The sequence below is a fragment of the Ipomoea triloba genome, chromosome 7, assembly GCF_003576645.1.
Source record: "Ipomoea triloba cultivar NCNSP0323 chromosome 7, ASM357664v1".
NCBI classification, from domain to species: domain Eukaryota; kingdom Viridiplantae; phylum Streptophyta; class Magnoliopsida; order Solanales; family Convolvulaceae; genus Ipomoea; species Ipomoea triloba.
Window position 1 is genome coordinate 14,399,599 of NC_044922.1, and position 72,089 is coordinate 14,471,687.

At 33.9% G+C, this 72,089-nt stretch overlaps 2 protein-coding genes across 2 annotated transcripts; one reads left to right on the top strand and one right to left on the bottom strand.

Annotated features, from left to right (window-relative positions):
• Positions 1-690: 690 nt before the first annotated feature.
• Positions 691-13,178, bottom strand: LOC116025576 (V-type proton ATPase subunit a1-like). Its single transcript, XM_031266847.1, has 18 exons — positions 12,840-13,178; positions 10,344-10,388; positions 6,900-7,022; positions 6,692-6,799; positions 6,231-6,344; positions 5,949-6,122; positions 5,501-5,638; positions 5,070-5,177; positions 4,830-4,937; positions 4,596-4,744; positions 3,644-3,797; positions 3,379-3,539; positions 2,548-2,754; positions 2,277-2,460; positions 2,105-2,188; positions 1,590-1,783; positions 1,449-1,508; positions 691-1,309 (listed from the first exon to the last, which is right to left on the bottom strand). The coding sequence occupies exons 1-18, from the start codon at positions 12,978-12,980 to the stop codon at positions 1,105-1,107; spliced, it is 2,457 nt and encodes an 818-aa protein (XP_031122707.1). The 5' UTR covers positions 12,981-13,178; the 3' UTR covers positions 691-1,104.
• Positions 13,179-67,519: 54,341 nt separating this feature from the next.
• LOC116024553 (dof zinc finger protein DOF3.2-like) lies at positions 67,520-69,326 on the top strand. Its single transcript, XM_031265467.1, has 2 exons — positions 67,520-67,805; positions 68,202-69,326. Exons 1-2 carry the CDS (start codon positions 67,785-67,787, stop codon positions 69,021-69,023), a joined length of 843 nt encoding a protein of 280 aa, XP_031121327.1. The 5' UTR covers positions 67,520-67,784; the 3' UTR covers positions 69,024-69,326.
• Positions 69,327-72,089: the final 2,763 nt, after the last annotated feature.

The following is a 72,089-nucleotide window of genomic DNA, read 5'->3' on the forward strand; positions in this document are numbered from 1 at the left end:
TTGCGTTGGAGATAATTCCCGCCCAAGGAGTAAAACAAAGCGTCTTTCCGTTTTCGCTAATTGCATGCGAAAAGCGCCGTTAAATGTAGGATTAAGTCACTTTAATTGTGATTTGTATTATGTTTTACATTGTATTTTGATTCAGATTTAAATGTGAAGGCTTTTCGAAAATGCTTCACATTTAATTGGATACATATGACTCTTCGTGAGCCAAACGTTTCCAATACCAACTCTATGGATATACGGAGTATATATCATCTCTTGGAGACTAGAGGTACAAGCAAACTAGAATTACAAGCCAAGTGGAATACAGTAAGTAATAGCGTATATCTCAAACAAGAAATCACATATGGCTCCGGTGTTTGTTTTGGTTAAAGATCTGGCGCCAATGAGAACAGCAAGTGCCATCAAGCTGCGCTGTATTGAACACAGTACCTGATCGTACTATTCCGGATGGTGTTAAGTGTCGTGATGGTGTTTTTCACGATATAGAGGTAAGCATCCGGTTATTTTATCTGCACATGAAGTAATTGTTTTTTGCTTTATTATAGAACTAAGGTTATTTGTATATACTCAGATAGAAATTTGATAGAATACTGGATTATAAAATGTCGTAACCTACCGAATTATAATTATTTTTCTTCTTAATTCCTTCCTCCCAACCAAACACCATGTAAAAGCTACAGAATAGGAAATGAACTGTTCAAGGCATTGCTTTACTGTTATAAAAAGAAAAATCCGACCTACAAAAGTAGAACTTGGGGACTCGTACTGCTCGTGAATCAGAGATTTGTAAAAAAGATTAGAATCCGCGACTCCGTGAGGATGTATGGTATAAAGAATTCCCTTTTTACAAACTAAATATGGGAAAGAAAGATGTACAAAAATCTATTTGTTAACAACTAGCTATTGACATGATGAGGGGAGCCGTATAAGAATTTTTATGGTAAGAAGAAAGTGGAAAATTGTAGTCAGCAAAAACTGGGTCCTGTCTGTAAGAAGTCCTCTTCTCCCAGATGGTAGGTAGTCTTTTACTATTGCTCTTCCCATTGGCCATTAGTATCTTCACCCAACAATTCCAAAAAGAATGGTAAGACATATCTACTAGTCGTCGTCATCCGCTAACAACGCGAAGGAGAACGGCTTGAACTTATAGCCATCGCCATGGTAAAACTTGTTCTGAAATTCCACCCAATGAAGACGCAATGCATGGAGAAAAGCACTGAGTGTCTCCATCATGAGTAGTATAAATGCTGTTGCAAACGCAAAAACTGCCAGCCCCACCAGTCGTATGAACACGTTATCATATCTGCGATAACCATAACTCAGAGCACTCAAAACAAAATCGAACATCGTATATATCTCAACTGTTACTGCCGAGCTGGAAACTAGAGGAACTTCAACTGGCAGAGAAAATAATAAGAGATAAAGCTCTTGAGGAAACCTACCCCCAAGCGAGGAGGAGAACTTTCTCATAGAAGACGGTAGACAGTTCTGAGTGGGCCAAACTGCATTGTCAAAATATGTCAATGGAATTGGGGTGAAAGACAAATTTATGACCAATAACTGGCAATATATGATCCACAAACCTCAAAGCCCATAGCCGTAGATATGATGCTGTATTAGACACTGCACCAAGAACGAACTCAATAGAGTGTATCATTTGATGAACAAAAACCTCACTAAAATTGAAGTCCTCATGGTGTGGCCTTGCTGATCCAGGTTCCTCCATATCCATCATCTCAGAGGTTCCAAGAATTCCATATGATTGACCTTGAAATCTCTAATCATTGTAAATTACAAGTTAAAATAATCAATAACAGCTTCAGGAAGGTACTGTCAAATACTAGGTGAACAATGCATAACTGAAAAGTCATATGGAATACTTAAAATTACAGCAGTTCTATGGAATACCAGTTCAGTAGTTCACAAGTAGCCAATGAATATCAAGAGTTGTGAGACAACATGCGTATAAAATTTTGTGTGCAAATAGCATTTTCCAATTAAAATACTAATACCATTGACACCAGCACACAGGAAAGGCTTTCTGTTTATGATTGTTAATCTGAAAAATTGATCAGTAAAGCAGGCAGAAGCATAATACCTCAGTGTGGAGTCTCTTCAAAATAAAAGGTTTTGGGAAGAGCATCCATGGAACAGCAACAAGGGCTAAAAGCAACAGTAAGACCTGCAGCAAAATATTAATGATAAAACAAGACAGAAGCATTGGTGTTCGATGATCATATGTTCATAGAAAGATGCTAATGGTTTCAGACCTGAAGAACACTCTGTCCCCAAAATAATTTGTTATCACGGAGATCCTCAAAAGGACTTAGGAACATGTAAATCATTACATGGTAAAGATCTGCTTGAGAACCAGTGCACCATTTGATAATAATGAGAAGTGAAAGATATCCAAAAAGGCTGTTGAGAAAAATCATCTGAGGCACAAATTGATACCTGTAACCAACACATATAATAAAATCCCATTCTCCAGACCAGTGAATCAATAATTAAAAGAGGACATGAAAAGAAAACTATACATACTTAACATCAATCGAGTTGCTGAAGTAATGTGCATTGAAGTAACTTAGTATAATTCCCAGGTTCATTTGTGCCACACCCAACAAAATTGACATCTTCATCTTAAGGGAGTTCAAGAAAGGCAACTCTGAACGGCTACCTCGCCAACTTGGATCTACACCAAATGGATATGGGTCTCTATATTTGATTAAACCAACTGTGCTAGCATCTCTGTCAAGGCAAACATGTCATGTAAATAATGATTTACAGAAAGGAAAATGTTACTGCCTCTATCCTAAGTAGAAAGGATGTTTTGTGCTCTCCATTAATAAACAGCAGAAGTAAATCTGAACAAACAAGACTCTAAAATCAAAGTACAGCTATCTGGATAAAGAAAATCATATGCAGGCATAACTACAATGTAGTGCAAAGGATGACAAGAAATCCTATAAAGCAAAGATCCACTCATCAAGTCAGTAGAGCTTATATTTCTAATCAACTAGTTGTTTCATCTCAAAAGAAGCAACTTATTCAAAATAACACCTTGTTTTGGTCACAGAAAGAGACAAAAATAAGTTAAAAGCTACTTAATGTCTTATAAAGCCCAGCTTCCTGGGTGCTTCTCATCCTACTGCATTTCAACTCCATATAATCAGAAATTTTCAAATATTGTGTATTTTGGGGGGTTTGGAAGGAAGAATAGAAACACAATTTTAAAACTCTAAATGAGATGTGGGGGTTTTAGAAATCACAAATCAAATACTATCTTTATATGGCATCAAAGGATGAGTTCATAGATTATAAACTTGAGTTTACAAAGAAATGCAAATAGAAATTCAATAATTTTTTGTTTACCTGCAAGCAGCATCTCGACATTTATATGCAGAGTTACCAAATATGTGAAAAGGAACAGAGAAGAATTCATTGTATATCAACCCACAGTAAATTGAAAATATGGACATTAAGAGGAGAACATATCGGCCACCGAATAGCATCTCCATAAAGCTCCCTAGTTTCTGACAGCAAAAGGTAACCAGAAAATATATAAATACATGTATGGTCTTCCAATGGAAACAAACTCTCCCTCACATCATAATCTAAATATACTATGAGAACATACCTGAGAACCAAACTTCTTTTCTCGAGCTATAAGAAACAATGCAGCCAATAGCAAACAAGTTCCATGACCCCAGTCCCCAAACATCACAGCAAACAAGAAAGGAAATGTAATGACTGTATAAACTGCAGGATTTGCCTCCTCATATTTTGCAACACTGCAAAATAAATAGATATATTAGAGATTTTCTAATTTTTCATCCATAAATGACCTGATTAATTTGTTCTGCATGATTTTTAAGCCAACCAGAAGTTTTACAACAAATGAAGAGTTTAAAGCAAATGATAGCACAAACACCTATCATTGTCAATAAGAGCCTCTTATATTATTTCCAATATATCTTGACAAATGGATGTCATCACATGAAACCTGAAAGAGTAATACTACATGGACCCCCCACTTTCTACTCTATATTTTACTCCCAACTGACGTGCAATGATCTGATTGATTCAGAAAAAGAGATGGGCCACAATTTTTATTCCTTCCCTTTTCTTCACCCGAGAAAATTTGAGCATGTGGCAGGGAGTTAAACTCCTTGGGAGTACACTTATCATTTTCCAACCTGAAATTACTATGTAGAACTCCTTTAACCGGAACCAACTCATTACAGATGGTAACTGGAACTGATTTGTTACAGCTTCCAAATTAATCAGATAAGAGTGCCTCAAACTATATACTTTCAATAATGACCATAAAAGGGAAACAATGCACATAGCTTACAGGTAAAGACATTAGATAATAAGTATTTAAAAGGATAAAAATAAGTGCACAGGAAAAAGGAAATGAATTTTGGACCAGAATTCTTTAGAATTTGTGAAATAAGATCTCTTTATTATTGCAAAAGCACATTTGACCAAACAAAAGGATAAGAAATTGAAATGTGGAAAAATAAAATTATGTTATATTATCCTTTATCAAATTTAAAGTGAGTTTCAACTGCATATTCTCAACTCACCCATATGCATCTACAATTTCTTGGAAAGCACTTGTAAAACGGTTGGTTCTGAAATATGTTGGAGGTGACTCAAATGCATCCATTACATGAAATATTATCCCCACTTGTGAATTGCTATCAAATGTTGCACGTTGTAAAGCCTCTTGAATCTGTGTTGCCACAAGAATTTTCTTTTAAGCTAATTAAAAAACAGTTGCATATATCTATCCACAGAAAACACTTCAGAATAAGTACCTTTGTCTTTGCAAATATGGGACACCAGCCCTCACCAAGAAGACACTTTTTTGTCACATCAAAATTCAGCATATTTAAGGTGTCATAGACAGCCTTCTCCTTTCTAACCTAGAAAAAGTAGTCGAAGTTTTTAACTCAGATTCCAAGATCACATTAAGAAAAGTCCAGACACCTCCACATATTGATATGTTAAGTGAAAACAAAATCTTCCTAGAAGAATGCTTCTTAATTATATCTTACCGTGTTCATCCATTTAGTGAGCTCACACCCAATAGAGGTCAATGCCTTATCTCGATGACGTAATCCAGCATCCAATGTGGTTTCTAAATCAGATAGACGAGACAAAACCTGTGACCAAGAAGTTAATTTCTCACAAGTATTATTGCCAATCACCCTGGAATGATAGTAATCAAGACACAAAAAACTTCATGCACTCTCATGCTTTATATGCACAAATTCCTCCAGCTATAAACATAAAAAGCTAGTGGTCTAATGTCATTAAAGCATAGCATTAACACGAACAGCTTCCAAAACAGTCTTTATAAGTCATATATTTCAAATTCTGATGTGTAAACCAAAGAAAAAAAGTATCTTAACCACAATGAGTATATGTCATTAAACTTTTCCTTCAGTGTAACAGTAAGGACAGTAGCAATCATTTTATGACATACTTCTTGAATTATTTGCCTCCGTTTGATGATATCTTCTGGAACAGGATAACAACTTGCACCAAATGCCTCACAAATTTTCAATATTTTGGTCCTTGCCTGCTCACCCGAGAAGAATACTATAAATACTACCTTCTCAACCTGCAAAACCAAAACCAGAGGTTTAACCATATTAAACTATAGAAGTTGGTGTCAAAGACCGTGTGGCTTTTGGTAGGATGTCATAAGTTTGTCCCAACCCTGTCAAAAGGTTATTCAAAATCTTGTCTTCAACTTTCTTCTGTTTATCTCCTGCAACCCATTTTGTAATAAATTCACAACACTCTTAGGTGCATGCCTTTAAACTTTACTTTTGGTAACCATAAAAAACTAAGCAGAAGTCCATCAAAAGAGTTATAACACTGACTACAAATAAACAGGAAAATGAAAATAAAAAACGAAAGAAGATTACCATTTCATTTGAAGCAGGGTCCATGATTTCATATTCAGCAGGTGCCTGATTGAAAAGCATGTTGCCCCTTGTAGCACGAAACAACATCCTTTCAAATGTAAGAACTTTGGACTTGCAGATTACACCACTAATAAATCTTACATGAAATTGATTTGGTAGATCAGACCGCATCTCCTGAAGGTCAGAAAGATTTCAATGAATACACAGACATACATTTATAAATGTAAATTATTATAATTCATCATGCATATTAACAATCTGAAGACAGCAACAGAATAATACCTGCTCCATTAATGATGCTGAATCAGCATATTCATCATGGGAGTGCACATTTTCATCTAGTTCTGTTTCCTGAGCTGATGTATTACTCTGACTTGAAACAAGAAACTCACCAGCCTGGAATTGCCCACAGTAAGACATAAGGACACTTTGAAGAATGGAGGTACAATCTATGGTCCTAAACTACACTCTTAAGAATTCTTTTACACAATGTACACAGAATCAATTGAGCCCACTTGAAGTTTGAATGTGTACAGCCAAGACTAAAGGCATCTCAGGTGAATCAAGTACGGAGTATGAGGAGATTGATTATAGGGATGCTGACTGGCACACTCGAGGGTGTTGGATCATCAATTACAGGTTGAAGGTGCAAAATCAACAAGCAAAACTGGCTTCAGCAATAGTAGGCTCATCAAGGTTCAACAGCTCACATGCTTGAATTTGGAAAAGGATAGCTGCTTTACCTTCTGCAGTACCATCTTGAATTCCAACAGCTCATTATATGATGTCTGCAATTTCTCACTATTAGCATTCATTTCAATTAGCTCATGCTCATGTTCTGCAAGTTGTACCTAAGATCCAAGGAAAGTAGAAAAGAGCAGATATTAGTTTATTAAGTGAGTAACGAAGGGATGTCCACTTCATAAAGTAAAAGAGTTACAGAAAAGAGACCTCCAATTCTTCTAACTCAATATCAGGTTGTGAAGTAGGAGAAGGAGAAAGTGGTAAACCAGCTTTGTGTATCTGATCTTTGAAAAATCGCAGTTTTCTCGACATCTCTGCACATCTTTTAACCTGTGAAAAGTTGAATCAAAAACCATCACCACAGAACATATGTAAATCACAGAATAGAAGATCTCTAAATGCGAAGTGCAAAAGAAAATGATCAGTATAGCTATTAAAAGCTTTCTGAAACTATGCATAAGAGCCAAGTTAGTCTAACTTTCCATCTTTGTCTATTGTAAGAGACAATAGATCACGTTATCACATTGTACTAGGTCTTTTATTTTTTTACATACAAACAGGCCAAGGCCTGAGATTTTATTTGTACCATGTATTTGAAGTCATCAGAAAAAGTGTTTGCTATAGAATTTCACTTGATCATCGTAGGAATTGCTTGGAACTGAAAGCATGTTTGGTACCGAGTAACATTTTTGTTTTGCTTATGGAACATGTTTGGTTTCATATTTTGACTATAAAGTAATGAGAGAGTTGGTAAAAATGATAGTAGATAAAGACAGAAGCAATAGCATGATAGGAATAGCAGGTTTCATAGAGATGACATCACAATAGGATGAAGAATATATCAAATGAAGGGTGGGTTATGTTATGACAAGGGAGGTGGTATGGGTGGAAATTAGGGGTGTCAAATTTAGGTGCGTGATTTGTGTTCTTAGCTTAAGGTGCGTGGTTTGTGTACTTAAGGTGCGCCGTTTTAATGCTTAAGGTGAATACCGCACAACCGCAAGGGAAGATATACCCGCACCTGAACCCTTCCCCCATATATATATATATATATATATATATATATATTGAAACCCTAGGCCCGTTTATCAATGGGCCCTTTAGGTTGATAGATTATTCCTGTATAAATAATGGATGTCAGTAGAGTTTTAGATGTGTGAAATATATGAATACTTTATTCTCTCACAGTTGGACATGGTATCAGAGCCAAACCCTAAATAACCTTTTCTTTCCCGTCGCCGCCGGAGTGCCGCGACTGTTTCCTTCGTTCCGATGCTACCTAGTGGTTCTTCTCCCAAACTAACACCACAGGCCTACTCGGAACCTCGTCGTGAGCCTAAGGCTAAAATCCGGTTGCCATCCGCCGTCGCGGGAATCTCCACTGTTTCCGGCCAGATCTCCCTTCTTAGATCTCCGTTCAAGACACCGCTGCCACCATTGGAATCGTCTTGAGCAGATGCACCTCCCTGTGTTTTTGGATTTTTTGTTTTCACCGGTCACCACCGCTGTCAAAGTCTGAAACAGTTGTTTTTCTTCATACTTGTCATTATGGCATCATCTTCAACTACTTTTACCTCCTTTCCGACTATTACCATGGATAAGTTAGTTAGGAGTGAAAATTATGCATCTTGGGCTGCATCCGTGAAACTTTGGTTCAAAGGCCAAGGTATGTCTACCCATCTAGACACAAAGGTTGAACAAATTGCAGAAAATAAAGGTGAATGGAAGAAGGTGGATGCCTTACTCTGCAGTATGTTATGGCAGTCAATTAATCCTAAACTCCATAACATTTACAAGGCATATGAAACATGCTATGATGTTTGGAATAAAGTCAAGTCCCTTTACACTAATGATGTCCAAAGGCTTTATTCACTGATCTCTAATATGCTTAACTTTCGTGAGACTGTTGATATGGATATACCAGAATTCTTAGGTCAAATTGAAGCTTTAAAGCAAGAATACAATTGAGCCTATTGGAAATTTAGCCTACTCAGAGTCTCCTCTGCTCCCTCAATTGAGCCTATTAGAAATTCATATGTACTGGCATCTTGAGCTACAGATAGAGGGCCTTCTGGACCAACTAGTGGTAGTGGTACTCGTCGTGGCAATCATCTTTGTTGTGAATATTGCCACAAGTTAGGCCACACCAAGGATCGCTGCTTCAAGTTACATGGCAAACCTCCACGCTCTATTAATGTGGTACAGGCTACTGGTTTTGAGGTTCAAGCTCATGTGTGAGTTCTACTTCGGTCGAGATAACCCCTAGTGACTATGAAGAGTACCTCTAGTTTAAAGCATCCCGTTTTGACACTCCCACATCTTCTCCAAATACTGGTACCTCCTCTCTCTATGGTTTGTCTCTCTCAAACTAGTACACCTAGTACTTGGATACTGGACTCAGGTGCCTCAGATCATATTTTTGGTAATATATCTCTTATGACTAATGTCTCAAAGTCTAAGACTTCACCCATGGTTACCTTAGCCAATGGTCATCAAACACCAGCTGTTGGTGTTGGTCAGGCTTCTCCTATGTCATCTTTTCCCTTAAAGTTTGTGTTATATGTTCCTAATAGTCCTTTCAACCTTATCTCGAATAAAATCACTCGTACCCTTAATTGCTCCATAACCTTTTGTGTTGATTCGATTGTTGTACAGGATCGCAGTGCGGGGAAGGTGATTGGCACCGGGCTTGAGTCACAAGGAATCTATTACCTGCGTGGTGGTGTTGCTGCATGTGCGTCCACAGATTCTCCTATGCTTATTCATAGTCGTTTTGGCCATCCTAGTCTCCCCAAACTTCGACGGATGGTTCCGATCTTTCTATTGAGTTTTTGATTGTGAGTCGTGTCACCTTGGAAAACAATCACGTCAGTCTTTTCCAAGGAGAGTCAATAATTGGGCTATGTCCCTCTTTGATTTAGTTCATATAGATGTTTGGGGATGTAGTAGGTAGGGATAAGTGGGGTGGTATAAGTACTTGGTGTGTGGAGTTAAGAAGGTGGGTTAGTTGATGATGTTATGCATAACTGAAAATAGAACAAAAATGGAATAACCTTTTTGGCTTAAAAGACAAGCCAGTCAGCCAGTGTTTTAAAAACATAATTAGAAAATGAAACACAATACATTACCCAACCCTGTATTTTTCATTTTAGTTTCACAGAATTTGAAAATTAATAACCTCAAAAACAAAACATTACCAAATGGTCCCTAAATCTTTCCAGCATGTTATCAACTGGCACGAATTTAACCCAACAACTCATTTGTCAGTTGTCACTTTTAATTTTAAATTTTAATCCAGGTCCCGAAAATATTGTACAACATCGAACACAACCACAAACTTCGCATGATTTAGTTTATTATAGGAAAAAGAACACAACAACAACAAAAATGGCTACGTGAATGACCTTTCATATGTTATGATTGTTATCAAGCAACATGTTTTTTTTTTTGGCAAAAGTTAAAGATAGTAATTGTTTCTCAGCGCTACATACACTGTCTTCTATGAGTTCGAACAAAATGAACTTCAAAAATTCCAATAGCAATTTTATCTATTCATTAGTTAGCAACAGACGTGAATAGCATTACACTGAGGCACTGAGCAATGCAAAAGCTTCAACAGTACTTGTAGTAAAGTTTTTCCTTTATACATACCTGGTTAACAAATGTTCGTTGGAACGGACTCTTTTCAGCATTTAACTGTCAACAAAAAGTGCTATATAGTGAATGAATTTCCCCAATAATAACAATACATCAGGAGAAAAGGACAAACACAATTCTACATCAGAAAATTAAACATTCACCAGCACTCATAATAAAATTTGGCATGTCCCAATTGAACCCCATAGGCCCATAGAGATTGACATAATAATGATGGCCTATGACTGAGTTATTAAAAAAAAAACATAAGATTAAAAAGTTTATGAGCCAAATTTAACAAATAGCAAGGGGATTATTACTGCTCTGAAAGGTTTGCCTATCTTCATAAACACCAACTGTGCAGCACAATAAATTAATAATGAGAGAAGCATAAGGATCTGCTAAATAATATACCACTTATACCTACTTGTATTTTTCTTAATTTAATCAGTAGGCAGCCACATGTCAGTAACTAACTGCATTAGGAAAAAATAAAAAATAAAAGCAGACTCCCTAGTCCTTTATTTGGATAATGGGGGTTCATAAATTTGTATTTTTAAGAGATTTGTGAGCTAGAGTGAACAAAAGCAAAAGGGAAACTATTCTACTGTTCATGGTTGCTTCAAAAAACATCACATTTTCCCAAAAAAAAAGAAGTAAAAGTGGAGGGAGGATACCCTGCAGACATATTCTATCCATACCCCTCCAAACGTTGCTTTGTGATTTTTCCACATCAGCAAAATTACATCCGAAAATCATGAGAAGACAGCCAACCACTCAAATTTTCTGATGTTTAGGCTCACAGTGTTTCTTAAATCAAATCTAAATAAACTACATACAACACTAACAGATAAATGATAATTGTTGTCAGCATGATTCAAAATCCTAGGGGTCAAGGAATTTGGTGATTGTGAGAGGTGATTCTGTCCATATCCCTCCAAACGTGGCTTTGTGATTTTTCCACATCAGCAAAATTACATCCAAAGATCATGAGAAGACAGCCAACCACATAAAATTTTCTGATGTTTAGGCTCATAGTGTTTCTTAAATCAAATCTAAATAAATTACATACTACACTAACAGATAATTGTTGTCAGCATGATTCAAGATCCTAGGCGTCAAGGAATTCGGTAATTGTGAGAGGCAATTCTGTCCATATCCCTCCAAACATTGCTTTGTGATTTTTCCACATCAGCAAAATTACATCGGAAGATCATGAGAAGACAGCCAACCCCATCAAATTTTCTGATGTTTAGGCTCACAGTGTTTCTTAAATCAAATCTAACTTAGCTACTACATTAACAGATATTTATTGTCAGCATGATTCAAAAATCCTAGCCTCCTAGGGGCCAAGGAATTTGGTAATTGTGAGAGGCGATTCTCACTTGAGGCATTGATATTTTTCCTTCTTGCATGCCAAGTATGGCTCTGTGAAACACATCATTTTTATGCAGGAATGTTTTTGAAGATATTTAGGTTATTAACTGAAATATGTTTATGCCTAGATTTATAGCATTCACAAATTGGCTGGTGACAAAAGGAAATTAAAGAAGGCGACAGAGAGCATGGACTACAGAAGTGTAGAATCCAAGGCAATGCTGTAGTTGTATGGTCTACTGCCTACAACATGGAACATTTGGAGTGTTTGACACAGTTTGGAGTCTCTCTATGTTATCATGACATGAGATGCACTTTCGGCAATGTGCCAAATCACAATGAGTTAGTGGAGCGTATGGTTCATGAAGGGGTTAATCTTGGAGAAGACTCTCGCCCATTTCAATGAGCATCTCCCAATAAACCATCTGTAGGGTAGAGATGCTCAATGTGCTATAATTGTGCACAAAAACAGGTACAAATGGTTCTAGCATTTGAATGTTATATTTATAGATTATCAAATGACTACTTTCAAACTTTTTACAGTTTAATTGAAGGAAATTTCATAAAGGATTAACACTAAGATCACTGATATGATTTCAGATAATATGTCACTGAAAAAGTCAATCTGTCTCAGCATGCACAATTTCATGCTGGAGAGGGAGCAACACATTTCAAGCATTATCATCATTCGAATCCAAAAGATTCTCCTGGCATGAATCACACTTCAATCTAAGCATATATTCAAGTGAAATCACAAGTCTTATGTGATTCAAGGTATCTACTCAATCCTAAAGACTACAATTAGCAAATTCTTCCTGTACTGCAGCAAAACCTCCAATGTTCTCACTTAGCCGTGGTCCACATAATAACTGGATCTACCGCAACCAAAACTTCATCACTAAAATCCCCAAGTACAAAAGAACAAATAGCTCCACGCTATTGCATGAACCCGAAACTAACGTGGAAACAGTAAATTCTCAAAACTAAACAAAAACTGAGATCGTCAATTCATACGCATGCTCCGAAAATCCTTCAAAGACACTAAAACGGACATGAATTTCTCTATGCACAATCATAGACAAATTAAACATGCGTATATGTAAACACAGAGAGGAGAGAGAGATCCGAGCGTACGTCGCGGAATTGAAGAAGGCCGAGTTGGCCGAGGTAAGTGACGGCACGGTGAGCGGACTCGACCGGGATGATGAGCTGGACAAAATTCATCTTCTCCGACCGCATCAGATCCATCGGCGGCAAGTTGTCTATGTACTCCATTGTCCATCAACCGCACAATCGCTTCTCTCTTCAGATCTATGCTACACAACCGGCCACCTTCTCCCGCGGACTCTGCTATAATATATCCAACCAGAGGTCTCTTTCCCGATGGTTATCGCTGTGCAATTGTGACGAAGGATTGTTATTGGTTGATGGCTAAGTTTCAGAACGGCAACAAACAATAAACCAAACTGCCAATCGAAGCATTTCGCATTTTCGCCTCATTTTTATTCCGTTTTTAAATTCCTTTTGCACATTTTTAAATGGTTAAATATCCATTCTACCCCTATACTATTTTTTTAAAAGAAAAAATTAGACTTTTCATCGCAAAGTACAGGGTAATGGTAGAATTTGGCCATAATTATTGATCATGCCCACTTTTTGCCCCTAAGTTATAATTGATGCTACAAATTTCGTTTATTTACTAACAAAACATTAGGAACGAAATTTGCAACGTTAGTATAGCTTAATGATGAAAAGTGAGCATGACATGTTATTAAAAAGACGAAATTTACAATGTCAATTAGAGATGAAAAGTGAGTACGACCAACAAATAAAGACAGATTCTATAATTACCCTATAACTTAAGAATAAAAAGTACAATTTCCTTTTTTTTTATCAACTTTAATTTGTAGTTACAATTTTTATTTTGGATGACGGGGAAAACTTGCGATCACTGTTTGATAGTGTGAGTGAATTGCACTAAGAAAGTTCTTTTTTTTTTTTTTTTGGGAATATGCACTAAGAAAGTTCTATGCAATGTATTCGACTGCGAGAGTGTTCACAACAATTTAACCTATACGAGAATCATGTTCCATCTACTTGACTATTCATTTTCGATATTGTATTTTTAATATTTTGATCAATTTAATTATTTTGTTTTCATTGTTAACGACTTATTCAAATAAATCCATAACAAATTATATCATGGACCAGAGTCCACGTAATATTATGGAGGAAAAAGTGTCAAATAGGCCACTAAATTTATTGCTTTTGTGCAATTGGACCATTGAACTTAAAAAGTGTGCAATTCAACCATCAAACAAGCAAAATTTGTGCAATTGGACCATTTTAAAAAACATTTTATGGTAAAATCAAATTATATTACTAACATATATATATTAAGAGTGGCATTTTCTTCTACCGTACTAGTTGGGAGTCAATGTTGAAATGTTTTAACTCAAATTGAATTAAATTTTTTTGTAAAAATGGTCCAATTGCACAAATTTTGCTTGTTTGATGGTTGAATTGCACACTTTTTAAGTTCAATGACCCAATTGCACAAAAACAAAAAGTTCAGTGGCTTATTTGACACTTCTTCCTATTATGGACCATGGATTGAAACAACAAGGTACAAAATTTTGAAAGTTGAAGGACCATGAATGGTAAACTTAGACCACAGATAGTAACAATTTGAAAATCGAAGGATTACAGGTGATCAATTTAAAAGTTTAGGACTAAACGTGACAAAATTACTATACTTGGAGAACCTCATATGACATTAACTCAATTATTTATTTTTTCAAATATGATTTAGGTATATAATTTGTGTTTATAGACACAAAATTTCACAACACAAAACACAAAAATACATAACATAAGACATAATTACTAATTTGTTATATATACATAATTCATACTTATAAGGTACATAATTTTATATCGCAAAATACAAAAAGTCATAATACAAAACACAAATACATAAACCACGAGTACATGATATAACGATCGATAAATCCACTCCTAATCTGACCATTCAATGATATCATTTTCATATGCCATTGGTAAATATAAAGAATACAAAACTGTTCTCATAACCTTTTTTTTTTTTTTTTTTTTTGTCAACTATATTTATCATTTTTTTTTAAAATATTCACAAGTAACGTGGTACAATGGTAATATTGAAAGGTCGGATGAGAAAGTGAGTTTATTTGGTATTTATTGTACGTTAATACTAATTATAATCCGTGTATATCGCAATTAAATTAATGTCCAACATAAATTAAAATAAATAAATATTTAGTAAGATTTTAGAATATTAAATAATTAATATAGAATAAAAATAATTATTTTCAATATAATTGAAATAAATATTTTCAATTTGTAATAAAAGTAGTAGTAAAGATGAGTAATGCTACGCAGTAGATAGTTATAATTAATAATAAAAATAATGTCCTAATAATTTTAATATTAACAAATTAAGTCTTAAAATATAAAGAAATTAAAATTCTTAAAATAAAGAGAAATTTTGTCTCATACATGCTAGATCAGCTTGTAATAAAATGCACATTATTTTAATTAAAGTAATAGATTTGTAATAAAAAATAAAATTTGTGCTACAACAAACAATGTTTGATTTATGTAAAGAGAACACAGTGTATTACTAAAATAAATAAATAATTATACTATTATAGTATGACATTCAAATTCTTTTAGGATGGAGATTCAAAAATTAATAGTTTTCACTTATATATAAATAATATATAAGTCATAAAATTGATCACTAACAAATATTATTATCATCACCACCACCACTTATTATTATTATTATTATTATTATTATTATTATTATTATTATTATAACAAAAATATGTTCATTTTCAGAAAAATGAACTAAATAGAAAAATGCAATTTCTTAACTTTCAATCCAACAGAAAAAAAAATAATTTTACGACATTCAGCTAAACATTAAACAATTAATTTTTTTTTTCAAAAAATGAACATTTTCTGAAAAACAATATCTGAAAAAACAGAGGTTTCCAAACGGACCCTTAATTAAATAATGAATATAACATTTTTAAAAAAGGTAATTCTCCCTCAACTCATAGATAAATTGATTCTTTTTTTTTTTTTTGAAATAATAAATTGATTCTTAATTATGATGAAAAGTATAATACTTATAAAAAAATGAGATACTATAAATGTCAAACTCATTTACGAATTTAATTTGCACCCCTACTCGAGAGAAAGCCTTATATATAGTCATTTATGATTCCTTTAGAAATTGTGGTGTTTATATATTAGTGGAAAATCCTTTACTTTCTCAGTGTGGGAAAAAGACCTTTTACAAGTCTTTCTCAATGTGGATCGGAGGCGGCGTCCAATCGTCTTCCCCTGCTGTCATCTCCACCTCAGACAGCGTCCATCTTCATTGTCTTTTCTGCATTCATTGTTTTCTCCTCCATCTTTACCGCTACTGGTCGTTACTCTCTTATTTTGGCACGGTTGTTTCCCTTTGCTTTGTTTTATTTGTTTAATTTTGTTTACAGTTTTTGTGTTTTTCCTCTCGTTGTTTTGACGAGTTTCTTCCTCTCGTTTACTTGGCGAGTTCTTTTTCATAATGCGTGAAACGATAAAACTAGTTATAGCGTACATGAATCTCATCCTGGGTGACAAACATGACAATGAAAAAGAGACTCCTATGAACTATGATATGCAGTTCAGCACGATTAAGATATTGTCAATGGATAGAAGAATGGCGATGGAGATATTGTCAATGGATAGAAGAATGGAAATAGATACTCAGGTGGTGTGTAAGACTATTCAACCAGTGTCAGTCTTAGGTACGTTTGACCAAATTATTAAAGAAGATTTAAGTTCCTTCAAAGAATTCAACTTCAAATTTGTGAAACAGTCTGCGAATCAAGTTTTCTATGCTAGGGAAGTTGTTTCTATGTTTGACTGTAAGGAATGTTTTATCATTCTATCAATCTTTATTGTAAACGTTTCAGCCTATGATTAATGAATTAGCTTCTTTATTTTCAAAAAAACTTTATGGCTACACAGCCTCTGCACTACTTTTTTTTTTTTTTGGGAAACCACAGCCTACACTTTGAAAATCAATTTATCATTAATCAATTATCTATTTTCTTCTCAAAATGTTGAATCTCAACCCCAAGGCCCCCACGCCCTGACTCGACAGAGCATTTGGAATTATGTAAATCATGGTAACTCAACTGAACACAGAGGCTAGACCTTTGTTTATTTTAATGTACAATATATTGCTTTATTTTTTATTAAAGAGAACTCGAATCCATTTTAACGTGATCCAAATTGAAAGTTGACCACATATATTTGTATCATAAAATGATCATTCAAAATGTCAATTTTGCTAATATTTTTCAACAATAAAAATATATACCAATTTTGCTAATATTTTTCAACAATAAAAATATATACCAAATTTACATAAGCAGATAATCCAACATGTCTAAACTAAACATTATAAATTCAATTTAGAAGTGTCACTATACATCTTCATATGATAACTTTGCTTTATTCAATTATTGTTACGCATTTAAATACGTGCATAGATGTAGAACTGTAAAGGCAGTTAGTGTGTTCAATTCGCCAATTGTTGATAAGATATGTGAAGAATCTATCTTATCGTGGTGGAAGTCCTTGTGTGTAGCTTTAGGATATAAAGTTTGGTGCGATAAAATGTGATCAATTTTCATTTTTCATGCAATGGGGTTTGTCATTCCCTTTATTATCATTACTTTCATTCCTACTCCACTATTAAAACTAAAAACACAAATTTTAAGGAAAAAAAATTACATATTGACTCCATGTTTCCATAATTCAAATAAACCAATACAATTAAATTTCTAAACTAAAAAAAAGTTCAATCAACTCTCTTAAACTAGCAAAGAAAAAAAAGGGATAAAGTACAAATAAGCCATCGTACTATTTAGGAAACAACAATTAAGCCATCGAACTCGAATAAGCCATTAAACTCGGAAAAAAATAGCAATTAAGCCACTGAAACCGGAAATAAGAGCAATTAACATTTTTAACAGGTTAACTTCAGGTTAAAGTACAAATAAGCCACTGAACTATCTGGAAACATCAATTAAGCCATCGGACTCAAATAACTCCCAAATAAGCCACTTTTTTACTTCTTTTTTTTAAAAAAAAACTTTTTTATGAACTAATTCTATTTTTTACCATAGATTTAGAGGTGACAGTCCACTTTTAGTCATTTTTTAATCAAAACATCCTTATTTATTTATTTTTTAACTTTTTTTATGAGTTATTTTTTACTTTTATTTTTTATTTTTTTTTATTTGATCAAATAAATGCTTGGTCATAACTCATAAAAAAGTAAAAAAAAAAATTAAATAAATAAAGATATTCGTATAAAAAATGACTAAAAGCGAACTATCACCTATAAATCTAGGGCAAAAAATGAAATTAACTCATAAAAAAGTTTTTACAAAAGAAAAAAATGGCTTATTTGAGAGTTATTTGAGTTTGATGGCTTAATTGATGTTTTTCAGATAGTTCAGTGGCTTATTTGTACTTTAACCTGAAGTTAACCTGTTAAAAATGTTAATTACTCTTTTTTCCAGTTTCAGTGACTTAATTGCTCTTTTTTTTTCGAGTTCGATGACTTATTTGGATGTTATTTGAGTTCGATGGTTTAATTGTTGTTTTTCAAATAGTACAATGGCTTATTTGTTATTTGTGCATTATCCACAAAAAAAAACAAACAATTGAGCGCATTATACACATTCAATGGAATCATTATTGGTAATTAAGAGGCATACATGGTAGAAACTTAGTCAACATGTCAAATCAATGGTAACTTGTTGAATAGGTAATTATGGAACTTAATTACACATTTTTACCAACTTAATTGTTTTTTCTTTTTCAGTTAGGAAACTCACAATGTTTGATTGATTTATTAGGGCTCGTTTAATGTTTTTTTCTAGCATACTTTTACATTTTATTCTAATTGAAAATTTATAAAGTATGCTACTTAATTGTTATAAAATGTTAATGTTTTGAAGATTTTTGATTTTTTTTTTTGCCGAATTATGATTGGAAGGACGAAACATTGTAAAAGAGATACACTTATGCATCAAAAGTAACCAAACAAAAAAAAAATAGTGATGTATAAAAAATCTTGTATGTACAAAAGTTATGTGAACAAAAGTGAAAATTTTCATTTTTTTTAATATCATATCAAAGCTTAATGCATTAAATTAAATAAAAGAGTGTCAACAAGATAAAAAGGCGGAGTGCCCAACCACTGGCCGCAACCTGACACAGAAACGACCTCCCAAGCTACATCATGGACGGCACGATTCGCAAATCGCTTAGTAAAGGAAAATTTTCATTATTGATTGAGTGATTAGCTAAAGAAGCATGCTAGATTTATAAATAGAGCCGTAGTAGAACACAATGTTACCTATATAGAATTAATTTATGTACTTTGATCCGTATACCTAATTTTCGTAGGTTTGGTCATTGTCATTAGTTGGATATGGTTAGATTTTTCTTGGACTGGATATATCAGTTGGACTAAGTTGTACAAAAGTTCCAAATTTGCTATAAATTTATTCAATTTAATATCTTAAAATTGTACACAAATTATAAATTTGGTAAGTTGATTGATCATATTACAAATTAATTAAGATGAAGCAACATCATACGATGCAATTTTATTTATCTTATTTGCTTTACTGAAGTGTTAACAATAATCTTTTTAAAATAAAACTTACCGCATTAATTGGTACATTAAATTACAACAAATTACTCTTCATACACAGTAGACTGTAGACAATACAAATATGTAAGAATTGTCAAAATTGCATATGTAATTGATTATATATATATATATATATATATATATATATATATATATATTATGAAAGGGAGGAGAACACCCAAGATCATTAGCTGATTCTCACAGTGGTCAAAGCGCCCAAAAGCCCAAGGTCATCCTCATGTAATAATCTCTGCATGCTATTGGGATGGTTGCCGTCTCAAAGTAACAATTTTCCTCTTCGTCGTTTAAGGCATTCTTCGCGATTAAGTCTGCCACTTTGTTATGTTCTCTCGGAACGTGCCCCATGCGCAACTCCCAATTTCGGTGTCTGAATGCTCTGCATATCTCCATAAGATTTCTTCCTGGTCCTTCATAGTCTTCGTCTTTCTCGATCAAGTTAATGGCTTTAGCGCAGTTGCATTCAAGTTTGACTCTCCGATATCCTAACTCCCATGCCTTCTTGAGACCATGATGAACTCCGCAGAGCTCTACCTCAAGAGCGCTGCACGAACCTACCCGATTGGACCAGGTTCTAATAAGTGCTTATTTGTCTATATTTTTCCCATTTCACTAAGTCATTTTGCTTATTGATCATTTCAAATTTAATGAGAGTATGACTAAATTGTGTTGTTTTGCAAAGAGGATTTGAAGCAAAGATGAATATTTTAATGCATTTTGAAGGGAACTAGTGTCAAAATGAACATTTTGGATGCATTTGGAGTCAATGAGAGCCAAGGAGAAGCTATGGAGATGGGTGCAACACTTCCAATGGAGTCTAAGAGTTGTATTTTCAATGGTATTGGTCATTTGGGCAAACTAAAACAAAAGAGAAGCAAAATGTCAAGGTGTTGAAATTTCTACACGTTAACGTCTTAGTGATTGGACAATATCTCGGCCTATAAATATCCAAATTGAGTGATTCTTATGTCATTGGAACGAAGACTCAAAGGGATACAACTATCATGAAGACATTACATCTTAAAAAGGAAGCCAAAGGGGTCAAAATCATTCAAACTTACAGATTTGTCCAAATCTGCCACTGTTCGGTATTTTGATCATATCTCAGCCTAGGAATGTCCAAATAAGGTAATTCTTGCTCCATTGGAAAGAAAATTTGAAGGGCTAAAACTTTATTGAAGGCCACAAAGGCTAATGAAGTGATTTTGAGGGTAAATAATAGCCTAGAAGTCAAAACAGTTGCACAGAATTCTGCTTACACAGTGAGAAATGCACTGTAAATCGGCCAAAATGAAATGGGCACCCACACGGGCGTGTGGGTTGCCGTTTCGCACCTGCTCTACAATTATTTAAGCTCGTTTTGAGCATTTTAAACTCATTTTTGACCCATGGTTGAACCCTAGACACTCCCATTCACTCCCTTTCATATTTTTAGGTTAGATTAGGCTTAGAACTATGTTTTTAACACTTTTGGAGCTTATAATCTTGAATTTGAAGCTTGGATTTCAAGATTATTCCACCCATTTCAATAGAGAAGCTTTCTTTTCCTTATCTCTTTTCTTTTGCAAGATTTATGTTTATTACTTGTGCTTTTGCATGTGTTCTTTATGCTATTTAATCATGAGTAGTTAGTTTATGGGCTTGAGTTAGGGTTGTATTATCTATTTTGATGCTTAAGTTGTGATTATTGTGAAAAAGGGGAAGAACCCCAACCTAGGGTTCATGTGTTTGAGTTGGGTCTTTAATATATCATGCAATAGTTGATGTGTAGCAATTGTTGTTTGTATTTGGAAAGTCTCTCATCTCAATGGGAATTGGATGGAAGACTTTAGCCTTCCCGATCTCGAACCCAATTTCCCTTCTATGGAAATAAGGGTAGATTGGGACTTAAATAGCTTTTGTTATTCAAGAACTTGGATTGATACACCATGGAAATGGGGTAACCATTGTTCTAATCCTTGTGGAAACTTGGATTTATTAGTGCTAGCCTCTAGAACCTAGGTAAAATGTTCTTCCCCAAATTTAAGTGTTAATGCATCTAGATGGTAATACCCCTAACTTGAGTCCTATTTCTTTATTTTGTATTTATCTATCATTTATATGTGTTTGTTCTACCTCGTTGTCGTTTGCTTAGCTTCTTGTTGATTTCCTTATGCTAGTGCCTAGTTTTGTGATTGCATATTGGGTGCCATAACCCCCAATCCTCAGTGGAACGACATTTCACACCCGTACACTCACCATCACTCATTTTTGCTACACATCAGGTTCTTGTGGGAACAGTAATTCCCGTGCAGCCGTGTGATCACACACTATTAGGTACGAATAAATGCACCATAAAGTGTTCAAAAATTCACCATTAGGTGTGGTGCGTTTTTCTTTATGTGTGGTTCATTTTGTGGTGTATTTGTGCACTTCGTTCTGGTGCATTGTCGAACACTGTATAGTGTATTTATGCATACCTAACGGTGCAATCTGCACCAACCACACGGGAAATCTTGTCCTCATTTGAACCAGTATATATATATATATATATATATATATATATATATATATATATATATATATATATATATATATATATTTATATTGATGAGGAAAACACATAGCTAGGGGTGAAAATAGGCCAGGCCAAGCTAGGCTTTAATTAATTAGGCCTGGGCCTGCTATGAAAATTTTAGGCCTGGGCCTGAGCCTAGGCCTGCATGTAGGCTTTATAGTAGGCTCAAGCCTGAGCCTACGGAAGGCCTGGCCTGGCCTGAAAGCCTATTTAAAGGCCTATATAATATATAAGATTAGAAAATTATATATTATAGATGTTGTCATAAAAGAATTGGAAATTTATTTTTTCAAAAAAAAAAAACAAAATATGTTTAATTTTTTTCATTAAGTTATATGAAGTTTGTAATGACTAAAATTTATTTGCAATGAAAAATAAAAAATAAAAAATGAAGTTCTAAAATAACTACAACGAACTAATTGTGTTATTATATTGGTTTCTAAAAAAAACGCTCTTTGAGTGTTAATTTAAAATAGTAAACATGTCATCCGTGTTGGAATAGTTTTTGTAATACAAAAAATAAATTGTAATGTTCTTATTAATATCACAAAGTAAATTGTAATAGTCTAATGGCCACCTGTGATGTTAATGAGAAATACTGACCATACTCTTGGCATTTGCAATGTTATTCGATTGGTTGTAACGAAATTAGCTGATCATGTTATAGAAGCACGCATATTGGCAAGGACAAATGCTGACACGAATGTACTAATAGCTAGAATGACTATCACTCCATAAGACCCCAGACTGTCGTTCAAGTTTAACAGATGACAATTTCCATTGATGCTTTCATATGCAATAACCATCAACAAAAGTCAAAGTCAAACACTATCGAATGCTGGCTTACTATTATAGAAACCAGTTTTTGTTCATGGTCAATTATATGTGGGGCATGTGGTTGCATAAAGAGTGAGTAATCCAGACAAGCTCAAAATCTTAATTTGTGGTAAATCCGACAGATTTTATACTTCTACTACTAATTTAGTTTACACAGAGATTTTTAATAATTTGTAATTTATATTTTTAATAATAATAACATAGAATCAAACATTAAGTTTTGTAAATAATTGCACATGTTTTCGTAAACTATATTATATTATTATTGTATTCCTTTTATTTTTAATTATTTTTTTAAAACGAAGGAAGGGGAAAGCCCCAACCAAGACAAAGCTTAGCTTAATTAACAGGAAAGAACACACTAGCAACGCCTCTATCATTCACAAGATCTTCCAAAATAGGAACTAGAGGCCATACAAACTCAATCCAGTCACAGCCTCGATTGATCGCTACCTTTGCTAAAGCATCAGCTACCACATTATCCTCCCTAGGGTAGTAAGAGATACACACCATCAAATTCTCTTTCTTTTATTATAAATGTTATAACAATACTTTATATTTAATTATATAAGTTTATATAGGCTTTTTTTTTTTCAAAAAACAGATTATATAGTTACAAGGCGTTTGGTTGGAGGGGAGGACTTAGGTGGAAAAGGAATTGTAATTCCATGGAAAAAGAATAATGTGGGAATAAAGTGGGAGTTTAAATTCTAGTGTTTGGTTGGAGGGAATAAAATTACTAGGAATTTCAATTCCAATGTTTGGTATGCATGAGAATTGAAAGGGAATAAGTAGTATAAAGTCCAAAATGCCCAATGTTGTTGTTGTTGTTGTTATTATTATTATTATTATTATTATTATTATTATTATTATATTATTATTATTATTATTATTATTATTATTATTAAATGACAAGTACATAAAAAATATAACATATTGAATTCAAATACCACTCATCTACCGTAATTCTTGAACTAGACATATTGTATTTAATTTTTATGCAAATACTTCATCAAATGTTAAGCTTCATAAGGTCATATCCAAAAAAAAAAAAAACATAAAAATAAAAATACACAACCTAATTAAACATAATAAAATGTTAAGCTTTCTAAAAGCTTACATCCAAAAACAATTATAATAGAAAGGGTTCATCCCTTACAATTCAACACGCACATCCCCAACCTTCAATTTGTGGCAAGAAATGCTTTTGCCCATTGTAATCTTCGATGTGGTGGAAGACTAAAAAACAAAAGCATTTGATTTGGGCAATCTGGAAGTTTGATCAAAGCCATCAAGTACTCTTTATTGGACAACCCATCAACTTGACTTAACTCAGTGTCTAATTGCTGCACTTTTTCTTGAAAAGTTAATTCTGTTCCAATGCTCTTACTTATTTTATTTCCAACCAATACCAAGGTATCACTTAACATATGTGCAGCAGTATGAAATGCCTGTGAAGTAATTGGTTCACCTTCATCATTGTTCTTCCTCTTCTTCTTTGCACTACTAGATTCATAATTTGCTTCATTTCGTGCCCTAATACCAGATGATGATTGATTTTTGGTAAATGTGAAATTCGTGTCTGGGATTTCAACGTCATCAACATCTTCACCATCACTACATAGATTCAACCCAGTAGTGTGTTCCTCATTAGTCATTTCTTGAATAATATCTACTCTAGTTTGTGTATCTTTTCCTGTTGCACGATCTTTCCCATATATAGAACTAAACTCATTATAAAAGCGAAAACTTTTCCTTCTGAATTGAGCAGCTTCCTTGTGACTCTAAAAAAAAGAAAATTATATTACATATAATTAAGAACTATGATAAAATTAAAGTTTTCATGTAATTAGAATGAAAGTATATAATACTTACACTTATATAAGAATCTCAAACATCATCTTCAGCCGTGACCATCTTTTTTTCATCGTCCCATCCAAATCCACTGTTGTTATTTGTGAATAGATCATGCACTATAGTCCACTCCTTTTTCAATGTCTTTACTCTAGATTCAATATGAGGCTTAGCTTTTATACCTAAAGTAGGTAATTTAGCTTGTAGCATTTTTTCCAACTCATACAAATATCCACTTTTAAATCCAGTGTCTGCATTTTTCGTTCCTAAATTATGGAGATCAACCAAACAAGAAACTAGAACAGTATCTTCTTCATGTGTCCACCTCCTTGCCTTTCCTTTTCAACTTCATACGTCGGTGATTGCCATTGAACATTTATGTTGCTAATTCCATGCGCCAATTTGTCCAAGCATCTGATGGCTCAACTGTATTTATTACATTGTCTTGACTATATTCATTTACTCCTACAAACTCACTAAAATCATTCTCCAATGGATCAACACTCATAACTTGTCTAATAAAGTTATGAAGTAAACAACATGCTATAATAATGCTATTGTGTGTTCTTATCGGGTAATATGACGGACTTCTAAGAATAGCCCATCTCATTTTTAGTAATCCAAAACAGCTTTCAATCACATTGCGGGCAATTGCATGTTTCATATTAAAATATTCTTCTGGACTTGTTGGTTGATAACCTTGACGCCATTCATTTAGGTGATACCTTTGGCCCCTAAACGGCGCTAAATTTGTATAACCCGCATCAACTTGATAATAACAACCTATATAAAAAGCACTAAATAAGTGACTTTATCATTTGAAAATATCTTACAACAAAATTTCGTAACTTAATTCTAGACAATATATACATCTTACCCTGAGGCACTTTCAATGCATGTGTCCTACTAATTGCATCACGAAGAACTCGACTATCAAATACTGATCCTTCCCAACTAGAAAAAACATATACAAATTGCATATTACGTGTGCACACACCTAAAATATTTGTTGCAATGTCACCCTTACGAGTCCGATATCTAGGCTTATCAATATTTGACACCTGAACCTTGATAAAGGTCCATCTAATGCACCTAAACAATTCTATAATTCAAAGAAACAAGACTTAATTAAAAAAACAACCATGACTATATATAATATTTAATTACAAATTGTAAAATGATTAATATACCTTAAACTACTTCCACTGGTTGTCTATAGAGTTAGTTGGGATTGGCTCGGGTTTTGAAAACAAATGACTTTGCAAATGCATAAGTGCATTTAAAACTTTATGAAAAGTCCGGCTAATACTCTAGCCTGATCTTCTAAAATTTTGTTGAATAACTCGATTTTTAACATGATGAGTAAGAAAATGCAAAAAAAATTGCATCTTGTTCGTCAATAAGCATGTTCTTTGTTGGTTTTAATCCTCCTAAACTTTCTAACATTCCACATAGTTTGAAAAATGCTTCCCTATTCATCCTATGTAGTGAAACACATGCCTCATCATTATCATACACAATTCGTCTCACATAATCTCGTTTGGCATAAAAGTCAATTGAATATTGTCTAATTTTTAGTCTATAACTATGAAAAGATGTCACTGATGCCATAAAAGTAAAAAACTACTAATACTAGTATACATCTTTAAGAATAAAGCCAAAGCAGCTGCAATTCGTATTCTTTTTTCACCCATTCTTGCTGTAAATATTGGTTTCATTGTTTGATTGGGGTTGGGTTCGCGAAAAATATCCGAGGGAAAATGAATTGAAATTCAATCGGAAAGAAATTACCATTAAGATTGATTCCATTGTTTGGTGGGTGAAAAATAAATTACTGTAAATATTGGTTTCGTTGTTTGATTGGGGTTGGAAAGGTAGAGAATAATGAGTATAAAGACTTAAAATCTTAAATACTGATACACAATGATATTGATAATAAAAGTAATAAGGGTAGAATTGTCCAATCATGTGATACTTTCTTTCCAATTTCCATGGAAAACAAAATACCACTCATCCCCTTGAAATTTTTTTTCTCAAAAGTAAAAAAAAAAAAAAAAAAAAAAAAAAAAAAAAAAAAAACATGAACCAAATTGAGAAAAATTCCATTTTCCTCAAATTTAAGAAAAACTTTTTCCTTGTAATACTCTTTCCATCCAATAAAGCATGTTCTTACAGAGAATATGATATGTGTAAAGACTGTCACTTATCATTGGGTGCACTTTAAAGTATTATTTACTAATTACTACTAAAATCCTCTGGTATTTTTCAATTCTATTGCTTTATAAATTCCCAAATTTATTGGCTATAATGAGTTTTTAGTTATATATAAATTATTTTGGGTAATGGAACTTTAGTTGGGTTCAGAATTTTTTTAATGTAAATAAATTATTTTTAGAAATTTTAGTTGGGCTTCAGAAATATTTTTGGGTAATAAATGATTTTTAAAAGTGAAAAAGAAAAATTAATGCAATTTTAAATATGTTTCAGCTGTGACTGCAAATTGATTTATGGGTAAGGGAATTACGTTTAGAAACACTGCTGGACCGGAAAACTACCCGACGATGACGCTCAGTTCCATTTCTGATAGGGCAGTGTTCAACTAATGTAGTTTTGAGGACTACCAAGACACCTTATATTTCGACACAGTGGCAGGCTATTCGTTAGAGCTTTGAGGGCTACCAAGACACCTTATACTTCGGCAGTGGCAGGCTATTCGTCAGAGAATGCGACATAACTCCTGGTTGTTTTTACTTAGAACCATTATCATAACATTGATCCCTCACAGTAGATCAGAGAATATGAGAGCTACGATCAGAGCATATCAAAACTATGATCAGAGCATATCAGAACTAGGATCGGAGCATATCAGAGCAGTTGTTAATATTTTGGTTTAAAATTTTACAAAACTATAAAACAACACACATATAATGACCACCAAAAAAAGTTAAGAACAAATCTAACTGTCCATCAAAAAAATCTAAATGTAATTTGAGAATAAATTTTGGTGGTATTTTGATAGTTTTTTTAAACTTAAATACAATTTTTAACATTATAGATTTCTAAATAATTTATAAAATCATTAAAAAAAATACTAAACCTTTGACCTGACCTGGAGGGCTCCTTAGGTGCGATTAAAACGTACCTAGAACGGCCTTGGGGAAATATGCGGTCACCTTATTCATGCAGTGTTTCATGGATAGGTCTCCTTCGGGAAGGGAAAGTGCATTGATCAAAATTGCATTGTTCAATGCACTTTATGGGTTAGTTAGTTGTTATTTGTTTGTCCATTTAGGTTGGTTTGGTTTGCTTTGTTCTTGATGGCATGCTCATGCTAAATATTTGATTTGATTTGTAGTTTATTTTTACCTTTTTGAAGTTGTTAGAATATTGGATATTGAATATGGGCGAATCCTTGAAGAAGGAAGAAAATACATTATAATTCTTTCAAAATTAAAACAACTAAAATCAAACATAATATATGAATAAAATTCCATATAAAATTAAAATTCAAAGATGGACCTCATGGACCTAAAAAACAGTTCTTATTTCTCACCTAAATAGATGGTCTAATTTGATTATATATATATATATATATATATATATATAACAAATGTTTATTGTATGACGAGAAAAATCAGTCAATGTAGCTTATTAACTCAAACTAAAAATACAAATAGACCGCTACTGATAAGAGTCAATCTTGTAATATTATACTTACCAAGTAAATTCTGTTAGGAACATCATGTAATAGGTTTTGATGATACCAACTGTTAAGTAGAAATCCCCAAGTCTCGACACATAGGCAAAACGTTGTAAGTTCGACAAGTAAACCAAGAGCGAAAATACAACCGAGTAACTTTGAGCTCAACTCGGAAAATATTTTAGCTTGAAGTAAACTTGTTTGAACATCTTAGAAATCTCGTGTTGTAATTTCAAAGATAAAACAGAAGAAGGCACGGGACAACACTGGAGGAATAAGGGTCTGCGAGACATCAACTAAGTCTCGAGACATAAGCAGAGTTCGAGAGGTAGAGCTCTCAATGCTTGGGTTCGAGACATCAAACAATCGAGACATCAACCTTGGTCTCGATAAACTGACACTTCTGCAGTAATGCTGAATGACGGTAAGGAAGCATACTTAAAGTTTGGAGAAGAAGAATATCATGGAGATAGAGGTGCCGAACGTGAAGATTTCAAAATAGGCGGAAATGGATGACACGTCAGATTTCCACCACAAACGGTCAAAAGATGCACCAATGCTGAAGTGGTCTGATTCCCTACAAACAAGGAATAATGGGAATATAAAAAGAGTAACTTTTTACCAAAAGACGAAAGTGGAGCATGGACTCAAGAAAGTGAACTATGGAATATTCACTACAAGACAAAGAGGTTCAAGTTACAAGATCACCACTCCATGAAATATGCTGAAAATATGCAAGACCCATGATCAGCATGGGAGACAAATTTCAAACGGAATAGTTTTCCCTCCAACGGAATTATTCCTCTACTCTCATATATAAGGACGTGAAGACACAGAAGCAAAAAAAAACATAGTGAAGGAGTTAAAAAGTTCGGGGTAAACAAGTTCGAAATTCTTAAGAGGGGTCTGTCTAAAACGTTCAAGTGCAAGTGCTTAACTTGGAATATCATCCTGATATTCAAAACAACGAGAAAACACATCTTAGTGTTTAAGAGAGTTACAAAGCTTAAACTGTTATGCATCTAGAAGGTGACCGAAGCTGCTCTACATCGAAGTTGATTCAACGATAGCTTGTGGTCAGATTGGAGTCTGTTACATTCAACTGTGACAACCAAAAACACCTTGCTTTGGATTAAGCAAGAGAGGTGGAGTAACCTGGCAGCTGTCCGAGTGAAAGAAACCTGAGGCTTGACGCGGGCTTGGTGATCAAAGGTCAAGTGCTCGAGAGGTGGAGTAGCTGGAAGGGGGAGAAAGACCTTGGAGAGGCGGAGTAACCTGGGAGCTGTCTTGTGAAGATCCTGAGGCTTGACGCGGGCTTGGTGATCAAAGGTCAAGTGCTCGAGAGGTGGAGTAACAAGAAGCGGGGCGAAAAACCTGAGGCTTGAGGCGGGCTTCGTGATCAAAGCTCAAGCGCTCGATATTGTACTAAAAAGGGAAGTTTTTAGTGCAATCCTTCCAGGGAGTTTCTGGAAGAAGAGTGGACGTAGGCGGGTTGGCCGAACCACTTAAAAAAATCTCTCTTGCATTTACTTACTGCTTTTATCTCTCGCTAACCTCTCGATTGCACTACATATAAACACACCTCTCGAACTAACTCAAACTCGTGCTAACTAAAAGGGGATAACATTTCCGCTGCGCATAAAACTTTGTCTTCACCTCGTGAGGTATCGAACCTAAACATCCTAAGTTCAATACACACGAGAGGTCGAAAAGATTTGCAAAATCTTATACAAGTCTATTCANATTAAAAAAAATACTAAACCTTTGACCTGACCTGGAGGGCTCCTTAGGTGCGATTAAAACGTACCTAGAACGGCCTTGGGGAAATATGCGGTCACCTTATTCATGCAGTGTTTCATGGATAGGTCTCCTTCGGGAAGGGAAAGTGCATTGATCAAAATTGCATTGTTCAATGCACTTTATGGGTTAGTTAGTTGTTATTTGTTTGTCCATTTAGGTTGGTTTGGTTTGCTTTGTTCTTGATGGCATGCTCATGCTAAATATTTGATTTGATTTGTAGTTTATTTTTACCTTTTTGAAGTTGTTAGAATATTGGATATTGAATATGGGCGAATCCTTGAAGAAGGAAGAAAATACATTATAATTCTTTCAAAATTAAAACAACTAAAATCAAACATAATATATGAATAAAATTCCATATAAAATTAAAATTCAAAGATGGACCTCATGGACCTAAAAAACAGTTCTTATTTCTCACCTAAATAGATGGTCTAATTTGATTATATATATATATATATATATATATATATAACAAATGTTTATTGTATGACGAGAAAAATCAGTCAATGTAGCTTATTAACTCAAACTAAAAATACAAATAGACCGCTACTGATAAGAGTCAATCTTGTAATATTATACTTACCAAGTAAATTCTGTTAGGAACATCATGTAATAGGTTTTGATGATACCAACTGTTAAGTAGAAATCCCCAAGTCTCGACACATAGGCAAAACGTTGTAAGTTCGACAAGTAAACCAAGAGCGAAAATACAACCGAGTAACTTTGAGCTCAACTCGGAAAATATTTTAGCTTGAAGTAAACTTGTTTGAACATCTTAGAAATCTCGTGTTGTAATTTCAAAGATAAAACAGAAGAAGGCACGGGACAACACTGGAGGAATAAGGGTCTGCGAGACATCAACTAAGTCTCGAGACATAAGCAGAGTTCGAGAGGTAGAGCTCTCAATGCTTGGGTTCGAGACATCAAACAATCGAGACATCAACCTTGGTCTCGATAAACTGACACTTCTGCAGTAATGCTGAATGACGGTAAGGAAGCATACTTAAAGTTTGGAGAAGAAGAATATCATGGAGATAGAGGTGCCGAACGTGAAGATTTCAAAATAGGCGGAAATGGATGACACGTCAGATTTCCACCACAAACGGTCAAAAGATGCACCAATGCTGAAGTGGTCTGATTCCCTACAAACAAGGAATAATGGGAATATAAAAAGAGTAACTTTTTACCAAAAGACGAAAGTGGAGCATGGACTCAAGAAAGTGAACTATGGAATATTCACTACAAGACAAAGAGGTTCAAGTTACAAGATCACCACTCCATGAAATATGCTGAAAATATGCAAGACCCATGATCAGCATGGGAGACAAATTTCAAACGGAATAGTTTTCCCTCCAACGGAATTATTCCTCTACTCTCATATATAAGGACGTGAAGACACAGAAGCAAAAAAAAACATAGTGAAGGAGTTAAAAAGTTCGGGGTAAACAAGTTCGAAATTCTTAAGAGGGGTCTGTCTAAAACGTTCAAGTGCAAGTGCTTAACTTGGAATATCATCCTGATATTCAAAACAACGAGAAAACACATCTTAGTGTTTAAGAGAGTTACAAAGCTTAAACTGTTATGCATCTAGAAGGTGACCGAAGCTGCTCTACATCGAAGTTGATTCAACGATAGCTTGTGGTCAGATTGGAGTCTGTTACATTCAACTGTGACAACCAAAAACACCTTGCTTTGGATTAAGCAAGAGAGGTGGAGTAACCTGGCAGCTGTCCGAGTGAAAGAAACCTGAGGCTTGACGCGGGCTTGGTGATCAAAGGTCAAGTGCTCGAGAGGTGGAGTAGCTGGAAGGGGGAGAAAGACCTTGGAGAGGCGGAGTAACCTGGGAGCTGTCTTGTGAAGATCCTGAGGCTTGACGCGGGCTTGGTGATCAAAGGTCAAGTGCTCGAGAGGTGGAGTAACAAGAAGCGGGGCGAAAAACCTGAGGCTTGAGGCGGGCTTCGTGATCAAAGCTCAAGCGCTCGATATTGTACTAAAAAGGGAAGTTTTTAGTGCAATCCTTCCAGGGAGTTTCTGGAAGAAGAGTGGACGTAGGCGGGTTGGCCGAACCACTTAAAAAATCTCTCTTGCATTTACTTACTGCTTTTATCTCTCGCTAACCTCTCGATTGCACTACATATAAACACACCTCTCGAACTAACTCAAACTCGTGCTAACTAAAAGGGGATAACATTTCCGCTGCGCATAAAACTTTGTCTTCACCTCGTGAGGTATCGAACCTAAACATCCTAAGTTCAATACACACGAGAGGTCGAAAAGATTTGCAAAATCTTATACAAGTCTATTCAACCCCCCCCCCCCCTCTAGACTTGTACCCCATCCCCTTGGGACCAACAAATTCAACCTAAAAATCATTGGGAATGATTATTGCTGGCTCAGGAACGGCTTTCTTGTTGATAATTGTCGAAGATAATACACTGTATTAGTTAAAAGAGACGAGCAGGCTTTAGTTTTATTTTAGGTTAAAAAAGAGGGGTAATTTTGTCTCAAGAGTATTTTTTTTATTCCTCAAATCCATGGAATTAAAATCACAGGGAGGGAGGCATGAGATTCTGATTCCATGAAAATGAGGAAATTGTAATTGTATTACAATTCTCTCCAACCAAACGAAAGAATTTAGTTGCCTTCGGAATTAGGTGGGAATTAAGTGGGAATGAAATTTAAATTCCCTCCAACCAAACGTCCTATTAATATAATAAAGACTAAATATGCTTATTTATTTATATTATTTATCTGGTTATTCATCTTCTACTATAAAGCAACCAAACATTTTATATATATATATGATGGGATAATTGGTCAAGATACTAGATCCAACCCGGTGAGTCTAACAAGTCAAAGCAGTCAAACAACGATCATGAGCAGAGAACATGTGGAATGGTTACAAGAGCCCACGCAATAAGAGTACCACCTCATCAAAGGTAGGAGTTATGTATGACAACGTCACTTATTAGGAGGTCGTTGCTATCATTATTGTAACCGTTATAGGTTTATAGTTTAAAGGACGACTCCGTGTAGCAAGAGGGGGACACACTTAATACTTTGTATTGAAACTCTTAAGCAATTCAAGCCTGATTACTTTATATAATTATTCTAGTAACCTTATTCATCGTCAATAAATAAATAACTAACTAACTAATTAAATAAATAAATAAATAAATAAACAAATATATATATATATATATATATATATATATATATATATATATATATGGAAGGTTCAGGTGCGGGTATAGCTTCCCGTGCGATTTTGCGGTTACGCACCTTAAGCATTAAAACGATACACCTTAGGTACACAAACCATGCACCTTAAGCATACAAACAAAACACCTTAAGAACAAAAATCGCGCACCTAAAGTTTTTAAATGATGCACCTTCAGTACACAAACGACGCATCTTAAGCACACAAATAAAGCACCTTAAGAAACAAACCACGCACCTAAAGTTTTAAAATGGGGCCCCTTAAGTTTCGACACTGATGCACCTTAAGCATACAAATCACGCACCTTAAGAAGGAAACAATGCACCTTAAGAAGGAAAACCATGCGCCTAAAGCTTTAGGTAGACGTACATTAAGCACACAAACCACGCACCTTAAGAAAGAAAAACTACGCACCGCACGGGAACCCATACACACACACACACACACACACACAGCACTATAATCTTATGTTCATTTCCTTCGCGAACCAAACAACATAAAATAATTTGTATTTTATTCTTCCTTTAATCTATTCGGAATAGAATAACATCTCTGTTCATAATTCTATATTTGGTCCTAGATTTATAGGTGTTAATTCACTTTTAGTCCTTTTTATAAAAATCTCTTTTAGTCCTAGTATTATTGTGTCATGACCGTTTTTTGTCTTCTATCAACAAAATCGTTGAAATATCGCAAAATACACAAACATTTTCGATCTTTTTTATACAAATTAAAGTGGGTTGGTATGTTATATTTTTATTTTTATTATTATTTTAAAAAAAATCATAATTGAAGACCAAAATACTCTTGTATTTTACAGAATTTAAACAGTTTTGTAGAGAGAAGATAAAAAATGATCATGCCACAATGCTACTAAGACCAAAGCGAAATATTCTGAAAAAGGACTAAAAGTGGATTAGCACCTATAAATTAGGGATAAAAATGAAATTAATTCCTTAATTTTTGTTTCGTAAATTAAACTTGCTTTAAGAAATACTCTTAAGATGGGAAAATCAAAATTAACATACAAAACCCAAAAAAAAAAATCAAATTAAAGAGCAGGGTGACAGTGAATTTGGGCCCCTTAGGCTATCCTTGACCCAAAAATTTCTCTCACTATTTAAAATGGGTCTCACTTCCACATCATCAAATTTGTCAATTCTTCGTTATTTGTTCTACATTCCTGTAATATTCTCTCACTTTCAAAAGTTGTCCAACTTTCATATTATATTGTAAATATAATAACTATATAATATAATAGGAAATAAAAAAAGATAAAAAAGTACACAAATTAGATTTACCATACTTTTTCTCCCACCTTTTCATTCTCTCTACTCTTGCTAATTTAGCAATTTGTCTCTCCTATTGCAACACCCATGACATTAAATAATAATAATAATAAAGACTCTCTCTTGCCACATAGATTAGAAAGTGGGGGGATTGACAGGGTTGAGGACAGCCTTATATTGCATCAATACCAAACGGAATCTTTGTGCTACGAATTCTATGAAACCTATGGATTTTTTTTTAAATTTTTTGAAGAAAGATGCATTAATTATTGTCCGAAGACAAAATATTCCAAAGAAAGGAAGGGGATGATCAACCCAATCTATACAATCAGACAAAGAAAGAGCATCTTAGCTAACAAGTGAGCGACCCTATCCACTGATCGTTTAACAAACAGGATATACGCATTAGGAAAGATACTTAGCAAATCTTTAACATTAAGTAAAAGTAAATCAAAAGATGAATCAAAAGACTTAGAACTCAGCCCTTTAACAACTTGTAGTGAGCCGAATTCAATATGAAAGTGGTTAAGGTTTTGGTTTTTGAGCCAACTTAGTATCTCCCTAAGCCCCATTGCTTCAGCTTTAGATGGTGTGTAGATCCCAAGGAGTAGAGCAGATCTTACTTTCAGAAAGGCTCCTTTATCATCTCTAATAAGCCACCCGATTCCCATGCGGCGTTGTTGGGTATCCGCTGCTCAATCAACATTGATTTTTACCCATCCCGTGTTTGGTTTCTCCCATTTTGTGATAAAGTGTTGCTGAGTAGGAGTGTTTGCAACCTCTTTTTCATTAACAGAAGTCCATTCGGAGAAGTGTGATTTGACTTTGTAAACCGTGGTGGTGGGAGAGGTGGTCTGAGAATTACAAATCTTGTCATTTCTTGATTGCCATATATACCAATATATTAGCATGAAAAGGCATTTAGAATCGCTATTTAGAGCCTTCAAAAACTGGGTAATCCATTCGTCAAGTGAGAAAGATGAGATAACATGAGAAATAAGACCAGATAGGTTCCAGCAAGATATGGCAAAAGGACATAGCGTGAAGAGATGCATGCTAGTTTCAGCAGCAAACTCGCATAAGGGACAGAGGTTATCACAGTTTACTATATGAATTTGAAGTAAATCAGCAGTCGGGAGATATGAGGCACAAACCTGTCACATGAATGAGCGGACATTGGGAGGGGCTTTGACTTTCCATATGATAGATCACCTTTTTTTCTCCCCATGACAACTTTTAACAGTAAAGTTTCCACGTTCTTCACCCATTCAGATCAGTTTGTCTTCTCTGTTGGCTCTTAGCAAAGGAGTGTTTAAGATTAGATCAGCATCACGCTGGTTGAAGATATCCTTAATAATGTCCACGTCCCAGCCTCGTTCGTGATCAATTAAAAGAGAAGAAACTTTGGCATCCAACAGATAAGGATAAACATCAATAGTGATCCAGGGATTAGCATTGTCTGATAGCCAGTTATCTGTTCAGACGTTGATAAGAGATTTTACCTAAATTCATTGGTGTTTTATTGAATGATAGTTGCATAAAACCAATTATTATGAGCCTTATTTTCTAAATTTTGTAGGATGGGAAAGCATAAAGAAATGGCTAAGAAAACAAAGCATGATCACGCTGAATCTAGCCGGTCGAGAGCTTGAGTTCAACCTTCAAGAAATCAACCGGAAATTCCACCAGCTCCTCTGGAGCGAGGCACAAGATCTTTGAGACATTTAACACCTCCGGAGCGTGCCTTAGTGGACATTTATAAGAGCAAGCGGTTAAGTGAGGCCGATTATTTGAACAGAGCGTTTTAAGGGAATTTGAATGCCTAGAAGATGTGAATCGACTAATAAGACATCCCCAATTGCGCCGATTATTCGAATGGCGAGGTCCGACCTACTCGCCTGTCACTTATGAGTTTTTGGCCACACTAGACATCAAGCGAGAGGAAAATGATGCAAAAGAGTCAATCACATTTTGTCTTTTTGGCGATCGTTACAATCTCTCGGTTAACACTTTGGGTGTTACTTTTGGATTTCATGATGCTATTGAGGTAACTATGCCATATTTCAGGGATTTCAAGACTGATTTTGACTCAGACGCAGTTGCTATCAACTATTGGAAAAGCATTACCAACAATGCAGTGTATAAGTCATCCAACTTGAAGGCGAAGCTCATTACCAGGAACTATCTGAAATCCATCAGATTGGCTTTTGCTGTGAACCTCTCTGGCAGGATAACGAACCGGAACAAGGTCTACAGACATGACTTATTCTACATGTGGTGCATGGAGAATAATGTCGACATTAACATGGGCATTCAGGCACGCAAATGGCTTCAAACCCAACTCAAGAAAAAGGTACAAACAGTCTTTATTGGACCTTTTGTTACAAGATTGTGCCAGGGTTTGGGCTTAGCAAACCGTCTTCTGGGTGAAAGAGACGATGGTCCCATGGTAGCCTTTTCCATGAGTGAGTTCTTCGCGATGTACCTCAAGTTGGGAGGGGATGATGCACCTGATCTGGAGGTTGATGATGAGTCTGATGAGGATGATGAAGAGAATGATGATGAGGGAGCTGATGAAGCAGCAGCACAGGAGCAAGGCGAGCCTAGTGCACAGCATGATGGCCCTACTTCAATGGATTGGGAAGCATCTCAAGCTTTCCAAAGGCAGCTCTACGATGAACAGATGACATATTTGCGCAAGCAGAGATCGTGGCAGGAAGGGCAGTTCACTTCCATAGTTGCACGACATGACAGGCAGGACGAGCAATTCCAAGCATTCCAATCTAGCCAGAATGAAGAGATTCTTTGCACGAGAAAAGCAGTGGAAGAGAATGCTAGATTGATTCAGGAGCTTCAGGCTCAATTTGCCAGGCAATTCCGTCCTCCGTCCTTCGGTGATCAGTGATGCCACACTCATCCTCCCGACCTTGATTCTTGAAAATGAAGTCTTTGAAACTTTGGTTACCAAGTGGTTGATGACCCATTCAAACATTAGGTTCCCTACGCGTGGGGTTCCGCCTATAATTTCTTTACTTTACTTTTATTCTCTTTATTATGTTTAATGCTTTTAAGTTTAAATTGCTTTACTTCTTATGCATTTTAATATTTGCTAGTTACTTGAATAATTTTGCTTTGTTAAGTAGTTTAATGTATATCTATCTACTTCTTATTATCTTGCTTTAATATTATAATAATTGAATAGTTCTCCAGAATCCCTTTTGTATATTGTGTCACCATTTCTTTTGTATAGAGCATCGATAACGGAGGCCGACCTATGATGGAAGCTAAAGTGTGGAAAGAGGGATGCATACTTGGTTTAACCTCTTATCCCTTTTCTATTTTTAAGCCCCATTTCTTATCCTAAAGTGTGGAAAATTTGTTTATATAGCTTTGTGTATGTTTGTTTGAGCTTACCATGTTATATAGGATACTTGGAATAGACCCTATATCTCAGAGCAATTTCCAAAGTGTGGAAAGAGATTTCTTATTTGACTAATCCTTAGAATCCCAATTTTTTTCCTTTACCCTATACTGTATGGAAACATCGAGGACGATGTTTATTCTAAAGTGTGGAAAGGACGCACGTTGTGCTTAATATGCTTATCTGCTTAGAGTTGGGAAGTTGAGCTCTTGGGAATGATAAACGGGTGTATTTGCAATGTGAAAAGGAAGTTTTTATTTGTGTTATCTAGAGAGAATTTTGACTAGATGCCCAAAATTTTTTATTCTTGAAATATCTTTGAGGAAGTTACTTTTCGCACCCATGAGAGTGTTTAGAGCCAAATAAGTTTATATTCTTGCCTGCTTGCATGATGTTCGCCTCTTATTTACGTAGGACCTTAGTCAAGGATCTCTCGAAGTGGGAGTGTGCACTTTTTAATTTGAGAAAGATAAATTTTAGCAAGGCCCGGAATTGAACTAACCTTGGTAGGGCATGGTGCAAAAGTTGAGCCTATTGGTAAGCTTAAAGAGAGAAAAATCCCTTAACCCTAAAAGAAAAAGGCATGAGGGGTTGCATGGAGAAGAGTTGAAAAGGCAAAAGGCCAATCACCGAGATTAAAAATAGAGGAAAGCCAATTCGCTGGGTTGCGTTCAACCATAGTCTTCGGTAAGCAAAAAGCTTTATCTGGAATCGGTTGTTCACATAAAAGGATCCTAGGAATTGAGAAAATAAGAGATGAGGTGAGCCACTTCGCTAGGATTCGGGTACACATTGCACTGTCTTCGAAAAAGCATGGAGCTCCATGTGAAGTCGGGTTGCTCGATGGTGTTATCCTAGGAAGTGAGAAGAAAAGAGGGGCCGCACTAAGCCACAAGCGGTGAGTGGTCCATGCCCCTACCCTCACTTATTTTATCGTTGGGCTTTGGCGTTTAAGGCTGGAAGGGTTGATTAACTAGTGCACATCGTTCCCACTAGTGGGATCGGCTAGAGGCCCTAATTAAATGAGAGATGAACCCAAACTTTGGAATTGCATGCTTGCGAGTGGTGTGAGAAGTGTGATCCTTTGTTTTAATCGATTATCTACGAAAGGTTTTTACTTCCCAGAAATATTCCTTGAGTTGATGGCATCTGACCAAAATCCTTTGTAGATAACACAAAAGATTTCTTCCATTTCAATAAGTCTTAGACACCCACCATTTTGATTAACCAAGAGCTTTGTTTTGTATGAGTTGGTATCTCGGAAGCTTATGTGCTTAATAGTAGATTGTCTTGCTTGAGGACAAGCAAGAAGTAAAGTGTGGAAACTTGATAAGCTCCCAAGATACCCATTATTTGAGTATAATTTAGGGTTCTTTGTAATGTTTTAGTATCCTTACATGATAAATTTGTAATCAAATGTGCTTTAAATTCACTAACCGCACACAAAGCTACCTTTAACATAAATTGAGACGATACAGGAGTCCCGGGAGCTAATAGGAGCAAAGACCGAGCTTAAGGAACGAACCAAGCAAGTCCGGAGCCCCGAAGGACCCAAAAGACCTCCACACGCGTGGTGGTGCGCGTGGCCACTTTCCAGTAGCCATCCATGCACGACCACACGTGTGTGGATAGGCGTGGAATTGACACTGCGCGAAGTTTCTCCTATGGCTACTTTTCGGAGACTATTTAAACCCCCTTGATAGAATTTCAGAGGGGGGAATCAATGAAGGAGATTTTTTCCATTTCTTGCAATATTTTCATTTCCTAGAATAGTTTAGCTTAGCTTAAAGAATTCTCCTTGTAGCAAGACAACAAGCTTGGATTGAAGGAACACTTCAAATCTAGGTGATTTCTATTACATCTTAATCTATTTTACTATTTTGTTCTTGGATTAAATTAGCTCTTGTCTTGAATTCTTTATCATGAGTGGCTAGTTTAATCTAGGGATTTGGATTGTGTGAAGATATGTTGCTAGTGTGATGATCTTATATCTTATTTTGGATTTAAATGCTTGGATTGTTGGAATATCTATTCTTGTCTATTGATTGTTGTTTTGATGATATCTTGTTTGGATTTGGCCAATCTAGATGAGAGATTGAGCTCTTGACTCTTTCATGTCTTTGATTAGAGTTATGATAGAAAGCTTTGTAACAATCATAGATCCTATGGACTTCTTAAGAATAGTAGGAAAGTGTGTAGCTAAAGTGTTTGACAAAATGTCTCTTTGGACTTTGGAGGCTTGAAGGCATTCCTAAGTCCAAGAAGCCTTAATACACAAAGGTGGAAGAGGACTAAGAAGACACACTCCTGAATAGCCAACATCTTTGCTTTGTTTATCCATTACCTTAGACACACTAGAATGCAACATAGATGAACACTCTCCAATCCCTTACCTCTTTACATACATTTACTCATACTCATTTTACTTTTATTCTCACACAACCCTTATGCACCTTTTCACTCTTGCATCATCATTCACCACACTCGAATCTATTACATGACTCAATCACTTAAACGCACAAACACTTGACACACCTCCACGTCCTTCCTTCGAGACCGACACTCGGGGAGTCATTGACTTTCCGTTTTAACATACACACATCTTTTGACACCTCACCCCTAAGCAAAACATCATTAACCAAGCTGCCAGGATTCTCGCCACTAATTTCTTTTCGGATTACCGTAGAAACCAGTAAACCTCCACTAAACACCGTCGTTGCCAAAATTCACCAGAGCGTTAATGTTGTTTCTCGAATAACTTAGAATCTCAATGTTGGCTTGGTCTAACCACATTAAAGCAAGACCTCCACTATGGCCAAAACAAACTACAACAAAAAGCCCACTAAAGCCCAATTTATTTCTTAAAACTTGTAATTTATTATTAGTAACCAAAACAAATTTTGGCCTCTTCAAGTGAACAAGGTCCACTGAAAATTGAGATATCGCTGGGTTGCCAACCCCACGACAGTTCTGTGAAATGCAAGTCATTGATCTAGGCGGGCTTGTTAAATAGAGCCCGCCTCTGGCAAGTTTTTTGGTCCAAGGTTCTGAGGGCAAGTATCTTCCACAATAGGCCAATTGCTTCATATCCATAGGCCCAATAGCTTCATTGATGTCCAGTCCAGTAGTACGTTTCCTTTTCTAATCTTGGGCTCTAAGATTGTCTTATTCTATTCAAGCCATATAAGTTATCTCCTTCTTTGCCAGTTGTCTATTGTCCATAAAAATCATGCTCGTGTTGCTGAATTCCCTATCACGCTTCGTACACTGAGGAATCGTATTGTCAAGACTGGTAGTGGTGTCAGGTACGGGATCTAACATTTCCACCTCTCGTACCTGCGCTTGTGGTGCGACTAATGGATTCGTGTCATCATCGTCTTCGACAAGCCGTTGTTTCCCAAATCCTGCAGGAGTTCGACGTCCTGTTGCCCGAAGACAAGATCTGTAAGGATGTTTAGTAGATTCATCCGCTCCCTCGAATAGTTTGTGATAGGGGTGATCGGTGTAGTGAATAACTCCGCACTAGAAACAGAAATTTGGTAGCCTCTCATAGCGAAAATCGATCCAAAAGGGGTTACGTCCCTCCTTCTTCATCTTCATTTCTTTCCGGAGAGGTTGCGTGATATCCATCTTGACTCTGACCCGCATGAATGTTTTCCAAGAACCCACAAAGTTCTTAGTGTCAGCATGGACGAAAACTCCAAGAAAATAACCAATAACCTCGGCCACCTTTGCATTGAAAAAATTCTGCGGAACATTGTGAGCTTGCACCTAGATTTCTACCGAGTGGAGGTGAACATCAAAGGGAGAAATTATGTGATCAAGGCGATGGAGGAGTAGTAGATGTTGCTCAAATGACCAGGGGCCTTCTAGACACGTTTAATATCGTCTTCGTGATAGAACTGGAAGAGGAAGAGATTGGTAACAAGTTTTGTAATTTTCACTCCCTTCCCTGGTTGCCAAGTCGCTGTGAGAGTGTCACGAAGGACGGCAAATCTGAAAGGTTTACCTATGGCCAGTTTGCTGACAAGGACCAGCGGGTTAGCATCGGGTTCTTCCGAGACGTCATTGTTGCTTATCACCGCCACCTCTTCTTCATTATCGTCAATAGTGTGATGGAAGGTTGTATTACTTCTATACATGTATCCCTCCTATGAACATTAACAGGGTATTTAGTTAGATGTAATTATAATTCTTTTTTAACTAAAATTTTTAACATTTAAAATTACATTGTTTAGTTAGCTCAACTCATTGAATTGGAATTCATAGCTCCCTTCATGAATTGGAATTCAATAGCACTAGGGAAAGAAAACAAAAAGAGAAAAAAAAAAGAAAAAAAAAAGAGAAAGAGAAGAAAACGACAAAATTACCATCATCGTCATCGTCATCATCATCATTACATAATGACATTTTAATCTTTATATAACTTATTCCCTTTCAATTCTCAGTAATTCTATTTATCCCAATCAGTAATTCTATTTCTCCCAATGTAATTTAAATTTTGAATTAATATCACTTTTGATCCCTCGACTTTTGAGTTTTATCAATTTTGGTGCACAACTTTAATTTTTTTCAATTTTGGTGCCTGACTTTGTTATTTTTATCAGTTTTGGTCCTTCCGATCAAATTGACGACGAAATGTTGCCGGATTTTATATTTTAAGAGCAAAATCATTATCCCAAAGAAAGATCTTCAATATCTATAAAAAAATAAAGTCATTTCCATTTTTGGTCTTACTGTTATTAGGGCATTGCCAATTTTAGTCCACTTCATTAATTTTTGCCACATTGCGGCCAGTCTTATTTAGTCTTTGCCACTTTTAGTCCACCCTTAAAATTTTTGTCAAATAACCGTCCAAAACAGGGGTATTTTAGTCGTTTCATACTTTGATCATCTCCTTAACCCTTTGCAGTAGTTTTCCTTACACATTTTCATCCAATGAAGATGTCCGGCGAAAGCCATGGCTTTGTAATGTGGCTCACATGGCTTTCGCTGGACCTCTTCATTGGATGAAAATGTGTAAGGAAAACCGCTGCAAAGGGTCAAAGAGATGACCAAAGCATGAAAAGACCAAAGATATACCTGTTTAGGACGGCCATTTGACCAAAATTTTAACGGTGGACTAAAAGTGGTAATGACTAAATAAGACTGGCCGCAATGTGGCAAAAATTAATGAAGTGGACTAAAATTGGCAAAGCCCCAATAACAATAGGACCAAAAACGGAAATGACTCAAAATAAAATCATATTAAGAAAAAAAGAAGGGTTTATCAATCGTCGATGCTATAAATCTCTATCTAGTTTCTGTCTGTTTTTCCCATTATTTGCACCGATCAAACACCTATAAATATGATTTTACAGTGATTTTGTTTAGATATTGAAGATCTTTCTTCGGGATAATGATTTTGCTCTTAAAATATAAAATTTGACAATATTTCACTATCAATTTGGTCGAAAGGACCAAAACTGATAAAAATAAAAAAAGTTAGGCACCAAAATTATAAAAAAAAATTAAAATTGTGCACCAAAATTGATAAAACTCAAAAGTCGATGGACCAAAAGTGATATTAGTTCTTAAATTTTTTACTTTATTATCACCTATTTCTTTCTCACGAAATTACAATTCTTTTCATCCTTAATAAGAATTGGGTATGTAATGCACTCGTTGTGCGTAAAATATACGAAGTATAATGTAGTGTTAAGTCTTGAAAGTGGCGTCGGATTAGATCCAATATATAATTCAGCAAATTAAAACTGAAAAACACGAGTCATTAAAAAAAAAGAAGAAGAAGAAAACATAAATAAAGACAAACAAAACCCAAGCACAATAACAAACAGAATCGATCAGCTGCGCTACTATACAAACAACTAATTGTGTAGTCCACTACTCCATGCCTCCCTATCAATACATGCATCATTTTCATGGTCACAGATTGGATGACAAACCCCATTTCGGTCTTTTCCTTCCCTCCAACGAATAAATAATGAAAGGAACATTATATTCAACGCCACCCCACCTCGTACGTTACGTAGCAGAGCGTAAGTTACGTGTTTTTTTTTTGTTTGTTTAATTTTAACGGATGTCGTCTTTCACGGCCGCCATTTGACGGCAGGGCAGGCTGCAGGCCTGTTCTCGTGATCGTTTAATTTGTTTTTTAACGGCCCAACTCCCAGTCCGTTTTTGGGCTGACGCCTGACGTTTCCCCAAATGATCTGCTTGCATGCGTCACCTCGCCTCCATTCTTCTTCCTCGCAGATAAGTTAAATCCATGAATTTTTTTTTTTTTTGAAAATAAGTTAAATCCATGAATAAAATCGACCTATGATAGATACCAGGCAAGCCACACTAAAAGTTGAATAACTATCCATTATTAAGCTACGCCTCTTTATTTCATCAGGTTTAGGATTGCACTCCATCTCTATTCTCTATACGCTAGTGTAACTTTAATTTTACCTGTTGTAATATAACTAGCTAGTACTATTTCGTGTATCCTATTTGGGAATAGAGATAATTAACAGTAAGTAAGCTATGATCTTGTCACGAAGAAGGTACATAATTGAATTACTTTAAAAGTTGGAAATATAACACTGCAAATCAATCTCAACTCCAATTCCCGTTACCAGTACAGTAAACGAAGTGCAATAATATAATGACAAGTCAAACCATATAAAAATTCTACCGTTGGTGCACTTCTGTACCTAACCATCACTGTCCAGATCTGTCCTTTTGCAGTCAACAAACTTTATCAGTTCACGCGCTATTCAAACACTGAGCACTGGGTGACACTCAAACAAGTTTTAAGGTATGTCAAAAAGACTCTATACTATGGGTATGATTGCATTTTACAAAATTTGACTATAATGATATTCATGATTTCTCGGACTTTGATTGGGCGGGGTGCCCTAATGACGGAAAGTCCATTAGTGATTTTGCTGTCTTCATTGGCAAAAAAATAATTTCTTAAACTTGTCGCGAGCAAAAAGACTGTAATTAGATCCCCAACAGAAGCAGAATACAAAGTTTGCAGATGTCGCAACAGAAGTAACATGATTAGTTGTTCGTATTCATGAACTTGGACTCATCAACCTGCAACAATAAAACGATAAAAATTGTCTCAATTATTATTAAATTGAATATCTTGCATCACTTATTTCAGACATCCAAATAATTAAATTCCATATCTAATGGAATTTGGATTCAAGAATGGTAAGTGTTTATCTGAGTGAGTCATCGGACATAATAATAGTAGTCCATTGTGGAGTATGGGAAATTCTATAACACTAATGAGCACGAATTGCAGGATGTTCTCTTCTATCTATACAATATAATATACAAACAACATCATAATAATAGAGATATAATTAACATCGCATTTAAAAAAAAAAAAATAAAGTATCATGTGAAATTAGAATGTGGATTTGTACTGACTGTTTTAATCTCATAATTTTTGCATTATTTAATGTGATTTATGTCTAATTAATTTGCAAAGGTAGAGTTTAATTATTGTATAATTAATAATTAATAAATATAATAGCTTAATTTTTGTAGCAATTTTTATAATTATTTCATCCCAAAAATATTGTTGACCCACAAAATTCAAAACAAGGATAATTTTTTTTTTAAAACATTAAGCAAAGTTAGTCAGACAGTTCACTTGATAACCACAAGGTCCTAAGTTTAACTCCCTATAACAACTACCTATTTGTTTTTTGTTTTTTGTTTTTTTCTTTTGCCATTTTGGTAGCGGTTGTGAATTTTCTCATAAATCAAAGAAAAAAAATACTATTTATAATGTTGACTATTATATATATGACTATGCTTAATGTCTCTGCATTTACCACGCACTCACAAACTTGGAGGCACTTCTGCAACGGTCTAGGCATAAACAATATGAGGCAAAATGGTCAAATAGACCCATGTACTAACACTGATGGTTCATCCAGCATCATGAACTAAAATATGGTTCATCTAAGTCATTGCACTCCTAATTATTTTTCATCTAGCATATTTTGCTCATTTCTAATAAGTAGCCCATCTAATTTGTTGACATGAAAAAATAAAATAATAAAAAATGATAACATGTTATTTATATGAATGTTTTGGATAATTTTACCTTATTTCATTAATGAAGAAAATGATTTCTTACAATGAAATAGGGTAGAAATCAAAGTTGTTATATTATGTTTTAATTACAGTGTGTACTGCACAACTGTGTATGTATAGTGGGATATTCAAAGTTGTTCGGCAATGAAATTACATGAAAATCGATATATTAAAATTAAATATAATAACTTAAGATATTATATTTGGTAAATTTTATTATTTTTTAAAAAATAATTTAAATTTTATATTTCAATTTTCATGGAATCTCATTGTCGAACGACACTGAATACCCCGCTATACATATACAGTACACTCCGTTATACATACACAATACACTGTAGTTGAAACTTTATATAGCAACTTTGATTTCTACCCTATTTCTTTCCAAGAAATCATCCAAAAATACAATATCTTAAGTTATTCAATTATCCAAAAATCCAAAAATATTAATTTATTTTTAAAATAAAATAAAATTTACCCAATACAATATATCTTAAGTTATTATAAAAATAATTTAATTTTCATATATCGATTTTCTTAAAATCTCATTGCCGAACGATAGTGAATACCGCGCTATACATACACTCATGTAGTTAAAACTTTATATAACAATTTTGATTTCTACCTTATTTCATTGCAAGAAATTATTTTTTTCATTAATGAAATATGGTAGAAATCATCCAAAACATCCATATAAATAACATGTCATCATTTTTTCTAATTTTATTTTTCCATGTCATCAAATTAGATGGGTTACTTGTTAGAAATAGGCTAAAAATGCCAGATGAAAAATAATTAGGAGTATAATGACCTAGATGAACCATATTTTAGTTCATTGTGCTAGATGAACAATCAATGATAGTACATGGGCCTATTTGACCCTTTTGCCAAAATATGAAAATAAATTACGATTTATTAGCATGATATAACAGTAATATAAAATGAAAGACATATATAATATTAGGGTCACAATTGTGTGATACCGTTTCACGAATTCTTATCCGTGAAGCAGGTTGGGCTGGATACTATTATAATACTTATACTATCAAATGTAATCCTAATTAAGAATAAAGTATTTGTTAGTTAAAAAAACATAATACTTTTGAAGACAAATGCAATACTTTTAAAAGTATTACTTTTGTCATCAAAAGTATTATATTTTCTCTCATAAGTGATATTTTCATTTAAACTTATAAGGGAACATATAATACTTTTGATGACAAATTAAAAGTAATACTTAGCTTTTACTTCAAAATGTAAAAGTATTACAATTATCCTCAAAAGTATTATATTTTTCCATATAAGTAATAAATATATTATTCATGATTTAGTATTACATTATTACATTAGGGTGAGTTTGGTTCACACAAGGAAATCATAATCGGAAGGAGAATCAAATAATTGGTAATGTACTAATGGCAATGAATTTTGGTGAAAATATTTTGCATGTTTGGTAGTATGGTGAAATTGTAATGATTACTAATATTGTAGATGTTTGATTATGTATGACTGTATAATGAGAATAACTGTTTTTTTTTTTTTTGAAAGATGAGAATAACTGTTTTAAAAATACAAAAATTAAAAATTAAGCCAATTGATCCTAATATAATGGCATCCAAAGCACCAATATGAACCCAAAAAAAATCAAAACAAAAATTTAAAAGCACTAATCCAAACTTAAAAACTATATATGGAATGATACATGTTTTTAATTAGGGAATGACATTTTTAATTAAAATAGTAATAAAATCCCATAGACTATAGTTATGTTTAAAAAATTGTCAATAAAATACTAATTATGATTTTGATTCTCACTTCTTGTGTGTAAACTCATGAAGCAAACACACACTTAATCTTAACCCGACTTTTCACACAAATTTTAAACACACACTTAATCTTAACCCGACCTTTCACAAATTTTTTTTATCATAATATTATGTTTACTAAGATTATTGTTGAAGAATAATATATAGTTGGAGGTCGACACTTGACATGCAAGATGGGAATGGAATGGAATGGACATCATCCTTAGCTTGGCATTAAGAACGTGGGAATGGCGCAGCAGTTATGGCGGGAAGGAATGGGATTATATTATCCTTTACTTGAAGAGGGAGAATTCGCGCGCGGGGCCCATCAGCAATGTCCATCATGATGATGATTTGACACTATGCCGGTATGCCCCCCCTCTCTCTCTCCACCGAGCTATGTATAATGTACGGATCGGAGTATATTATATATATATATATATATATATAATATTACACGAACTCTCATTTCTTATGCTCAATTTTTACTATCTAACTTCTAATTTAGACATTTTTTAAAATTTAAAATAATTATAATATCATACTCTTCATTGTTACATTATAAAATAAAAGTGAGAGAATATAATTTGAAAGTAATGAGTAGTGTACTGAAATATATTCGTGAGCTAGCTAGCCGCATTTTGCATGCCACGTGTACTGGTCCAACATTTGGCATCATCCCCCGGCCCCACCCGACCGACCCCCCACTTAACGCTGTCGACTCCGTCCTCTTTCACCAGTTTTCCTTGTCCCCACCTCCTGACCTCCAAACACTTCTTGGCTTCTAGCTGTTTCATTTATTTTCTTTTGTTATTTCTTTTTAAAAAAAATAATGTTTTCCCATTTGTATTATTCACCTAATATGTTTAAAAAGAAAAAGGAGAAGAAGAATGTATTATTCAACTAATAATTTTTTTTTCGTTTTCTAACTTATTAAATGAGTTAATACATCCAATCGTCCTCCGAATATTATGGTCCTCATAATATTAAGTTTCACAAGCTGTGGTCCATCGAGTTTAAAATGACTTCCAATGGTTCTCCAAATTTTTAAAAATAACCACATGTGATCCTTAATAGGTAAAACCCTAATACTCGGAGGATCATTAGAGATATTTACTCCTTATTAAATTGAGACTCTTGATAAGTGGAGATTAACTCTTTAAAATGTTACTATCTGAGTTAAAATCAAATTTAATCTTATATAACAAATAAAGAGGAGATGTGTCTTATATCAAAATATAAAATGAACCAAATTATGCAACGTTTCAAAAATAATTAGTCTTGTGTGATACCATCGCATATGGAATATTTACAAATAAATATGCATGTATTATATATTTACTAATACTTTTAAAAAGTAAGTAATAATTTCCAATAATAATGTCATACTTGTTAAACCATGAAAAACAATACATTTTTGTTTTAAAAAAAATTATATATTTGAAATCAAATATGTCTTATACCAAACAAGATTTTCTTTATATTTTAAAAATAAAATTTAGTGAGCAGTAAGTATTGCATTCCTTGATTCATCTAGGTGGAGAGGAAAGAGAAAAACACAATTCTTTTTAAGTTTTTATGCATTATAATCGATGACTAAAAATGAACTAGAAAACATTATGATTTTGTTTGAAGTTTTTATGCATCATAATCGATGACTAAAGTTTAAAAAAAAAATTAGAAGCTATATATTTGAGATATTAGAATTGAAATTAACTCTTTATATACCAATACTAAATTAAATAATATTATAAACAGTTAATTGTATGTGGACTTGGCTTGTAAATTGTAATCTAGTTATTTTGTACTCCTTAGTACAAAGAATGGAAATAGGGGGATTAATTAAAAGATTTTGATAAGCACTTTTGTCTCTAATGCGTTGCATATATATAGTTTTACCGGTTTTTCATTGAAAATTTTTGTCTTAATTTTTAGAATAGCAAGTTGATGTGGAAAAACTATGCAATGAAAAAGAGAAAAATTAGATTACACTATTAAAATATATTTTTGTCTTAAATTATCGAAATTGTTAAAAAAGAAGAAGAAAAAGAAACATGGGTACACGCACGTCGCTTGCACTAACGTTGTCCAGTGGGAGTGAATTAACGACCGCCCTCACATTTCAATTTTTTTTTTTAATTTCTTTCCCTCTGCCTATTGAATTAATATGTTTTTGCTAATATATAAAAACTCAAAACAAACTTAAACCTCAGACAACATTGTAAATTTTAACATTGTTGTCTCTTTCAAACCAAACTTAATATAAACTATATATTGTCATCCTCCCCCATTACAAAAAAAAAAAATGTCATTATTTGCTTTGAAAATATTCCATTAATTATAATCCACTAATCCAGTCCAGAGACAAACCTCACTAACTTCTCATTATTAGTCAAACACATGTCAATATATGGCCAAACATTTCTTTTTTTTTTTTTTTTTTTCTAATAATAACCTGTTTTGCCATCATCATCATGTGTATGTATATATATATGGCGCTTTTGACAACATTAGTTGGTACTATATTAATTTTTTAAGATAATTTTTTTAATAAAACTAATAATTGTTTGTATGAATCCCTAGTTACAAAAACACTCGATTTCTCTCATCATTATTCCATGGGGGTGGGTTTTACCACCTTACCTTCCGTGTGAACATGCTATGATGAGTAGTGATTACACACACTCACATATGCATGTCTACATGTATTTTTGTCATATGTGAAATGAATATGATTCTAATGGAAAAATGGGTAACTATATAACTAACGCTGAGAAAGTACAACCCCAAAACTATATTAAATGATGCCTCTTAAAATTTCTCTCTTGTAATTGAAAATTTTTCAAGAAAATTAAACATTATATTCTTTAATATACAAAAAAAAAATAAATACGGTCGCTACTCTAATAAGAGTAGTTTTTTTTTTTAAATATGATTTTTGAGGTGCCAACTAGGAGAGAGAGGATGGAGAGAGAAGAATAACATAAATATTTGATAGGATTCGATTCATTTTAGTAATGAACAAAACAAATAGGATTGATTATGTATCACAATTGTCAGAAATAAACAAAAAAGAATTTTATGGGGCTTCCCTGTCGGAAGAAATGTGAGAAAAAGAAAAGGAAAAAAGAACAAGTGTGAAACAAAAAAAATAATAATAATAAAAGACTCTTTACCCGCCCAGCGGGCACGTGGCGTGCACACGCCCGACTGGGTGCTCCTGGTGCGCCTCATGTGCACTAGGAAGATTCTTTGTTTTTCTCATGCCGCCCACTTCAGCGACAAAAAATCAAGAAAACATTTCATCCTTCTCTCTCCTCATTCTCTCTCTTCTACTTCACCCAAAATCTCTTCAGAAACCACACAAAAGTCTCTATTGTGGATACTCTAAGGTATTGTTGGAATTAATATAATATTCATTTCAAATTTTATTTTACAATAACATAATTCGGAATTAAAACTATGATATAATATATGTAATTAGGTGTGAGTGGACACATATATAATCAATCTCCTTTAAGGATATGATGGCATAGTTGAAGGGAGGGGCACTTATAAATAAATTAATGGAATCCAATTGCGTGGCTAAGTCTCCCCTAATCAATTGCATGGGTCAATCTTGTTACACAAGGTTGGGATATCATTACTTAACAATGAAGAAATCCAGCTAATTTTATTCACTATAACGCTCTTTCTTGTTCATTTCACTATTTCTTTATTTAGAAATTAATTTATTAGTGGATTGGAATATCCCATTTTTGTCCCTTCTTTAATTTCACCAATTATTATCATTGCAAAAACCGTTAACTATAATGTCAAAAATATAATCACCTTTCATATGAATCATACTTCGCTTGACCTAAAAGGGCAAAATTGTACTTTACCAATATGCTTTTCACCATTCTCAAAAAATCTTGAAGAAGATATTCTACCTAACTATATATATTATTCAATTTAAAGTGAATATAGAAAAAAAATATTATGTAAAAAAAAAAAAAGCAGGCATATAGCTCAAGAACTAATATAGGGCTTTAATAAAATATATTTAGTTCCCATTGCATGCAATGGATTCTAGATGTTGTAAAAAACACAAATACAATGAAGATATATAGTTCAAATTATAATTGACACAAAATATTGTTTTAAAAAAAATTAAAGCAATTAGCTAGCATTGATTATGATGGGGATATACGAAATATGTACAATAATTTATTCAAGTGTATATTTCCCAATCTATCATACTAGGAAGCCGGTCTCACTTGGATAGACGAATAACCTATAAAGTGTCATTTCAACTGTCTCATCATTCTGAGTCAATTTAGTATAGATAAGTGATGCAATCGACTTGATTGAGCTATAGGTAAGCGAGCATCCTCAGTAGTTTTATTTTTAATTTGCACAAGTTTTTAGGAGCCAAGTAAGAAAGAAGAGGAAAGAAAAAAAAAACAAAAAGTAATAAATGAGGACGGTCGCCAATTGGTGACTATTATCAACACGCCAATTGGGCGTTACTGGTGCGCTTAACGTGCACCAGCTGCCATTTTTTTTTCTCTTTTTAATTATTTTGTGAGACCCACATTAGGAAACAAAAACTTATCTCTTTACAAGAACACAACATTCTCTCACTTCTACATAGGACTCCAAGTCTAAAAACCTCTCCAAAACCTTCCCAAAAATTCTATTTGGGATGCTCTAAGTGTCACGTTTATTGGTGGGAAAATCCGTCATGTGCTCCCTTACCAACGCTATATAAAAGCTAACTAACCTTCCAAAGAGGAGGACTTTTTCTAGATAAGCACTTCCTTAACAATTTTTGACCCGTTTAAGAACTCCAACACATCCTTATGTACTAAGAACTCCATATCCAAATAATACAATTTTCAGCTAGCTTTATAAATTTGGGCTCTTCATTCACCGAAATTATACGAAGTGTCATACTAAAAAATAATTAACGTTGTCACGTTATAATTACTTACGCTATACTTTTAATTTTTGCACATGAAGCATCTAGTGTCAATTATATTTGATGTTATTAGTGTACAGTCAAATTTATTTATTAAAAAAAGAATCACTTAGTGTTAATTATAATTGATGTTGAAAACAATCAAATTAAAAGTGAAAATATATAGACAGATTGGATGCTTATTGTATGTATTACTGTGACTGGGTTCAGAATTAATTAGCATTGGAGGGTTATAACCGATTATAAATATAAAATACTTACTGATATCTAGCAATTGATTTTTTTTTAGTAGTATTGACTCTGTTACAATGTAGTATCTGTTCATAACAATTGATTATTTAATTTCAATAATTTTTGGAACATTAAGCAACTCTTTAATTTCAATAATTTTAGGAACATTAAGCAACTCGTCTCACACAAATTAATATTATCAGACAGAGCATTTGAGAGGATGTAAATCATGGTGACTCAATGGCTCAGCAGACAGGGTCAAATGCCGGTGCGTATAAGAGATATGCTCACTTTAGACATAACCTTCACACTGCTGCTGCCAAGGATATATCGAACCTTGGTCTCTTTTACCAAATATTAGATGGTATCTAAATTGTTGGAAAGGTGTTTAAATTAGCATTGGTTACAACCATTACTTTACAAACCAACACTGATGAATACCATTAATTTTTAGTGAATAAAGTTTGGTATTATTATGTGATGGTACTTTGTGGCCGGTTAAAGATGTTGTACCATCTTCCTTAGTACCTCTTTTCAAAGTGAGAAATGCAACCCTACTATGCTAAAACTCCCCTATGCACATGTAACATATATAACAATGTGATATGCATTATTATTATTATTATTATTATTATTATTATAAACTATAATATGGAAAACTTGTAATTTATGTCCATCACAAATATGAAAATTATCATTGTCATCCCTAAATTATTAGTGGTGTAAATATTGCCCCTCAATTTTTAAAATGTGATATATATTGCCTCTCCTTGAATTATTAGTGGTGTAAATGCAGTTACCCACCGTTTTTCCTTTTCAAAGACCATGTTTTTTTCCTCCATTTTTCTTTCTTCGTTTGTTCTCCTTCCGCCAACAACAATGTTTCTTCTTCTTCCTATTAGGGGAAGGGCAAATGCATGTCACGTTTTAAAAATTGAGGAACACCATTTATACTACTAATAATTCAGGAGTGACCAATTGACATATTTATGAGGGGCATAAATTACAATTTTCACACTATAATATTGTGGAGAAGTATGTACTACGGAGTATTATAGACCTATTTTTGTAGTATACATGGAGAAGCTAAGTGTCGACAACTATATATATGTATCAATTGTTTTATAATTCAATTCTTGATATCAATTTAATTGAGTTTTTACGTTAAAAAAAAGTGTTTAATTATATTCTGATATTAACTATATGCAAAATTAGGTATTATTGCTGATTTTTTTAATACAACTGACCCGGCCTATTACATTGTAGTATCTGTTTATACATACTTTCTCAACCGGTTGAAGCACACCAAGAGTTAATTCGCCTCCACTGATGTATTATTGCTGATTTGGTTTAGGGAAGTAAATTAAATTTCATGTATGGCAAGTGTTGGCTATATATAGAATTGAACTCTCAACATGACTTTCAATTATTTGTTTGTCCAACCATATGGACACGAGCTCAAGACTTATGAATGCAATTAAGTTAGAAAAGATTCATATTATCTAATTCACGTTATACAGATAAGAATTTTAGTTATTCATTCTCAACTTATGCATGCACTATATATTTTAGTATAACCGACAATGATTTCAAGCAACAACCCTAACGTAGGTTATCAATTAATAGAGAAAAATGCTCTTGACAAATTACTATTTTGTTTTTGGCCAAATAATGAAATTTACATGTTAATCTAATGATACTCTAAAAATTATTCATAAAGAAAAATCTATCAATAACATACATGCATACATAAATAATGAAATTTACATGTTAATCTAATGATACTCTAAAAATTATTCATAAAGAAAAATCTATCAATAACATACATACATACATACATACATACATACATACTCATAAAATGTATGGGATCGGTCCAAAACTTCATGTTCAAACTAATTAATAATTTGGTTAATATGTCAATTAAAGATATTGATAATAGCGAATATGTAATTTTGTTTCCTTATACTTGTGATGCAGCCATAGAGGCGCAATTTATTTCCTTATACAATATTTCTGATACGAATTGTCAAAATCTAATGCTTATCATTACGCCAAAACTTATACTCCGTATTTATTAGTAAAAGTGCAACTCCATTTTTTTCTTATACTTGCATAATGTCTAGTATCATATTTGAATCATAAGATACTAAACTTGATCCTCATGCCTCTGTCTAATATTGAATTTAAAATTGTCATTCTATATTATATTCTTTCTTTATTAAAATTGCTCTATAATATAATATCCTTCTTATTATTACATATAACCTTTATTAACTCGCGATAAATTTAAAATTAATCAATCATCCATCACTGATTAGTGAAAATAAAGCACTACTTTTTTATAATCCTTAAAAATTTGGCACATTTTACAACAAAGTAAAACATAAGTTAACGCTGTCGCCCTAGTCCTCTGGGATGGTCTAATATATTCTTGTAGGGTGTGTGATTTTTTAATGAACAAAATCTTTTTTGGTCTCATTCTTTTTAGGTTTTCTGTGCAGTTTTGGGAATGAATCCAAAATAAAAATTCTTCTTCAGTGGTAGTTTTAGCTAATGATCGACCGACGGGAAGCACGAGGCAAATCCAGGCTTGATCTCATAATCTACCAATCCAATATAGAACCTTCACTCCATTCCACACCAAATAGGATCACAGCAAGTAGCAGATGATCAGACCAGGCCATTTTAAATTCTTTAACAGGGAAGAAAACTCGCAACCACTATTCAGAAGTGTGTATTAGATAAACATGTATTTTTTAGGTATAGCCCAGAGTTTCTATCGTCGAACACAGTGACTAATCCCCTCGCTGGATTGTAGGCACCTCTATTGGGTGGGATAGGGAGATCCCCTTTATATATGTATTATGTGTATATATATATATATAGCATTAAAGTGTATATAAAACGTATATTTATGTTCAAATTGTTAATAGTTTGAGTAGCTTAGTTGGTTGAACTTTAAACTTGATATTTGAAAGCATATGTCATAGTTTCAAATTTGATTTCCGCACTCACTCAGTCGATTTTCTGGCTCCGTTCCTACTAGCTGGCAAAGAATCATAATAAGTTAAACCATTGTAAATTGTCCATAACTGATCGACTTATATTAAGAAGACTGAAATTCAAATTCGTGATTTTATAATTCTAAATTTGTATTTTTAACCATTGCAGGGTTATCTTGATCAGACCATCTTTGATTTGCAGTGGGAATGCAAGTGCATGCAGATTCTTTACTTCACACACAATTCTACTACCGGCCACCATCACCGCCATCCAACGTTAATGTATACTAAATGTTTTTCAATTTTTTTTCTGGGCTCCGTTTCCTATAACCTAAATCCCACCACTTTCACTTTGCGTCAGTGTCTTATTTGACTGAGAGTGAAAGTTTGACCGGTCAAACCAACTTGTGATCCCCATGGCATCATGCATCTTGGCCCACTGTGTTCCTACTGGCCCCCACCACAACAGCACTGTTTTGGTTTGTGGGTTTTCAAGATTTGCACTGTTGCTTCACGAAATCCTATGTAAATAGGTTTTGCAAGTAGATTATGTGGACTCTCTTAATTGGCAAATAGATTTTCAATTCAATTAGAGTTTTTGAAAAAGTTAAAAACGAAGAATATAAGGACAATACTAACAAATTTAGTAATTTTGTACCGTATAAATTGTAATCAAGTTATAATTTGAAATAATTCTACGCAACCTACACTTAAAATAGTATATATTTAAGAGATTGAACCGAAGCCTCACGACTGATCATTGTCTCGTCCTCAGAGTCTAGTAAATGGAATGAATCCCGAGATGTGTTGTTCCAGTCAATATAGATGACAACGGGTTAGGCAGAGATATGGAAGAGATCAAATATGAGAATAAGAAGCAACCTCGCATTTTTTGATCATTTTTATAGATGGGGATGTTCTTCCATACAACTTAATACTCTAAAGCTTGTAAGATTATATATACAAATCTTGTTTTTGTTAGTTGTTAATCAAAGAAATCATGGGATAAAAAAGAATAGTTAGTGGCCAAAAGTTTATTTCACTATACTTACAAACGATCTAATTTCAAACTGTGTTATTGACAAGAATCGAATTGAACCACATCCTACAGATCAGAGTTAATGAAACATAACTAACTTTTACATTATTATACTATATATATATATATATGTAGCTTCAGCTCCTAGACTATATATATATGTGTTGTTTTGGATAGATTTATAGTTACCAATTTGCACACTTATGTTGCGGTTTGAAACAGTGGGGAGGGAAAGCCATTTTCATAGGATCCGAAGATAATGAGATGAGTGGGATCAATGATTGCCTGTTCATGATATTATGGTCACAAAATAAATAGATATCATAAATGCCACAGCTGACAGATGATGACAGGTTAGAATATTTGCTGTAGGTGTTGGGCAACAACAACACAACATTGATTTTCCCACCAGTCCAAGAATCTTGGTTCCTAGATTGGCAATTCTTGGAAACAGGAAAAAATAAAATGAAATTAAAGTGTGGCTAAGTTTGAGCTAGCTAGCTTAGCCCCTCTTCTCATTGGTCTCTCATCATCAATTAGTGGATTGCATGTGCCCCTCATTTGTTGTCTTAATAGATAAGAATGTTTCTCAATCATGTTTTAATTAGATCTGATTCAAACAACTCTAATCACAATTTCACTCAGATTTTCGATTAATCAATGACCATAATGTAATGCTGTTTCATATCTTTGCTTTCTCTAGGTCATTCTTAGATAGCTAGGGGTATATCTAAGCTTCTCGAGTTCTGAGACTTCTATTATATAATAATGTTAAAGAATATTCATCTTAAGTCTGTAAACTCTTTGATTTACTGAAAATTTTGCAAGTTACCTAAATGTGCATTTTGAGTGCAAACCGCATTGTGACCCTAGTCGATAAACGACCACAAGGAGTAATTAACCTAAATTGTCCATAGCTGACCAACTAAAAACAAGAAGATCAATAAACAACTCACACAGAGAGTCGTTAAACTTAAAACGTTATGATTACCAAGTTAACTGTCTAACTAATTTGGTTAAGGTTGTCACCAACCCTTTGTAGAGGAACCTCTGCCTTAGTGATAGTGGGGTCATTTGACTACACTTGAGAATGGGATAGAGTGCATATATGTTACATACTAGGATTATAATTTTAAAAGATGAATAGAGTTATAATGAGTAAAATAATCATGCTTAATAAAATAAAATTTTTGTATTTAGTCGGGATTAAAATTTTAGTGTTATTGGACTAAAAATATATATATATATATATATATATATATATATATATATATATATATTGATTTTTAGTTTTTAGTAGATACTGATTTTCTTTTCGAAGAACATTTAAATTTATATATATTGGATTACAAACCTAACCACTCGATCAGTACTAACAACTCATGGATCAATCACTGCGCAACAAAACTCAAAACTGAAAATAGAAGAATATAATAGATCGAGGTCAATCAAGCTTAGCTTAAAGGGAAAGAAATGTCATATTTGGGTATGTAGGTGGATAGAGGAAGAAGTGCCAAAAACAGTAATCCAATTCAGAACAGATGTCCAATGATATCTGGTGGCAGAAATTGATGTACAAATTGAAAACAACCTTAGGTGTCAACCTGGGATTCGCACAGGTTTTCTTATGAATGAATTGAATTATTGGAGAAAGTGATCTGAGGTGTACGTAGGAATTGTGTATGTATATGTTCTTTCCTTGAAGCATAATTCAGCCAGACATACACCAAGTGCTCACACAACATGTGTCACTCCCTCGGACTAACCTTTGTGTGTAAATAATGAAATTGACAAGTTCATAAAATATATAATAAGAAAAATAATGCATGATGGATGGTGTTGACAACAAGTAGTGGTGTATAATCAATACGTGAACTCGTTGGTTTGTTATAAAGCTTAGGGCATCCCAAATTGTAATTTTTGGTGTGGTTTTTAAGGAAGTCAAACTTATGTAGAGGAGAAAGAATGATTCAAGCTCTTAATTACAGGAAGACCATTCAAAAAAAAAAAATTTACATGAAGACCAAGGTTTTTGTCTCCTTGGGTGGACACCACACAAAAAAAATTTAAAAAATTAAAAAAAAAAAAAAAAAAAAACTATCCATTTCACATGTGATGTGCACACAATGCACCTAGGACGTGCACTCCACGCACCTGCTGGACACGTTAATCTGACACTATTCTTTTTTCCCCTCTTTTTCTCCCTCCTTCCGCCTTCTCTTTCCCAATCACGCAAAAATTCTTCAAAAATTACAACTATTGGAGATGCAACGAGTAGAATACTTATAATCAAGAAAACATATTGTTTCATTGAAAATTTTATTTTTATTTGTTATAATCAAGAAAACATTGGTTCAAAAATGGAAAAGAAATGGCAACGAGTAGAATACTCGTCTGTTAAGCTTTTACCAAACGCAAATCCAATTAGCTATAGAACTACTTTGTTTAGCATATAACATATAAAATTTAAGCATGGGATCTAATAATCACTTTAGTCTTTTAGTTGAGACAGAATATATTATGCATACTGGTACTAGAACTAGGGATGACAACATGTAGAATACATGCTTGCTAATAAGCTAAATTTTTCCGAACTTAAACACGATTAGCTATAGAACTATTTGAGCCAATCTTGAACCTTATATAATGATGCTGGTACCTATCCCATACTCGTTTAACACTAACTACAAGTAACCAAATACATCTTGAAACCCGTTTAATATATTTTTAAAAGATAAATTTTAATATTTCTGTCAGATACATAAATATAATACCTAATTGATACTACAAATTATTTTAATATAGCATGGAATTTTTTTAAGAAATCCATAAAAACAATACAACAAATTAAACTAATAATATATAAATCTATTATTAATATAAAAATTTTAAAAATAAAAAAATATAAACATGTATAGTTTACCGGGTACCCAACACTCCACTGCTATTTGAACCTGTGATTGGTATCTTTTTCTCCACTCAAACCCGTCCAGATTCTAATTAGTCACTATTTAAACAAATCCTATTAAAGTTTAAGAGAATCAAACAAATACCTAAAAATACACTTCTAGTTAGCATCCCTAGAACCAAACCCATAAAAATTTGTAGATGTAGTTGGAATAATGCAGCCTCGAATTTTGTAGTTCTATTGATTATTGCTTTCTTGGCTTTACCTCTCGTTTGAAATATGTTATATTGAAACTAAACCTTATTGAAGAATGTAATTGGTTAATTAATTAATAATAATAGAATAATAATATTATCTGAAATTAAAATCCCAATTTAGTAATTTCACGAACGCCGTATATATGCCGGTATATCTCTAGCTTTGATCTAAATTAATGTTGGTTGTGTGTTCATGAGAGTTGATACATGCAGCTAATATTTAGGGATATGCAGAGATGAGAGTGATGGAAGTGAAGGGTATGGTTGGGTGGTGATTGGGACTGGTCGTAGGGGCATGGAGGACCAATTTCCACACTGGAAAGCAACGTAACATAACATAACATGACAATGGTGTTATTGGTATTGGGGTTTGGTGATATTGCTCAGCTCATCTCATCTTATCTGAGTAGTGAATAAGCATGCAAAAATTAAAGTTCAATCCCCCTGACCAACTCCTTCTTCCATGATCATCATGTGTCCATGTCACTATGCCTCACATTCTTAGCCACTCAACCTCCCTGGTTTTTGTGCTACAACTATTTATTTACTTCGATACTAGAGAGAAAGTGTGATCGATCACGTTACACCAGCAAAAATCATCCCTTAAACTGATCTAAAGTTGTTCGAAATTAAGATTCTCCAAAAGTTAGTTATTGTTCTTATTGTCCAAAATTAATGTGCGTTGCATAACTTAAATTATATATAGCTCGGTTATCCAAAACCAGTGTTGTGTATGTTGCATAACTTAGGTTGTAGTTCAGTTGTCTAAAATCAACGTGCACCGCAGAACTTAAAGTATAGTGTGGTTGTCCAAAAGTAACGTGCGTTGCAGAACTTAAATTATAGCCCGATTTCTCAAAATCTATGTGCGTTGCTAAAATTAGATTATAGTTTGATTGTCCGTAATCAATGTGTGTCACAGAACTTTAATTATAATCCAATTGTCCAAAATTAACGTGCGTTGCAAACTTAAATTATAGTCCTCGGTTATCCAAAATCAATATGCGTTACAGAACATAAATTATATTCCAGTTGTCCACGTACAATCAACATGCGTTACAGAACTATACTTAAATTAATGTTAAGTTGTCCAAAATCAAACATTAACTTAAATTATGGACTAGTTGTCCAAATTCAATATGTGCCACAAAACTCAAATTATAGTCCAGCTGTCCAATATTAGCTTGTATTGCAAAACTTAAATTATAGTCCGATTATCTATAATCAAAGTGCGTTGTTGTGTAACATAAATTATAGACTAGTTGTCCAAAATCAATGTGCGCCATATATAGAATTTAAATTATAGCTTAGTTTGATTGCCCAAAATTAAAGTGTGTTGCAAAATTCAAATTATAAATTAGTCTGATTATCTATAATCAATGTATGTTGTGTAAGTTAAATTATAGACTAGTTGTCGAAAATCAACGTGCGCCACAGAACTTAAATTATAGTCTGATTGTCCAAAATTGACGTGTATTGCAAAACTTAAGTTATAGTACGATTGTCTAAAATTAGTGTGCATTACAAATTAGGATTAATTAGCATGCGTTACAAAATTAACGTGCATTGTGAAACTTAAATTATACCGGTACACTCATAAAAATATCTTTTCCTTTGCTACATCTGATTAATTATAAAATAGGATCAAATGATAACATTAGAACATGAATTTATTAATTATTAATTTAAAAAAGTATCTTTTTTTTAGTACTATTGACTCTGTTACAATGCAGTATTTGTTCATAACTACTTTCTCAACCTAGTGCAACCTGGTGCCACTAGACCATAAAAAACAACATATTTTTAATAGTTAATATACCAAATCTGATCTATTTAAACTCAAAAATAAAAAAAAAAAAGTTAATATCTTATTGAGTAGTGAATAAGCAAGCAAGAATGAAAGTTCAATCCCCTAACCAACTCCTTGTTCCATGATCATCAGGTGTCCATGTCACCATGCCTTCACATTCTTAGCATTCCAATAGTAGTTTCTTCACGATTTTTGAAAAAAATCTTGTCAAACATAGAAAAGAGAGAGGGAAGAGAGAGAAGCCAAGCTCTTCTTGTAAATATCTGATTTTTGTCAGATTGTGGGGCCACATGATTGGGAGGAATGTCACCTAAGTCACGCCTGAAGAACAACCCGCGCCTAGCTCGGGCGCGGGTTGTTACCTTTTTTTTTTTTTTGGTAAACAACTTTGTTTGTTTTGTTTTTGTTTTTTTGTTTTCCATTTTCTCTTTCATCGCGTTTTCTCTTTCCTAATCGTACCTACAAAATTTTCTCAAAAATCACAACAAAAACCCCACTATTGATGATGCCGCCCGCACTCAACTTCCCTGATTTTTGTGCTACACTATTTATTTACTTTGATACTAGAGAGGAAGTGTGATCACGTTACACCAGTAGAAATCTTCCTTTAAGACTAATCTAAAATTGTTCGAAGAATTCTCCAAAAGTTATAGTTCCTATTATCCAAAATTAATGTGCATTGCATATATAACTTAAATTATAGCTCGGTTATCCAAAACCAGTGTATGTTGCATAACTTATGTTGTAGTCCAGTTGTCTAAAATCAACGTGCGCCACAGTATTTAAAGTCTAGTGTAGTTGTCCAAAATTAATGTGCGTTGTAGAACTTAAATTGTAGCTCTATTTCTCAAAATCAATGTCCATTCCTAAAATTATATTATAGTTTGGTTGTTTATAATCAATGTGTGTCACAAAAATTTGTTGGAAAAATAGCATAAAATGACAATTTTAGTGGCTATTTTGTGGTCCAAATATATGTAGGGTCCACTTCTGATTGGCTCGGGTCAAATTGGATTCGGGTTCTTCGTAGTTAGACGAAGAGATCAGATTGATATATAATACGCACAAAACGGATAATTGGTGAATGAAAACTTGATTCTCAAAGTTGACCCATTTGAGTTGGAAAAATGGTGGGAAAAGCTTTAAAGTAAGCTTTTGTCCCACATTGGTTGGGGAAGTGGGTTTGCACCACTATTTATACAAGAGCCTTTCTAATTTCTAAGGCTTATTGAATTGTATAGTATAGAGGCTCTCTCTCGCGTGTAGGGAGGGTGCAAATCAACCTGAAAAGGCTTGACTCCTGTTCGTGGGGTAATGACCTTTGATTGTAGAAGCAGCAGATTTACACACAAGAAATATATTTTCTCTCTCGAAAAACTCTGCTTCTCCTTTCTTTGCCTACTGTGTTCAAGCTCTTATTCTTGTTCGCCGGGTTCCATAGTTTGAGTGCTCAAACTTGAAATCGCAGCTTCTTTTATCCTAGGAAACCTAGGCTACAACGCTCCTAACACCAAGTGAGGTAGCAAATAAGGTTTTAAGGACAATGTAGTGAGTACACGACTCAAGCTTACCTTTTCCCAGAAATCCTTTCATATTTTTGTGCTTGTTATCTTCCAGAAATATTATTTTCGTAATATTATTTCGTAACAATATGCGTTATAGAACATAAATTATATTCCAGTTGTCCACGTGCAATCAACGTGCGTTACAGAACTTAAATTATATAGTCTGATTAACAATAATTAGCGTGTGTTGTTGTGTAACATAAATTATAGACTAGTTGTCCAAAATCAATATGCGCCACAGAATTTAAATTATAGTGTAGTTTGATTGCCCAAAATTATCATGTTTGCAAAACTTAATTAAATTATAGTACTATTGTCTAAAATTAATGTGCGTCATAGATTTAAATTATAGTCCGATTATCTATAATCAAAATGTATGTTGTGTAACCTAAATTATAGACTAGTTGTCCAAAATCAACGTGCGTCATAGAACTTAAATTATAGTCTGATTGCTCAAAATTAACGTGTATTGTAAAACTTAAATTATAGTACAATTGTCTAAAATTAGCGTGCGTTACAAACTTAAATTATAATCCGGTTTTCCAGATTGTCTAAAATTAGCGTGCGTTACAAACTAATTAAACTATAATCTGGTTGTCCAGATTGTCTAAAATTAGCGTGCGTTACAAACTTAAACTATAATCTGGTTGTCCAAATTGTCTAAAATTAGGGTGCGTTACAAACTTAAATTATAATCCGGTTGTCCAGATTGTCTAAAATTAGCGTGCGTTACAAACTTAAATTATTATCCGGTTGTCCAGATTGTCTAAAATTAGCGTGCGTTACAAACTTAAACTATAATCTGGTTGTCCAAATTGTCTAAAATTAGGGTGCGTTACAAACTTAAATTATAATCCGGTTGTCCAGATTGTCTAAAATTAGCGTGCGTTACAAACTTAAATTATTATGATTGTCTAAAATTAGCGTGCGTTACAAACTTAAATTATTATATGGTTGTCCAAATTGTCTAAAATTAGCGTGCGTTACAAACTTAAATTATAATCCGGTTGTCCAGATTGTCTAAAATTAGCGTGCGTTACAAACTTAAACTATAATCTGGTTGTCCAAATTGTCTAAAATTAGGGTGCGTTACAAACTTAAATTGTCCAAATTGTCTAAAATTAGGGTGCGTTACAAACTTAAATTATAATCCGGTTGTCCAGATTGTCTAAAATTAGCGTGCGTTACAAACTTAAATTATTATGATTGTCTAAAATTAGCGTGCGTTACAAACTTAAATTATTATATGGTTGTCCAAATTGTCTAAAATTAGCGTGCGTTACAAACTTAAATTATAATCCGGTTGTCCAGATTGTCTAAAATTAGCGTGCGTTACAAACTTAAACTATAATCTGGTTGTCCAAATTGTCTAAAATTAGGGTGCGTTACAAACTTAAATTATAATCCGGTTGTCCAGATTGTCTAAAATTAGCGTGCGTTACAAACTTAAATTATTATCTGGTTGTCCAGATTGTCTAAAATTAACGTGCGCTACAAAATTAAATTATAATCCGGGTGTCCAAAATCAACCTCATAGGTAGCCAGCAACACACTCATAGAAATATCATCATATCCCTAGTCTTGCTTCTCAAATTTCACCCATGTGACCAATTAAGCTGCCCATACGTGCACGATTATTGTATTTTTCTTTATACTTTTGGTTGTCAAGTTTAATTTGGTCATATTTGATTCTCTAGCTACTAAAAAAGTGTTACTTTTAATTCTCATGAAGAATTAAGTGTGACACTTTCAATAGCAAGAATTAAAAATATGTAGTTAAAATACCAAATCTGGTCTATTTAAACTCAAAAATTAAAAAACAAAAAAAAATAAAAAAATTAAACGACTAATTTTCAAGTAATTCTTATAAAATATAATTTTATCACTAAATATATTCTTAATACCGACTACAAATGACATATAGTCACAACAATTCTCCTTATTAAGCTTAATTAATAAATCTTAATTTAAAAAAAAAGTTTTTTTCTTAAATAAAAAACTTTTTATTTCTTTATTTTAACTATTTTTTTGAGGGGACAAATTTTGCAGAACGATAATTGAACTTTTAAGAGTTACTTCTTGAAAGTGTAGTACGTATATGCGTTTGTTGAAATTTTGTTAAAATTAAGGGCATGATTGCAATAAATTATGTGAGGATATCTTCAAGAAATTAAAGAATCAATTTATTCTGATAGAAAAATATAAAATAGAAAATTCTCTGTTTTTCCTAGGAAGTTTCTCGTATTTATTACAAAATACATCTGAGGGAAAGAATGATTTCGGATATTAAGAAAATATGCCTGAAAAAGGACAAAACAGTTGAAAAATGGTGACTGAAGTTGTACTGTACGCTTTACCAATATTACAAACAAAATATAATTTAAACTTTTATCCAATATTAATAAATACACTCACAAGTTATTGAGTTACCACACCATTACATATGTAATCTAATAAATAATTTTCATTATATTGCCTGCAATCTAATACTTTTCAGAAATATATAGTTTGGTATTTAATTTTGAAGCTGGATTAGCTCTTCTCTCAAAACGTTGAATTTTCAACTCCAAGAACTTTATACTTGGACTGATAGAGCATGCGCAAAAATGTAAATTATAGTAACTAAATGAATTAGTAGATTGTCACTATCGAATTTCAAATAATCTTGATATCTTCTTTCAGAGGAGGGTCCCTATGAGATCACATATTTAGGTGAGATCATGAGATCAAATCTTGTGTATCAATCTAATAAATTTTAATGGTCTAGATTAATCGCGTTTGCACACGTTTAATCTAGATCAATTTAGACCATTAAAATTTATTAGATTGATAGACAAGATTTTATCTCACAATTTCACCATGTGATCTCATATGATCCTAATAAATCCTTTTTTCCAAATACTGCATAATGAAGTACTGAACTAGTAAGTTAAGCTCCGTGCGGGCAAAGTTGGATTAGCTCGATTTATCGACTTGAAGTGGACTCATAGAGTTAATGATATAATACAATAAATGCGAAACATTTAAATTATGAAAGAAATTATATAAATTCATTCTCAATTTTTACAAGGAATATTTAACATTTACCAAACATTAAATACGGTCACAGATTACAACACTAATACATACATAATTTACGGGGAAATAATAAATTCATTCTCGTTTTTCACTTTTATGAATGTTATCCAGATAGATCCATAAATTAGAGTAATCTTTGTTTTTATTTAATGCTTACATGAATTCATTTAAAAAAAGAGTGGACCATTATCTTTATTACTGCATTTATCTTTTATTAATAAAATCACAAAGTGAGAATTTTAATTTGTTTTTAAAAAAAGTTGAAATCACACCACATATCACATATGATTCTGTTAATAAAATCTCAAGTAAGTCATGTAATAAGAGATTTAATTACTTGAGAAATTATATAATGAAAACAGGAAGAAACTGGGGTGGGTGGGGGCCACAGAAATGAGTATGGGGCCCAGTGGTATAGTTGCACTCCCACGCCGCGGGGCCCCACAACCAGAACACAGCCTTGATCATCATCAGCACTGCAGCTGATGATGAATGAATCCGTTTTAATTTAGAAAATTCCAGCGAGAGATTATTATTATCTCTCTCTCTCTCTCTACCCACAATACACGCATCCCCGTACACCTCTTCACCAATTATTATACTCTCTCTCTCTCTATCTCTCCCAGTGTCGTCTCTCTGTCTATATATGTCTGGGATGCGTTTGTCTCAGACACCCTCTCCACCTTCACCCCCAGTTTGTTTTGTTTGTTTTAGGCTCTTAAGCTCGCCCTTATTTCCATTCATCCAATCAAATCCTTAACTTCTCCGACTCCCTCTGTCTCATCATCAATCTCAACCCCCTCCCTTTCCATCCTCAGAAGCTCAACTTTGCAACCAAAATTGGTGCATGGATGGATCCTTCTAGTGCACAGGTACATATATAATTACCTCTATCTCCATGATTTTTTTACTATGGGTATAATTAAAGATTCAAATCTTACTTCATTTTAGTGCTTCCTAGTACTAAGATGGTGACTGAGATTTGAACTTGAATTGATTAACAATAAGTTATATCTCGAACACGAATTGAATTCTTGTAATTAATCCAAAATTGTTATTTTTTTTTGTCTGGGTTATAAGTCGGAAATTAAATGTCATTACAAGATTAAAATTTTTGGTTCGGACATATAAGATGATTTGTACTTTTTAGTTGGCAATAGGTTATATCTCGAATCTGAATTGAAACCCTGTAATTTAATTGAGGTTGTTATTGATGTTGTAACGTGATTGATTTGGTTATTAATTTATTTTTTTGGGGTTATATATAGGAAATGTCATCACAAACACTAGAAAGCATGTTGGGGTGCACAAAAGCACAGCAAGAGAAGAAGCCAAGGCCAGCAGATCAGCAAGCACTAAAATGCCCAAGGTGTGAATCCACCAACACAAAGTTTTGCTATTACAACAACTACAGCCTGTCCCAGCCTAGGTACTTCTGCAAGTCATGCCGCAGGTATTGGACCAAAGGTGGGACCCTCCGCAACGTCCCCGTCGGCGGCGGCTGCCGGAAGAACAAGCGGTCCTCGTCCTCGGCTTCCTCGGCTTCGTCGAGGAGCCGGAGCCAGGACCAGTCCTTGTGTTCCAGTCCCGCCCCGTTGCCATCCCTGGCTGGCTTGCCTTACGAGGCCAGCGATCTTAGCCTCGCATTGGCTAGACTACAAAAGCAAGCCAACCTAGGGGTAGGGGAACATGAGATGGGCATGATGTGTAATCCCAATAATACCCCTTATGACATCGTCCTCGGAAACCACCACCACGGGTTTCTTGAAACGGCGGCGAACGCACCGTTCCATAATATGTACTACGGGAACATCAACGTGGGCGGCGAAATGGGGATTCCGTACGAGGAACACCACCTCGGCGGCGGAGGCGCGGCGGCGGCAGTGAAGCAAGAGATGTGCAGTGCGAGAGAAGAAGGGGAGAGCAACAGGGTTTTATGGTCATTTCCATGGCAGCAAGTGGGAGGAGATCAAGGGAACAACAACATGGGGGATCAGATTGATTCAAGCAAGCAAAACTGGTATGGGTATGGGAATGGGTTTGGGTCATCTTCTTCGTGGCATGGACTTCTCAATAGCCCTCTCATGTAGATTATTGATAAGTAGAAAGAAAGAAATGAATCTGCTCTCTCTCTTTCTCATCACCAAATCTTTTCATACAATTTTTACTTCATTAGATCATCTTCTTCAGGCTTCAAAAGCTTAGTTAATTTAATGCTCCCTTTTCTGAGGTTTTTTTGTATCAAGAGATTGGATTCACCACCTGAATCCTTTCTCTTCTTATTTCTTCTTTTTCTCCCTTCTTAAATTTGGACTGTGTTTATGTGGCTAGCTAGGCTTGTTCTCCTTTACTGATTGACAAACTAATGAAAATTTCATATTTTGCCCTCTAAACACATTGTTTGTTCTTGATTTTTTTTTTTTGTTTAAAAAAAAAAATTCTCATATTAAGTGAAATGACATTTAGGATGTTTTTATTTACAAATCATAGTAATTACATCCAACACTAATATGTAGAATGCCTTTTAATTTATCAAGCATTTTTTTTTTCTTTTTGTTATAAGGTTTTAGATTCAATCTCATTCTGCTCTATCACATTTATTCAAATCGTCCATACCTCGGTCCGATAGGATTACGGAGGGATAAATCATGGTGAATCAATTGATCAATAAAGGCTAGACTCCTTAATCTCTTGTACCAAATCAACTGCCCATGCGGCAAAAAAAAAAAAAAAACCAACTCTATTACATCTATTGGCATGTGGAATTTGTTTGCTTGTTTAGAAAACGTTAAGTTTCTAATCTTATAGTTACGTTAATATCACGTTACTGAACTTAAAATAGAGAATGTTTCAAATTAGTAAATGCAAGAAAAATTGTTAGAAATAGAGAAACTTTCAAATTAGTACAGGCATGACAAAGTTTTATGAATTTATATTGGCTACAAATTTTCAATTCCTAACAAGGATCAAATTAAAAAATAAAAATAAAAAAGAAAAAAAAGGAGGTATTGAATTGATTTTATGGTGGAAATTAGAGAATAAGTATTTGAGAACTTCTGAGTCAATTAAGACACATCTCGTAATTAGTGTCTTCCACATAATTTTTAGATAGGAGCGGCCGAGTCTCGAGATTTGGATCAACAAAGACACGTCTCGCAATTAGTGTCTTTTATCAAAATTTTAAGTAGAAAAAGTGAGATTTTGAGTGTAATATTTTTATATTGGTCGCAAATTTGAAGTATAAAATGGGTAGATAAAGTTGAAGATATTTATCCATGATTGTTTCTTATTTTTAGGTAGATCGTATCGAATATTTAATTAATTAAATTGATTAAAGTAAAGATATTATGGTGGAATAGTTAAATGACAAAGAGGGCTGATGGACCTTAGCATGTACAGCAATTCCATAGATTTTTCAGCACATCCCTAATCAAATCCGACATGAGATTTGGGCGTGGAATTTGATTATTATTTTATTATTGTACTTAGACTACTATATATTATATATATATGATATGAAGATACAATATATCATTTTCATCTTTTCTTATCAGTAACATTATATTGGCTGTGAGAAGTCTGCTTTAGGACAAATTGACAGCAATTTTTTAAGCCATCAATGCAAAGGACTTCTCCTCCCAAGAAATTAACAATCAAAAAGCAAAGCCCCGAAAGACAAGTGAAACATAATTTTACTATATGAAGATCACGATCGAGTTTGATTCTTGTCAATACATTAATTTTTTGATTGAGTCTATTGCATGGATTTCCTAGTATGGTTTATCTCTCTTGTGTGGCTTGTGTGCTATTACAATGAGCAAATCGAGTTTACCCAATGCACACTATTAGGTAATAACAATAGATTTTTGATGTGGTAAATACGCTAGGAGATTCTTGGGAATAAGTGATAGTAGGTCGGAGGCTCTCGAGCTAATGGGCGTTAGGTGAAAGTCCCAAAAGTCTCCCTACAAACATTTAATGTGGTATTTATAGGAGTTTGGAGGAGACACATGTCGGAATATTAGCACGTGTTCCTCATCCACTCGGTGGTCTCGGAGGCTAAGGAGCAGCGTTCACGTGCGATGGAATATTTGACTGACCTATAGCTTACGTGCTCAAGTTGAACGTTATTATCTATATTTATCTTTTAGTATTTATCATATGGGCTCGGGGACCCTAGCCGATCAGTCGGGTCGGCACAGAGCCTAAAGTTCTTCGAGTAGAGGCTCATATTAAGTTAAGAAGGAGCCTTGTCTTCAAGTCGGGTTGGGCGAATCCTAACAAGGTCAAACGTGGTCGGTAAATGTCCTTTTCTATGTATGAAGTATGATCCGAGCATGTGTGAGTATGTGCACCCGGGATATACGCATTTTTCTTGTCACAAAGAATAAATAGATAAATTAAATAAAAAAGCAAAGTGAGAGAGAGCAATGGGGGAATATAGGTGTTAGGGTATATGTAAATTGAATTGACTTAAAGTGAATCAGTTCAAATCTGAAATATAGGGTTGATTTGATTTGGTTTTGGACCTTTTAATTTTTAATTTTTTCGAAATTAAAATTTGTATGTTTGGCATCCCTTTGATACTATACCTAATTAAATCAAATCAAAAGTGATATTGGAATTGAAATATATGAATTGGAGCTGAATTGAAAAGCTGTTCGATTAGACCACTAATTTCAAATTTGACTAAACTAATATTTAATGAATTATATATAATTTTGGAGAAAAAATGTCTCTTCCTCATTTGCTAAACTTGGTGGAGGCTTACAAAACGAGAGTAAAATAGTGTGCCAGACTTGCTAGTCGATAATGCTTTTTTGCACCATTGAAATTGAAATATACAATTCAAATTTGGTTTAATGAATATATCAAATCTACATATTCATCATTTTCTAGTAACAAGAAAAACACATAGTCACTATTCGATGGTGTACATTAAAGTAAATTTGTGGAGTAAACAACACTAGAAAGACTCTGTATAATGGACTGGATTGAGAGAGTGTTGACAAGCAGAGACGGAGTTAGTGTGGAGACGGAGCTAGTGTGGGGGCAGCTGCCCCCCTCCCCCACCCACCCCTTTATATATATGTATGTATATATATATATACATATATAGCATTAATATGTATATAAAACTTATATTTATGTTCACG

Excerpts from the sequence above, each read along its gene's own strand:
- LOC116025576 (XM_031266847.1), bottom strand. The coding sequence starts at position 12,980 with ATGGAGTACATAGACAACTTGCCGCCGATGGATCTGATGCGGTCGGAG. Across the intron at positions 4,938-5,069 it reads TCACTAAATGGATGAACACG|GTTAGAAAGGAGAAGGCTGT; the intron begins GTAAGATATAAT and ends TACTTTTTCTAG. Across the intron at positions 1,784-2,104 it reads TGAAGAGACTCCACACTGAG|AGATTTCAAGGTCAATCATA; the intron begins GTATTATGCTTC and ends TACAATGATTAG.
- LOC116024553 (XM_031265467.1), top strand. The coding sequence starts at position 67,785 with ATGGATCCTTCTAGTGCACAG. Across the intron at positions 67,806-68,201 it reads TGGATCCTTCTAGTGCACAG|GAAATGTCATCACAAACACT; the intron begins GTACATATATAA and ends GGTTATATATAG.